The sequence below is a fragment of the Ctenopharyngodon idella genome, chromosome 18 (assembly GCF_019924925.1).
Source record: "Ctenopharyngodon idella isolate HZGC_01 chromosome 18, HZGC01, whole genome shotgun sequence".
NCBI classification, from domain to species: Eukaryota; Metazoa; Chordata; class Actinopteri; order Cypriniformes; family Xenocyprididae; genus Ctenopharyngodon; species Ctenopharyngodon idella.
Window position 1 is genome coordinate 17,976,902 of NC_067237.1, and position 60,678 is coordinate 18,037,579.

Here is a 60,678-nt window from a genome sequence, read left to right on the forward strand (position 1 = left end):
GTTCGCTTTGTAAAAACTTGCTTGGTACTTCCGCCTACGTCATGCATGACCTTTCCAACATGATTACGTAATGCGTGGCGCATCACAGAGCAGTGCAAGATGAGCATTTGTGGTTAAAAAGTATACATTTTTATTTTTTACAAGACCCTTATTCCTCATCTGGGATCATGTAGAGCTCTTTGAAGCTGCACTGAAACTGTAATTTGGACCTTCAACCCGTTGAACCCCAGTGAAGTCCACTATATGGAGAAAAATCCTGGAATGTTTTCCTCAAAAACCATAATTTCTTTTCGACTGAAGAAAGAAAGACATAAACATCTTGGATGACATGGGGGTGAGTAAATTATCAGGAAATTTTAATTCTGAAGTGAACTAATCCTCTCATGTTTTTTTGAAATGTATGAGAACAGTTAATGTTAAAGGTTTGTTGTTGTTGTTGTTTTTTTTTACCATTTTCTATTTTTCATAGTGTGAATTTTGGTGGACTGTATTTAATCCAATTAGGGTTAGTTTGACACCCTTCATAATCATAATTAGATTTTTAACCTAATACATGGGTAAAAATAATCTTCAAAATCTCTTCTCTTGTGTTCCACAGACGAAAGAAAGTCATAAAGATGACATTATAATCAACACTTTTAAAAACCATAATTGATCATTCTTCTTCCCCTATGTACTACAAAAAGATCATATCAAATTCAATTCAGTACTTATCTCTTAATTCTTAGAAGATGCTGTAATCGCTGTGATGAAAATATGTTCATCATGGTACAAGCTGATAGCTGGCAGTATTTGTCATAAGTTACAGTATGCTGAAGTCTATTGTCCTGTGGGTATTCTGCTCTCTATTCCCTATGGGACTCTCAGATCCCAGAGCAGTCAATTATGATGTGTCCGCAGGCTCCGGTCTGCATCCAACTGATATGCAGCCTGGCTCATTCAATCCCACTTTGTCTCAAACTGCCATTACTCACCCAAACTGTGGGCTGGTAGACAGTGAGAATAGATGAAATTAATAGCATGAGACATGTTAGAAGCTTTATTGTCAAATCAATCTTATCCATCAGTGCTAATAAGCTGATGAATCACAGGTTAAAAATGGAGGATGAAGCAACTGCAGGGTAAAGTTAGTCTAGGAGGTGTAGGTGGTGTTCCTCCTCCATACATTATAGAGATTTGTTTCTATTAAAAACACATTCAGGATAGATTTTCTGTTATATAGCGTCATGCATTCTATACAGAAGGTCAAGTTGCAGGTCACTCCTAGTGTACACATTTCACACCAGACTCAAGGCAAATATTTTCTTATTAGACAATCACATAACAGTACTTTTTTGATTGTACTGTAAAAAGCAGGGTCGGAAATGGATCTCAAGCCAAGACTCACCTTATTTCAGAGCACTGACAACATTCACAACTTGTTGACAATTATTTAAGCAACTCAAAGGAATGCATAATTTTCCTTTTATTGACATGACACCTACGTTACTTTTCTGTTTGACCAATTTCTGCAAAATGCATTAAAACCTGTCCTTGTATGCATAATCATAGTTAGTGTTGAAAAGCTTTTGAAAGTTATAAAATCCAGTTGATAGTGCTTGTAAATGTTGAATTTACTTTCACCAAGTCACCTTAGTGCAAGCTAGTTTTGAGTTTGATTTTATATTGTGTATTGATTTCAATGGACAGGCCACCCAAAAGTTGTTCCAGCATTTCTTTCTGCAAAACATAAAAGAAGATATTTTGAAGATTGTTGGTAACCAACAGTTTTGGTCCTTATTGACATCCATTGTATGGACAAAATATACATGGAAGTCAATGGGAACCCAAACTGGTTACCAACATTCTTCAAAATATCCTCTTGTATGTTTCACAGAAGAAAGAATGTCATACATGTTTTGAGTAAATAATGACTGAATTTTCATTTTTGGGTGGACATCCTGTAGATATGTGGATATGGATAGTTATTATTGATATTTTTTCCCATCTCACTGAAATTAAAGTTTGTGTTTGGCATAGAAAAACTGATCCTAGACCAGAAGTGTTTTTTTCTAAGCATCAATTTTCTATCTGTATACAACTATACACATACATCATGCCTGTGACCAAATAATAGGCTATAGTAAATATAAACACTCCAACTTTTTTATTAACAATAACAAAAATATGATTCTTTCCAAAACCAGTCTCATTCCCCATGCTGTTCTGAACACGGTTGCTAAGAAACAGGTAAACACAAGTACTCAGCTCCAAAAGAAGAGTAGTTATTTGTAGTGCTCTTCAAGCAGCAATCATCAACAGTGGGCACATCCATCTCAATCAGATGGGCAAAGCTAGCTCTACTATTAAACAGAATGTAGGATACAGTTATTTGAGAGCATTAGTGGTTATTCTGTGAGAGGTACAGTTAGGTTGTCTCATAATAATTATAATAGCTAATAAGAAAAGCTGTATAATGTAGCCCATACAATAGATGATGTCTATTAGCTACATATTTCTTGTATAATTGTAAATTGATTATTTCTCACTCTTGCTGCCTTGACGGCTTACAATTTTAGCATTCGTTGGACACTTTAATATGTAAACTGCTTTTACACAGCTTTTTAAAATGGCGGGTGCGGGTGTTTCATACGGCATTTGTTCGTCCAATCAACTTACGCTTACGTCACTGGTAGTTTCTATTGTGATGTAGACCCTACTCTAAAGTGGTAGCTAATTTTGTCCCCCCAAAAGGCGTTCATATAACTAAAATCATTCTCAGTTCATGTGGTCAAACTAGAGCTGCGCAATTATTTAAACACCCACGCAATCTTTTTTTATTAATGACGATTCGCCCGTAACTTTTAAACCTTTGACAAAATCATTCAAATCTGTGTTTGTGCTGCCGCGCTGAGCCAGAGAGAGCAGTTTTGAACCACACAGTAGTTATTTCTGTATTACGAATATTCAGAAGTACTGAGATAAAAGTTTAAAGTTAGGATATAAACACTGATGTCTGCGATAGCGATCAAAATAGAGCAAACTACAACACTGATTCATCCAGTAATGAAATAAGTATTTATTAAAGGAGTGTCTATTTACACTAAGTGCCTTGTTGGCAAATGCTGTTTACACTAGCTCCGCCCACCAATGTCTGGTTGTGCCACTCAAGTTTTAAAAAGGATGCATAGAATTCAACGGCTTCAGTGGTGCAGTAATAGTGAATAAGGCTCGCAAATCTGGCTTTTAACACATTCGACGCGGGTTCGAATCCGCCTTTTGCCGAGGTCGCATTTATTTTCAATAAAAATGAAAATAATGTTCTAAAAGTGTAAATAAACTGCGAACGAGTGTTTAATAATAAAGTGTTTAGGGGAAGGTTTAGGGAGGGTTTTATTCTCCCAATAAGGCAGCATCCATTTAATAATTTTAATAAATAAAATCATTTACACTCTATGATATTATTGCATCCTGTTAATGTACAAAAATACTGAGCTGCAAATAGTATCTGCCGATATAAAGAATAGATAGCATCTAATTACTGTTTTCTCTTATTGCAAAGAACTGATAGTTTTACATGGTGTAAACAGACCTAGTGTAAATAGCATATCGCTAAGAAAATGGTGCTATTTTCACTTGGTGTAAATAGAATATATTGCTATTGTCACTTAGTGCAAATAGCCGCTGCCATTTATTAATGAGTCATTGAATTCATTCAAACCATATTTTATATAATTCATTCAAATTAATTAAACATATTTCCAGCAATTAGAGTCCAGCAATTCATATTTTGTTACAAACTCTAGAAAATTACATGTTATTTTTATATTCAGAATCTTGATCTCTATTTGAACTCAAAAAATCTTGATTCTCATTTTATCCAGAATCGTGCAGCTAGTGCGAACATGCCAATAGTTATAGGAACAATTAAAACATTCATTCGGTGTGAAATTATTGTGAAACCCCATTCTGGAGGTGTAGTTTTTACTAAAATATTATAATGCACAAAAAAATGAAATGAACCTCATGTTTTCTCAAATGCTCTGGGAGCATTCAGGAATAAAATTCCTTAAACAACTGCAAACTCTCCAACATTCTTCCTTCTTCAAAGTGCAAGAATTCAAAGAAAAAGGAATGCATGAGGAACTTGCTTGCCCTTCTGTCCTTTCAGAGAGAGTATTTAAATTTTGATTAAAGAACAAATTTCTTTCATTTGGAATAACATGCACCACCGAATAGTTCCCAATAAGTCCAACAGCGCGCATTAAGAAAATAAAAAGGTCAGTTTTAATTTTAAGTCGACTCTACATACAAATATTCTGTCTTTCATTGGTAGAACTACCAGCTAAACGGGGCATGACATCTCTTTGACTCCTTAAGAAAACATTCCTAAACATTTTGTTGTTGCATTAAAAAATCTCTTTTTGAATTGTACATCCACTGCTAGGCATTTTGGGACAACAAAGCATGATGCATGGTGCTTTTCCTTGTACACTGTCTGATGGCCCCTGACAGAATGAGGCTGCCTGGAGTGAGGACAGAGTATGGAGTATGGGGTGGGCTAGAGGGGGGGGTCTGGTTTCCTGTCAGTTTGTACATGTCGTGACCATGTTGGACATTGTTTTGTGCTAGCGTGCAATAGGGTGTTGACAGATAGGATCTTTTAGCTGTGAATAATAATCTTGCATATAAAATAGTACAAAAAAGGCTTCTGCTCTTAGTTTGTTCAATGTTTGGTAATGTGCTTGAAGCTTTCAAACACTTAAAATCAACAAAGTAGTCGATGATTGTGAATGAATCATTCAGACTGGTTTGTGAACTGGATCAACTGATTCACTGAAAAAGAACTAACTCAAAGATTCTATTCGTTCTTCTCTCATGAACTCTCAAGTATGTTCCTATTGCTACTGCAAGATTTCCAACGAATAATGATTTAATTTTAGTTTGTTCCTCACACAGTCATTATCGTGTTTCTCCAGAAGACTTGGATTATAGATTATGAGTCATATGGACCACTTCAGTGATTTGTTTATGGTTTGAGCTTGACAGCCTCAGTCCTGATTCACTTTCTGAAACGAGTGACCAGCATATTCAAAAATTTGCCTTTTGTCTTCCACAGAAGAAAGTAAGTCATTCAGGTTTGGAACCACATGAAGATTCTTGATTACTCATCTTCATGTTGAGGTAAATTATCCCTTTTTAGGGATGGCTGTGTGGTGGAGTGTCTCATGTCTTTTTTTAAGAAATCACAAACGACCCTGAAGTACCCTTACTGCCCACCCCCACCAGCCATGCTACACCCCCTCCCTACTCGAGCTGCTGAAATCACAACACTAGGAGAGAGCTGACATTTCAATTACATGCAGACGACACATGCACACACACAAAGAGGCGTCTCCTCATGCTCAGAGATGGACTGTCACATGTCACAGGACCAATATAGTTAAACACACAGACTTTAAAAGGCAGCATCACTTTGAAGGAATTGTGAGTGTGTACCAACTTACACACTGTTCCAGTGATTGACAGATTACTCATAGGTTAGGCCAGGTCTAGTTGTCACACTTTTTTTTCAACTCCAATGAATTCCCAAGTCAAGTCAATTTCGTAAAAATAAAAGTTCCAAAAGATAGAAGACCCATTTAGGGTTCCCCAAAGAACCTTCAGTTAACAGTTCTTAAAGTTGGCATTAAATGGAAATTCATCCTGTCTATTTTCTAAATGCAACAGTTTAATTCTTTTTTTACCTCTTAATCAAAATGTAATAACTGGATCTTCCAGCGAAAAAGATCTGTTGCTACTTCAGCTTAATCGTGACTTTAAAATAACCATTTTTTTTTTCCCTTAAAGTGTGAAGAACATGTCAATCTAATCTAAAGATCTTTTCCACTATAAAGAACCTGTTGTGCAATGGAAACCTCTATTTTTAAGTTCACATTCCTTAAAGCTGCATCTACAAAACAAACAAAAGAAAAAAACCTATTGAACATTTCACCATTATTGCCCCAGAAAAAAATATCTAGGTAAATTAAAGGATTAGTTCACTTTAAAATGAAAATTACCCCTAGATTAATAAAGGCCTTCTGAAGCAAAGCGATGCATTTGTATAAGGAAAATATCTATATGTAACAAGTTATGAAGTAAAATATCTAGCTTCCGCCAGACCGCCTTCCGTATTCAACGTCGTGTCAGTTAAATTTTTTTCGTAAGTTGAATAGGGAAGGCGTAGGACGTAGTGTAAACGTTTTGAACTGTGAGAGGCGTTACACTTTCTTTGTAAGTTGAATATGGAAGGCAGTCTGGCGGAAGCTAGATATTTTACTTTATAACTTGTTAAATATGGATATTTTTCTTACACAAATGCATCGCTTCGCTTCAAAAGGCCTTTATTAACTCCCTGGAGCCGTGTGGAGTACGTTTATGATGGATGGATGCACTTTCTTGAGCTTCATACTAATTGATCCCGCTCACTGCCATTATAAAGTTGGATGCATCGGGATATTTATTAATATTTCTCTGATTGTGTTCATCAGAAAGAAGAGAGTCATATACACCTAGGATGGCTTGATGGTGAGTAAATCTTGGGGTGATTTTCATTTGAAAGTGAACTAATCCTTTAACATACGCTGACCTTTTGTGACAACATGACTCAATAGTAGGGCAAGTTGGAACATGACATGAAACAAGCTACATTTTTTCAACAATTATGAAACAAAACAAAAAAGAAAGAAAAAAGCTTAAATTCAATCTATTCATCATATAAAGTGTCTCTTCAGAAAATTAGGACTAAATCGGCTGATTTATATGGATTAGTTTTACGATCTCTTTATGAACTTTTTGAAGCGTCAAAGTGGTAGTTGCGTAGACTGTCAATGGAGGGACAGAAAAATGTCTCTGATTTCTTTAAAAATATAAAAATTTGTGTTCCGAAGATGAATGAAGTCTTACGAGTTTGGAATGACCAAGTAAATAATGACATAATTTTCATTTTTGGGTAAACTATCCCATTAAAACGTGTGACAACTTGCCCCCCCATATATATATATATTCCTTAGAGCCTTCCCTCATGGCATGTGCGTGCTTTAGAGGGTTCTGTTATGACAGAGCTTGTGGTCTAGATGTGAATTGCGGTGGGATATCATGTATGCCAGAGGGAATGTCAGTGTCATGACCTTTGAGGGCATGTAGACAAAGGGATCGTGATACTTTTCTTATCTGACTCGCCATCTGTGGTGGTGTTGAGGGGGGCCAGGGAAGTGAAAACAATTTGACCATTAAATCTCCGCCCAGGAGTTGAAAGAGCAAAGCACTAAATTGGTGTTCTGGGAGGAGTTCGAGAGAATCCTTGAATGTACCAACGTAATATATCATTTCTAATAGCATATCTATTGATTAACATCGGCAGAACAGAACGCAAATAGAGTGGAAGAAGTAAACTGGGCGTTGAAGTTGTAGCAGAGAGTGTCCCTCCCTCCAAGCTGAACTGTAGAAAGGGTCTGGTCTGCGCTACCAGCAGCGCGCGAGAGGGACGCGAGATTAGGGCAGCAGTTTGGGGGTCTCTGGAATTTATTAGCTGACGCTTGAAGCTCGTTGTTTTTCCTCCTGGATTCGGAGCAGATCTACAGGTCCGACAGTTTTTCCAGTAGGCATTCATTCACGCAGACTTACAACCATCATATTTTACCTCGTTTCATCTCTGGAGCTCAGGACAGCGAAGAAGGACGCGTGTTGTCTGGATTTTGAGGTGAGATTCTCGGTAAACTGAACTCCGCTGGTGTTTACATGAATGCAAACTTATGATGGCTGGTCATTGAGATACGAAGCTCTCTTTATAGACTCATTTAATTCAAATCAACTAGAAAACTGTGCCATATATGGTTATCTCTTAAGCAGGGCAGAACCAAACAGATAAACACTCAAATATATGTTTTGTTTTGACAGTTAGCGATGATTAAATCCTTATTGAGGCGCGAGGGTTCATTCGCCTTTTACGCGGTGTAAATTTTAATTTTAGTGTAACCTAACAACAGTTTTGAGAGGCTTGAAGGCAGACAAACACTCAGAATTAAAAAGAAAATGTATTCCGCTTACAAAGAGCTTCACAAACAAACAGTTTCATCGCGTTGCTCGCTCGTATTTCACCGATGACGGCGCGTGTCACCATCCGGCGGTTTCTGTTAAATCTAATTAGTTGAGTAAAGCTCGGGGAAAGTCTGGGTGGGATGAGGAGGCATCAAGCTGGCGGTTTTCCCACGGGGTGTGACAGCAGGCAGCGTGTGTTGTCCAGGAGGTCCCGTCATAACTGTAGTTTATCCCCCCAGACGCCCAGGTCAGCAGATGGACGGAGCCCTGCCGACGGGCATGAGTTCAGTGCCAGTTTAAATCAGTCAAACCGCGCATCTTATCACACGGCTCTGTTCTTGACTTCAGTGTGTGTGAGAGATAAAATGATTCTATCTATCTATCTATCTATCTAGTCTGTCTAATCAGTTCAGCTGCTCAGATATATCCTAATAATTTAACCCTTGACATTTCTTTTAACAAAATTCCCCAGGCTTTGAAACAATGCTGCCTGTTAGACATGATTTATGGGTATTATCCTGAAAACTAAAACCATGTATGAGTATTATCCTTGGCCATTTTCCAGAAGTAACAAAAACATTGCCGTGTTTGGTTAATGTACAATTTAGCTGAATTCTTTAAATGCACTTTAAAGGGATAGTTCACAAAAAAAAAAGAAAATTACCCCATGATTTACTCACCCTCAAGCCATCCTAGGTTTATATGACTATCTTCTTTCAGATGAACACAATCGGAGATATATTTAGAAATATCCATAGTCCTCCAAGGTTCATAATGGTAGTGAATGGCTGCCCAAATTTTGAAGACAAAAAAATGCACCCATCCATAAAAAATGAAGCCATACAACTCCAGGGGGTTAATAAAGGCCTTCTGAAGTGAATCGATGCATTTATTTAAAACTTTATATAGTAAAATAATGAGCTTCTGGCGCGAAAGCCATATGCATTCGACATATGTGCAAAAAGCACTAACGTAGCGTAGAATTGTGTACTACGTCGCAGAAGTTAACACTTTTTGTATAGTTAACGCTTTCCCTTTAAAGACAAGACTTGACAGGAGTTCATAGCCAGTCTAATACTTCAAATACTGTGATATGCCATGCAATCTGATCTTATCTAATAACGACTCATTGAGAATAACCTGAAAACCTTTTCAGTACGTTCTTGTTCTTGAAACTGAGAAATTCATGATCTCTTTAAGATAGAGGATATTATTTCAAACAAAGCCCTGTCATATATTCTCAAGTGCAAGATTTGCAAGTACACAGGCCTTAAATCTTACATTCCAACTGTCTAACTTCATGCGCACTGTAACTATATATCCATTAGAGAGTTTCAGTGAATTTTATCCACCTATTTCTGGACCCTATTTTTGTAGTCTGACATAAAGGTTTGCTGCACTTGTTCTGCTGCACAAAGCAGACTCAGACCAGTTTTCAATTAGTCAAGCACTTGTGCGTGAAGATATTGGCTCTGAGGGATCCATTAATGCCGGCCTCTGGTGGCTTTGTAGTTTAGCTAAATGCTGATGTCAGAACTCAAAGACTTCACTCACACAACTCAACACAGGCTCAGAGGTAAGACTAGAGCTTTAACCTTTACATTCCTCTGAGCTAAGGTATTTGAGAAAAAGAGGCATAGAAATGATAGAGTTTTGTCTATATAAAGAAGAAGAAGAAGAAGAAGTTTTATTTATATGTAAATTTTGTCCAATGGAAAAATGACCAATCAATGCAACACCTAATTTGCCCACTTTTTAAATACTCTTTGTTACATTTTCATGGTGTATTGATAAAGAAATTAATAACAGCTATTTATTTTTGGATACATTATTTATTTTTTAGATTAAAGGCACAATATGTAAGATTTTCGGATTAAGGCTGTGTGTCCACCAAAGCTTTTTTTCCAGCGGCTAGCGTACTTTTCCAGTTGTTTTCAATGGGAGCGCCACGTTGCCTCGAGTTGAAGAATGTTCAACTTTGAGTAAAATGCTGCACTCATCACTGTCACTTTTTAGCCAGCCGTCCAATCAGAGTGGAGGAGGGGCGGGACAAATACAACACCGACCAACTGTCACAACATTCTTGCTGTACAACGACATCAACAAGCAGAGAACAGAACAAAATTGATGAGAAATTAATATTGCTGCTCTCTGAACATACATAGCAAGTACTCTACATCGTGTCGGCATTTTTAGTCTGAAACAAATTATCTGTGAAATCACAAGTAACAGTGACGCGGCTATTCCATATCATAGCAACAAAGCGTCTCAACTGAAAAAAAAAAACGCTGCGCTGCCGAAGCACTCACAGCTAGGCATTTTCAGCTGGCTAAAAAGGCTAAAAGCTGGCTAAACCGCATTTTCAGCTAGCTAAATGTGTCCACCAAAGCGTTTTTTCCGAGGCTAGCGTATTTTTCCAATTGTTTTGTATACATTATATATTGCATACTTTACGTTGTATCGACATTTTTTTTTATATATATAAACAGTACAGAAACAAACTATCTGTAAAATTAGCTGGCTAAAAACGCTTTGGTGGACACACGGCCTAAAATATCCAAAAACCACTAGAACAATGTTATATATTTTGTTGACTTGTGTACTTACATTATCCCAAATGTTTCCAAGAATGTTTAAATCCAGAGAAATAAGCAATTTTAACCAGGTCACATATTAATGTGCGTCACATATCAATGACATCATACCCGCGTGACCCTCGATTTCAGGTTTTATTTTGTAGAAACCATGGAAACACCAAAGATGCTTTAATATATTATGTGTTTTATTAGACAGGTGAGCAACTGTTTTGGATACATTCATCGACAGAAATCTAATCATGTTATATAGCTCAACACAGTAAGTCTTATTGTTTAAATCTTGTTTTCTTGATTTACCGCGAGTACCATGTTTTACCATGCCTAATATCGATCTAGCTTACTGCATTAAATGTCTCATAGCAGCCGCTGAGTGAGCGCAAAGTAGCACTATAACAACTTTCAACACACAAATGTATCTAATATGATAAAACAGCGTTGCGTTACCACACATACACATGACCGGAAGAAGTGCAGACATGAAGACAACGCCTCCCATGATTCCCGTGAAATCAAGGCATCATTAAGCTACGCCTTTGTTTTAAATAAGCGACCTCTAGAGGCGAAAACTACATATTGTGCCTTTAACTCTCACTATTGTGGTGTTTGGTAATTATCCAATGAAAATTCATTTTACATACATTAAAATTAACCTTTGTTATTGATTATTTCAACTAACTTACACTGAAAAAATCTGATGTATAGTATTTACTTTGAAATAATATTTTGAAATAAATTATATTTAATTTGAAATAGTATTTTCTTGTAAAACATACTTTTTTAATGTAATTGTGTAGTGAGTGTAGTAAAAACTAAAGTGGTTGACTGATGCAAATATGGAAGAGGGAGTCTGTTTTGTTCTGCTTGAGCAGACACTGAATCGTTCAGTCACTAAAGCATTAAGCTACTGGAAATGAATCTTTGGCTCTTTGTGTTGGGAAGTCCCTGTTGAGAGCAAGAGGCCCGTCTCCAGGCTGTAATATTAATATCAGTTGACATGGCGGCAAATGAACTGGTCGTCAGGGCTGGTTTGATCTCAACCGCAGTTGCTAGATCTCTAATCGGTGCAGGTGATTCATTCCACCCTGAGCTCTTATCCAGCCTCCAGTGAAATGCCCTTATTGACAGCAGAGCTAAGGCCCTGGGAGAAAAGGAGGTCAAGTCATCACTTTCTTCCAAGTTTCAGGCATCAGAGCTACACGAGTTGGCAGTTTGTAGTCTGCAGAGGATCTGGAATGAGATAGAGTATCTATTGCCCTGAAAAGAAAATTGCTTTTCCCCACTATTTGCTGGAGGACTCTCATCTAATGCGTGTGACATGGGGCGCTTCACCCGGTAATGGGTTTTGGGGTCTTGTTGCCTCTGAGACATATGAAATTTGCAAAGGAGCTGTGTGGATTAATTACCATGAAGAATATGTGTTCTTTGGTCATAGATTCTTCGAAAAATGAGAGGCTTGTCAAGTACGACCTGCCGCTGCAGAACTTTGAACAAGAACAATTATGAATGCATAGATCTTTTGCTTTGTCTTAGTTGGCTTTGAGAAACTTTAAAGGATGCAGCTGAAAGGCTCCAAAGTTCATTCGAGACAGGGATGTCCAGTGACCCTGGTAAATAACAGGACCTCTTTATCAAGAGGAAACAGACTGCTTGTTTGTGCTAGGCATAAGGAGGACTAATGCTTATCTATGTTTCAGGCAATTTCCTTCAATATTGGTGTGCCAGGGATATAATGAGGTGAAAGTATGCATATAACAAGCGGGGTCGTGCAGATAGCTGAGGGTCTCACAGTCATTTTTTAATCTCTATCCACAGTAAATTGCAGATTTTAGATGTATAATTAACTTGATTTCTCTACACTCCACTTCTTGAAGTATAGGTTATATATAGAAGGAGCCCATGTTGCTGGTGTGTCTATTTAAAATGTAATCCTTACTAAATATCTGCATTTTAGTTACAGATATAAAACTTACAATGATTAAGCAGGAAATGAATAATAGGAATAGGAAAGTTTGGAGTCAAAATCTCCTTAAGCTGCTTATTAAATTTAGTGATTAATGTGGCTTACTTTCATTTGAAGAGTCTGCAATGTAGTTAAAGCTGTAGACGTTGGTAGTGGGCTTAATTTTTGGTTTGAGCATTTGAGAGGATTGAGGAATGACATCTTTTGTCAGCTTGCAAAGAACAACTTGCATGCTTACTCGCTGTGAATGCTTCCGGATAATTCACCAGAAATCCTGTTAACTTTACTGTAAAAACTAGCAGCTCATTGCCAGAAACGCACTGTAAAAAAACAATTGGTGACAACGTATTGGCCGTTATGGGATGCCATTTTGGCACCTATGGTCTATATATTGTACAGGCAATATATACAGTGCTGGCTTGATTACTTGCAAATTGTAGTCAGTTACTGATTCCAAATTATATATAAACGATTAAATCACACATTTAAGGTAATGTAATCTGACTACTTTTAGATTACTTTTGACCTAACTCATTTATCACATTGATTTGAATAGGATAATCTTGTACTATATTGATAGAAAAATACAAAGAGAAAGAAAATATATTCCATTCTTTGTTATCCACAACATTAAATATTACATTACGTCAGGGTTTCCCAGACTATTAGTTCACTTAATTTCAGAATTAAAATTTCCTGATAATTTACTCACCCCCATGTCATCCAAGATGTTCATGTCTTTCTTTCTTCAGTCGAAAAAAAAAATTAAGGTTTTTGAGGAAAACATTCCAGGATTTTTCTCCATATAGTGGACTTCAACAGGGTTCAACGGGTTGAAGGTCCAAATTGCAGTTTCAGTTCAGCTTCAAAGGGCTCTACATGATCCCAGACGAGGAATAAGGGTCTTATCTAGAGAAACAATGTCATTTTCTAAAAAAAAAAAAAAAAACTTTATATACTTTTTAACCACAAATGCTCGTCTTGCACTGCTCTGTGATGCACCACGCATTATGTAATCACGTTGGAAAGGTCACGCGTGATGTAAGTGGAAGTACCGAGCAAGTGTTTACAAAGCAAACACCCTTTACAAAAAAGGTAAAACAATAATGTTGGATGATTTTAAAGTTAAAAAAGAGAAATGAGACAAATAGACTTGCCACTTGATCTATTACGTGTAATATTTTTCTTTATTCTTCATTTTTTACTAACTTTTCACTTGACCTTTATTAAAGCAATATATACTTAATTAAAAAATGTTTAAGTGCTTATGTTTTAATGATTTATTTATTTTAATTACTATTAGCATAATAATAATTATCATTTTTAAATAATTTAATATTTCTTATAATTAGTTAACTAGTAGTTTTTTTTACTAAATAGTTCAAACCGCCACTGTACCAAAGTAAAGAGAACTGTGACATTTTACTGGTATTGCTACTGAATTTTAGTATCATGATACTACAAAAGCACTGTACTCTATTGTTTTGATGAATATAAAATAGATTTTTACTATAAATGTTAAGGTAATTCATACTTGCAAAACCATTTTTACAGTATGCTACAGTACAATTACATGTATGGTTCAGTTAAATGTAATTTTATTTTTTACTGTATATGGTAAAAAACATTTACAGTGAACTGATTACCAGTTTTTTTTTTACTGTAGCATTTTAAAAAATTACAATTTACTGTGATAATAACACTGCATTTTGCTGATAATTAAGGTTCTAGTTAAATTTCTCAAAATCGCGGACTGTTTATAATAGCGGCACACACAGTTACCCTTGTGTACCCTGAACTATTGAGTAAAAGGGCTCTGTTGATTCGAGTTGCTCTTTTTATGGCATTTCTGTGGCTTAAACAGAGACAGTTGTTTCTCTCTGTATGGGCTCACATTGTCAAAAGCCTGATTTCTGTTTCTCCCTTTGACACAGTTAAACTCCTCACTGTTCCTGACTCAGGCATATTTGGTGTGCTTCTTTTTTTTCTCTCATTCCAGTAGAAGTTTATTCCCCAGTTTTTCCCTGTACTCCCCACCTCTGTTTCCCCCCTCCTCTGGGTTTTTGGTTTTGGTAACAGTTCTGCGGTTGCTCCTGTGTATTCAAGTGCACATAGCAAACTCAGAAGCCATTACTCTACAGACAGACATTCCTTTGTGGTATAGGTTTTAGTCTGTCTCTGTGTTCAGTGGTGTTTAGATGCTCACTACAGTTTTGTGCTCTTTCGAGATGATCAAGAAACACGTTTTGTCTTTGAATACCACCCACACATACAAGGACATTAGCAAGCGTTCACACAAACACACACTCACATCAGAGTGGAATGAGCACAGCTGGATCGAGTCCATCAGCTCAGTGTGTTCAAGGTCTTTGCTCTCTGTTACTATATTAATTAAAGGCTGTTCTGTTTAGGATCTGGCTTGAATTCTGGACATTGTACTAATGATCTGTAATTTATATAGCTCAAGCTGAATATAGCTTACAGGTACAATGTTTCCCTGAAGTGTGGCTGGTTTAATAGAAGAACTTGCATGATGTTTTGCACTAAGCACTAAAATCAAGTTTTTTCCCCTCAATATGCTGAGATAAGCTGTCTTTACAATACAAACATGATGAAAAGTGCTATAGTATGAACCTTTTAGACATAAATGGGTTATATGTTGTTTTCCCCTAGATATTATCACCACTTTTATGCATTATGCATTAGTGCATCATATTAATATGCTTCTGCATAACCAAAATGTTTCTGCATTAGAATTTATTTGTTTTTATTCATGTTTTTCTGCAATTTCACAATTGATACAAGCCTAGTAGAAAAGTGTAAAACAGACTGACGAGTGCATTTTATGTATGCATCACCAAACAAATGTTTGAACACTCAAACTCATTCTTTCTTATGTTTAGTTTCTTTTATTTTAGTGCTGTCAATCGATTAAAAAAACTAATTAATCACACATTTTTTCTGTAATTAATCACGATTATTGTGATTAAAAACATTGGAGTTTTTAATATTTTTTTATATTGTAATAATTTCACAGTTACTCTCCAAATTAATGTAGAAACAATTTAAAGACAGTATATTTTAAATATTTGTTTAACTGTTATCTGTTATCTTTATTTTTCCTCTTCCTGATCCTTTAACCTCCCCCTCATTCCGGATGAAATGAGTATATTTCTTAATATTTATCATTACTACTACTGCTAATACTATTATTACTATTTGTCATTTCTTATTAATTGGATTTATCATTATTATTATTATTATTGTTATTATTATTATTATTTATTATTAATACTGTTGCTATTGTCACCTTCCTCATTTTTTGCGTGTGATACTATTATCTTCATCATTGTTTCCTCCTCTTTGATATATATTTTTTCTTAACTCTGGTTATGTCTGTTGTACTTTCCTACATGCTCCTTTATTCATATATTTCCACTCCCCACACCCAGTTACACTTAGTTACACACACACACACACACACACACACACACACACATACCCAAATCATACTGGCTGTTATGTATGTTTTGTTGGTCTTTGTATTTTGCATTTAATTTCTTTTCTGTAAATATTGTAATTGTCTGTTTGCATAATAATAAAAAAATAAAAAAATAAATAAAAAAAAATTGTTTAACGACATCGTTTTATGAGTGAAGGCCAGTATCACTGATACTAATACTGGTACTGATGTCTCTATGAAATTGATTTTTTTAAACATTAGTGATAGACATTCAACATTACAGTATAACTGAAAGCTATTCATTTCAACATTTATTAGGCTTTAAAAAAAAAAACATGTTTTCATTTAAGTGAACTTAAAACAATCTTCACATAAACCCATAAACCCAGGTGGGAAATATACAGAAAGGTTATCAAACACTTTACAGTCTTAACTGCATAAATTATAAATTAAATATAGATTAATCCTCATTAAAGCTACAAAATCCTCTGTTACCTCTGTTCTTTGATTAACATTAATGACAGACATCACAGCAACTGGTTTATTAGGCTGCTGTCACTTTAAGAGCTGCCGCTGCCGAACAGTTCTGACGCGCATATCATTTTTGTCACAACTCTTTAAGTTCATTTAAGACGTTATTTCATTAAAGACTGTTCTTAAGCCACGGTCACACTAGACTTCGAACGTGCAAAATTTCTTCGGATGCTGTAACGGTCATGATATGACGTCACGGTCTACAGCGTCTTTTTTATAAACATGAATTCAACACATAACTTAAAGTAATACATTCAAAATGTAAAAATACAGAACCTACTGCAAAAATATCATTCTTTTAATTTAACCAAGAGGTCATGCCGTGACGAATCGATCTTCTACTGGTCACACGTATTCACGTGAAGCGAATTCGCAGGTCAGAGTTCACCAAATTTGAACTTTGGAACGCAGCGAAATGCGAAATTTTTCGCACGAGCTTGCGCTTCCGGTCTGATGCATTCGCATGCGTTTGAATAGAAGTCAGTGGAATGAAAAGTGCAGTGTGACCGCACCTTTATGAGGATACTCAACAAAACGGGCATTTTGGCATAATTTTACAATGTTTGTTCAAGCGCGAAAGAGAATTTGATTCTTTCGATTCGATTCTTAGAAACGGTTTCTATTTTTCTGCGACGTCGCGTCTGAAACAACAACACAAATTATGGCAATGATAACCTCAGGTACTGTTTATGTACTTTATTTAATATTAAAAGCATCTAATGTGAGTTTGAATATCATTTTGTGTCTTTTATAGCCGTACTGAAAGCAATAATGGACAATTGACCTCAGATCTTCGAAATAAATGAAAGGAAACAAGAACGTTTAAACTGTCAACTCATTGTGAACAGACAAGTGTATTCTATAAAAAAGATTGTTTCAGTAACTCAGTGTGTATTTTAATAATGTTAAAATGGTGTAATATTCATGAATTTGATTATGTAATTTCATTGCGAGTGTCAGGAGCTTGCCGAGAGAGCCCGCCCACGCGCTCTTCTGATTGGCTGTGATTTTTGATTGACTTTATCACGTCTCATAGTTGCGTCGCGTCTGGTGTGGACAAATTGTTTTCTGCTGGAATCTTATCGCATCGCGTCTGGTTAGGACACGGTGTAAGAACCACAATGCTTTCAGTTAAACTGACAAAACCACAAGTGAACTGACAAAAACATTTGTATGTCACTTTTCATGCCAGTTACAAAATACATGCCCAATCCTCAAGAACATTTCCCCAGTCTCCTCGTAATGTATTTGACAACTTCCTCCTCCAAGTCTGCCACATCAGATGCCATTTTATGCCTGGTGTTTAAAAGCAGATTAAGTTGACATGTTCTGTACTTTTTAGTTTTGCTCCTCGTGATTTTTTTATGAGCTTCTATAAATTTTTCAGCTGGGCTTCTTTACTTGTATGTGGCTTGGTGGGTCACTAAAGTTAAAGTCATCTTGTGGCTTTTACGGCCGTGTTGTGAAGCTCCAGGCATCATCAGTTGTCAGTCAGCTTCCTCAGTTCAATGCAGGACCATGAAGAAAACAGTCTTCTTTAATCATGAGATAACGTGATCACAGAAAGGTGGTGTATTGTCACATTGTGTGGTCAATAATGAGGAAACTGCATGTTTCTACATTCAAGCTGCTGAGGAGATATTTAGGGAAATGATATCATTCCCCACTGATTAGGCTGGAGAATGGATGAAATAGACCATGAAGTCTAATCTCTTCCTTTCCTAATCTCTGCTCGTGTTTGGAAACTGCCGGAAGAAAAAGACTGAGCACTCTTCAAAGGTAGTAAATGCTTTGTGTGAGCATCATTTGCATGTTACTGATTATTTTAACATAAATTGAATGTGCCAGCTTGCGTTTTTGATGATGGAGAGAACAGGATCGTTCGAGACTGAGGGTTACAAGGTGCTTATTTTGAATTAGTGTTTCTTTTTTGGGCTTTGATTGGCAACTTAAATCCTTGTGCAGGTCAAAGACAGGGAGCTTCAGGAAATGATAAACCTGGGCATGTGTCCCAATAATTAGTCACATGTTCTTCTGCCAGCTAGTGGCCACATTACACTGACTTAATTACAACCACCTGCTTGAGACGGTAAAGACTGAAAACATCAGACCCAGCAGTTGAGGAAAGTCTCCAGCTGTTTGCGCTTTTGGGATAATCTTGTGATTGGCAAGTTGTAGTGTTTTTCTTGAGTCCTGCGAGACCATGGCATCTGAGATGGTGTAAATCAACCGAAAAAGGATATTTCAGTGCTGGGCTTGTAGAGACTTTGCCTGCCAACGTCTCTTAGAGTTAAATATGAGATGTGCCCTCAGAAATACACAGGCCTCAAATAAGCTCCATTAACATAGAACAATAGAAATGGCTTCATTGTTTGCCTAACATTTGGGAAAATGAAGAGGAAATAAACAGAGTTGTAATTAATAATTGGGAAAGTAAACGATTTCTGTTTGCTGTTTGCTAAACGGTTGATTTCTTTGTGGAAAAATGCATCCATCATTAGTCTTGAAGAATTGTCTGCTTGTTTAGCAGTGAAAACTTTTCTTTATTTAACTGAAAAGAATTTAATACTTTTTTAACTCAAATATTGTCTTTCTTATTCAATGCATGTTAAGACATGATAGGCCTAAACCTAGAATATGGTTTCGTCAGCTGCCCCCTACTACATTTTTATTCTCATACTTTATTTCTTTATTTATACACTGTTTTCTTCCATATTAGTACCTATCAAAATTATATTTAAACAATTTTAGTTTATTTAAGTGTGTGATAAACACTGTAGTACTGAGCACATGCATAAAATGCATGAAGGTGCACATATCTCATTTTTCACTCATATCTTTGTCACACCACATTGAACAAAGCTCAGTTTTATAGTTTGAAGTTGATGGAATGATAAAGTCCCTTTTCAGTTCTGTCCCATAAGCCCTTAAATATTGTGCCCGAATAACTTACCTTGCCTTTGAAGATTTAATAGATTCTGTCTTTTAAAATACCTTATGAAATGTGATTTGCAGCATTTAAAAGAGCAGTTAACCCAAAAATGAAAATCCTGTCATCTTTTATGCCTGCTCAACCTCATTGTGAAGAATATCCAGTAACACTTTATTTTGATGGTCCACTTTAGACATTCTACTAACTATAAATGGGTAATTGACAAATAAAGCTTCAAAAAAGGTGTTTTTAAAAAAATGTTTTCAAAACTGATGTAATGAATATTTTTTAGTCAGGAACAATGTGTTTAAACAAGTCGTTAAATAACATTTCAAAGTGTTTAAATTCATTTTTTGAATGTTTTTATGTCAGGCGGTACAGCCAAATATTTGTATGTATTGTATATATACTGTAGTTGTACCACTTGACATGGAAAGTGAACCAACCTACCCATACTTGAAATAAGCAGTTTTTGAGAGAGAAACATTTTCACTGATCTGGATGATGCATTATCATGTTTACTGTTATTACCTTGTGAATTCATAATAAAAGAGCCATGTTTGCAGTTGTGCCACCCTGACATTTGAGAATATACAAATTGCTGGACAAAAGTTTTTCAATCATCTAAACAGCTTTAAAACTACTCATATTTACCAAATTTGTTTATATGAAAGGTTTCAAACCTAAAATCATGCCATAGTATTTAGTTTTAATTATTAAGACACCATTTTAAAAAGTTTCTTAGTCTGCTCATTTGTTCGGACAGTTGCACCACCTGACATTTTAGGGGTTTAAGATAACAAAACATAAAATAATATGTATTATTTAAATGTACTAAAAAATGAATTCAAACTAAATAGGTTTTATAGAGTAAAGTGATATATGTCATGAATTTATCAAATTATTTTAAAAGGATATAATGCACTTGGACACAAAAATGTGCATGTCATGTGATTGACCCAGGTAACTTTGCAACTACATGTCAACTATCTCTCATTAGAGTATTAGTAGACTGTCTGCTTAATATCTACTAACACTTTATTTTGATGCTCCCAACAGACATTCTACTGACTATAACTTTGTAAATGTGTTTCAACTTATTCAGCTAACCCGAACCCTACACCTAACCATAACCTTACAGTCTACTAACAGTCTACTTCAGTCTACTAGTACTCTAATGAGAGTTAGTTGACATGTAGTTTCAAAGTTACTATAGTAGAATGTCTAAAGTGGACCATCGAAATAAAGTATAACTGAATATCCTGCTGCGATGTGTCTGGCAGGCCATATTTGGGAGCTAGGACAGAGGGCAAGTGTTTCATTGAATAATACTAACTTTAGTTTTTGATTTGGGATATACTGTGCTGAATGTGCCGATCCAGTGTCTACAAAGCAAGCATTTGATTGAAATGAGATGGAGTTTTTTGCCCTACGATGGTACTTCCGCCTACCTCACACGCGACCTTTCCAACGTAATTACGTAATGCGTGCCGCATCACAGAGCAGTGCAAGACAAGCATTTGTGGTTAAAAGTATATACATTTTTATTTTTTTTAGAAAATGACCCTTGATAAGAGCCTTATTCTTTGTGTGGGATCATGTAGAGCCCTTTGAAGCTGCACTGAAACTGCAATTTGGACCTTCAAACCATTGAACCCGAGTGAAGGCCACTATATAGAGAAAATCCTGGAATGTTTTCCTCAAAAACCTTAATTTCTTTTCGCCTGAAGAAAGAAAGTCATAAACATCCTGGATGACATGGGGGGAGAGTAAATTATCAGGAAATTTTAATTCTGAAGTGAACTAATCCTTTAAATGTTATTGTCTTTCGTCCACATTCAAAAGCTTTGAAAAACCATTTAGATGAGTCAGTGATGACAGATCTTTAATTTTTAGGGTAACTACCTCTTTAAGATTTTATGTTTGGGCATTAATTATAGTTTTTATACAACTTGTATAATTATGTGAAATTTGGAGAGTAGGAAACAAAAAAGATTTGTTGTTCTTTTCTTTTTCCCACCAAGCAGATCATTGAGCTCTATGAGAAGTATCAGTCAGCAGAATGCAGTCCAAAAAGAGTCCAAAAAATGAGTCAGATAATCTGTGTGGCCCTTTTTACGCTTTTGGAGGGCAGAAACTGAATTTCAAGAATTGGCTAGAGGCTTTCAGAGGCAATTGAAGACATATGGGAGCAAGCATCAGCCTACAAGATCAGTTGTAAACGCCAATTTTTACCTTTCATCTAATGAACAACTGCAGCAGCGTAACACCCAGAATTACACTAAGATAGAAAACCAGCTTTAAAGAAAATCCAAGTAATCCTTTGCATATTAAATGCAGACAGAAAATAAGATAATGAATTAAATGACTATGTAATACATCCTGTTGGTTTCAAAGTAAAACTCTACAATCCTGTTTCAGCTTTTTTGACCTGTTTTCATCTATAAAAAGTTTCATCCATTAATTTGATACCCTTCCAAATACAGACACCAATATTTTGGATTTACGGATGCCATTTCCTTAAAAAAGCAAAGAGTTATGTGTGTTGTGATACAGTATGTGTGAGTCTGGGATGTGTTATCTTCACTTTCTTAGCACATTCATTTGTTGTTCCACTGCTGATCCATCATCTCTTGTGGTGGAAACCAATTGACTTGTGTTCCTATTGAGACCTGTTATTGGATGCCCTCCAAATGATCTCATGTTCCATAGTTTCTCTGGCTCCTCCTCATGTGCCATAAATCATCGTGATGTAATCTTTCACACTGCTGTTCCCACAGCTGGTGAGATGAAGTGCTTGTTCTCCGAGAGAGTGTTGCGTAGTGACCAGTTAACCTCAGGTTTTACATCCCAGAGCAGAAATGACCGCTTTGACCTCTCATATTCCTCAGATGTGCAGATTTCTGAAATTTCCATTTATCCCGCCTGGGGTCTTTAAGGTTATGGACTGTTTTTGCAGTGTTTATCCAGGCGAATAAAACTTAACACATTTGAGAATCTTCAAATCTCTCAGAGTGTTTATGTCTGGTATTTGCATTTGGGCCTGAAGATTCCATCTGATTTCTGAGAGTATTTGTGTTTGTGTTGAGCGTGATCCCTCCTGACGTCTCTGCGCTTGTGCTCCCATGGCCAGGGGGAGGAATGTTTCTAAAAGCACTGAGAGATTTTTACGAGACCTTACTGTGGAAAAATGTCTGGTCGTTTTGCCACCTACCCCTCCCGGATAGTCTCCTCCTGAGATCCTGTAAAAAGCAGGATATCTACCCTAGGATGTCTTGTTCTTTACATCCTAAGGGTAATGGGATTTTGGGAAATTGCAAAGCAGAAACATTTTATGAACATATTATAGGAAAAATACAAGTCTTATTGATGTTTAAAGGACCCTAGTGAATTCTATTTAGCTCTTAATTCATCATCTCGTATCAAAGGCTTTGCTTTGAATCGCTAAATATGTCATTTTCTGTGAAATGAAAGCAAAATTAAATTGAAATATACTAACTGCGAGCAGCAATTATCGGGGTTCAAGCGCTTTAAAGCCTTTAAGCACATGCATAAAAAGGTATTGTGTTTTATTTAGCAAGCCTGTAACCATCACGATCATAGATAGAAAAGACCATTTACAGCCAATACAGGCAATTTACCATAAAAAAAATATAGTTTTTAAAGCTTTTTAACAGTTATCGAGGTTGAGCCGAAAACCTAGGACTAGTTCGCAAAAGTTGGTTTTTGAAATAATCTCCGATATTTAACGAACGATTCGATGGACAGATGCGGTCCTAGAGGCAAAGTTGCTCAGAATGAGTTCTACCATGTGGTACGAATGTCGTGGGTATGTGCAAAAAGTCACGCAATACACAAACCTTTACGCACGTGAAAAACGCAGATTTCTTTTGAATTTCTCACAGGCCTCTAGGGCCGTGAGTAAAACAGGCCCAGTGAGTTTCATTCCGAACGGCCTTCGTTAACCTTGTCTGACAGCTGCTCAAATTTCAATGGCCGCCATGTTTTTTGAGATACGTCAATGTCCTCATAGACAATCATGGCACCTCGGACAAAGACACTGCAATGCCAATTTTCAAGTCAATCGGACTAACGGTGAAGTAGTTATAGCTGTTTTCATGTGTTTTTAGCTGTTATAGCACCACCAAGTGGCCAGTTGCCTGCGTCTTTTTTCACACAACCACAGAATGAGCTCTTACATAGGTGTGCTGAGTTTGGTGAAAATATCTCATTCCGTTCACAAGTTATAGACATTTTAGTAAAAGTGGCTCCGCCCACTTCAAATGTTTTGGCGGCCCGTGAATCGAAATTTCAACTTTTTTGATAATTATTGTCAATCAGACTCCAGAGAATCTCGCTGCACTGGTTTGGTTCTGATCCAAAATCAGGGGACTAGTTCGCAAAAGTAGGTTTTTCAAAAAATTCGGAATGCTGAAAATTTTGCAGAGAAAATCCATGCACTTTGTCCATCTTGAGCCAAGGATTCCAGTGATGTTGGACACTTGAGCCTATGCCTAACAGTTTAGGAGTTATGAGCCATTTCATACTTTTCGTACCGCTTTAGTGCCCCCGTCAGGCCGATCATGGTGAGCCTTGCTGATGTTGTAGGCGGTGTGAGTACTACCAGCCCTCAAAGTTTCAATTCTCTACGACTTACGGTTTGGTCTGCCCGATCACTTTTAGGGGAGAATGCTGATCCTTGGAAATTTTAACAATTACAATAGGGTTTCAGCGCTAATTAATCGGATGCAGCCATAGCTTTAGAAAACCACACAGAGGTGTAGGGGTTAAACAGAATGTGCCTTTTTACGAGGAGGTCCCACTGTTGAGCTTCTGCCTGATGAGGAAAATGATCCTGTTCTAAGGGTTGATGTGCTTCTATCCCAGCATGGCTTCTGCTCTCCGGTCGTGCCCGTGAAATCAACGCAGTGCAGCATTACCATTCAAGCCTCCAGCTATGTCAAATCTCAGTCTAGATCAGTTATAACATCCAGCTTCTCCTCCAAATCTCTGTCTGACAGATGCTGCGGTTTTATTTGCATGTATCAAAATCTCATATTCATACATGTGGAATCCACTGATTAGGTGTCTTGAGAGGAGGATGTGGGTGGAGAGGGGATTGCGGTCTGGTGTTTTTGTCATTTTTTGGGGTATTATGAGGTGAACAAATAGATACTGTAAATATAAATAGATACTTACTCTACCATTCAGACTTTTCGGGTCTGTAACCTGATAATAAGAAATTAATGCTAAAATGCTGGGTTAAAAACAACCCAAGTTGAAAATGGACAAACCCAGCGATTGGGTTGTTTTGACCCAGCGGTTGGGTTAAATGTTTGACACAACGTGCTGGGCAGTTTTATTTAACCCAACTATTGTTTAAAAATTACTATATGGCTGGCTTAAAATGAACCAAAATAGGTTGGAAATTAAAAATCAGACGCATAATTACTAGAGGCAACAATAATAATCAAAAGGTGAACATTTATTAATAGGCAATTTAATAAACGTTTATTGTTTAATTATTATTTATTAAACTTTTTAATAAATGTTCATTTCCAGCATATTTTGGGTTCATTTTAAGCCAGCAATACAGTAATTTTTAAACAATAGTTGAGTTAAATAAAACTGCCCAGCAGGTTGGGCAAACACTAAACCCAATTGCTGGGTTTGTCCATTTTCAACCCAACTTGGGTTGTTTTTAATCAAGCATTTTTTTAGAGTGTAAGATAAAGACACACCAAGGTAACACTATATATGGTTAAAATGGGTGGCACCTTATAAGTTACAATGAAAAACAGTAACACTGTTAAATGTTTACCAATGTTAAATGTAATCTTCAGCCAATCTCAACATGAATATCCATTTTTCATACTGGACATTCTAAAGTTTGATGCCTAAATTCACTTGTACCTTTTAAATTGATGAATTGAACTAAAATCAGTCCATTTTAAATCAAGTTACGAAGGGAACCCTCAACCCATGATTTAAAATGATTGCCCCTTTTTGGCCAGATCCCACTCTCATTCTGTTGTCGTGAAGTGCCGTGCTGTTTTCCCATGGTGAATGGGATTACACTGACAGCAGAGAATGTTTGGTGTTGACACAGCATGCAGCTTGGTTAGTCCTCCAAATCCCCTGCTGTTCTTGAGACCAAACAGCAAAATCTGCTCATTTTTCAGACCAATTGCTTTGGGAATATGAACTGACTAGAGGAAAGTCCTGTATTTGTGTAAGGAGCTAATAGTTCTTCCACTGGTTTTAATTAAGTAAGACTCAGGGAACCAAGTGCTTCCTGTCCGACAGATTGTCCTTTGAATTTTTATGACAGGTTTTGTCAGCACAATGAAATAAACAGTGTACACCCTGCAATGATGGTTAACACTGGACTACATCTTCTCACCAAAGTCACATACTGCTGCTTTTGACAATTAACATGTATTATTTTAACTTATAATGAAACAAGGCTCAGTACACGCAACATCCACTATAATGTTTAGTATATATTTTAACGAGGACCTGAAATTGACAACAGATGTATGCACTTAAGAAGCTTGTCTGACGCAGAGCTGAATAAATGTGGTGGACAGTGATTAAAATGTTTGGTTGCTTCAGAACAGGCGGTAGTTCAGGAATGAATGATTGAAGATGTTTAGTATGAGGCAGGAGCTTATTTGATGATAAAAGGTCATAGGTAATCAAAGTAATCAAAGTAATCAAAGTAATTGATATTGAATTGTTTCGTGATTGTCCTGTGTTGTTGCGGACTAGTCTCACATAGCCAGACCTTCAAACTGCTGGTTTGAAGGTTTGGACTCCATAGCAGCTTTCATTGGCCAAGGACCATCCAAGAGGCCGTCTGACTGACATGTAAAGCAACCAATCACAGTTCATTTAGTTCAGCGTCACATTAAGAGGTGTGAAAATGTAAAGTCGATGTCCCTACAATAGCAGACTGGAGTGCAATTCATTCAAGAACGTCATGCAAGTTTACTGCAACATACTTTTGAAAATCCAGAAACTCATTGTAAAAAATAGGGGTGTAAGAAAATATCGAGACATGTGAATGGCGCAATATGTTTGGCGATACTGTATCGATACTCAAAACACTATATCAATATTTATTTGTTTACATCCAAGATTTGTGCAATGGCTTCCTGTTCGATTTAAACCCCGACCGCTAGATGGCAGTGTTGTTATCGCTGAATATGAACTGTGACAGAGAGAAGCGCAAGGGTGCACTGCTAAAGTTAGCATTAGCAAATCCAGCTCACGCCGCAGTGAAAGTAGCTTCCACTGTATAGTAGGCACTATGGAGATCGAAAAGATTTTGTTCCCTTCCTCGATTTACTAATTGTGCGCACGATTTACAATTTCGTTCCCTCGATTTGCTAAATCGTGCGCACAATTTACTATTTTGTTCCCTCGATTTACTTAATGTTTGCACGATTTACTATTTCGTTTCCTTCCTCGATTTACTTAATTGTGCACACGTTTTACTATTTTGTTCCCTCGATTTACTTAATCGTGCGCACAATTTAATATTTCGTTCCCATGATTTACTTAATTGTGCGCACGATTTAATATTTCATTGCCTTAATTTACTTATTTGTGTGCACAATTTATGATTTCGTTCCCTCGATTTGCTAAATCGTTCGCACAATTTACTATTTTGTTCCCTCGATTTACTTAATCGTGCGCACGATTTACTATTTCGTTTCCTTCCTCGATTTACTTAATTGTGCACACGTTTTACTATTTCGTTCCCTTGATTTACTTAATTGTACGCATGATTTACTATTTGGTTCCCTCGATTTACTTAATTGTGCGCTTGATTTACTTAATTGTGTGCATGAATTACGATTTCGTTCCCTCGATTTGCTAAATCGTGCGCACTATTTACTATTTCTATTTTCTATATAATGCAATGTTAAACCATTTACATTTTTTTTATCTTGGTAAGGTATCTTATGGTTAGCCTAATTTTTACAGTTGTTTTCTGTAAAAATTACAAACATGTTTTCTAAGTGTAGCTGAGACATTATTCCATAAAGACTTGTATTGAAACCAGATTTACTTAAAAATAATGTACTAAAAAAATGCTGTTTGGCTGTAATTGTGTGGCATTGTGCAACAGTTTTTTTTTCTGATGGATTTTTATTGCATACACTCTAAAAAATGCTGGGTTAAAAACAACCCAAGTTGGGTTGAAAATGGACAAACAAAGCGATTGGGTTGTTTTAACCCAGTGGTTGGGTTAAATGTTTGCCCAATGTGCTGGGCAGTTTTATTTAACCCAACTATTGTTTAAAAAATTACTATATGGCTGGCTTAAAATGAACTCAAATCCAGAATTCCAGCTACGATATTAATTTTATTACAATTGATGCAGGAATTGGATAGTATAGCTCAATTTGTAACATTGCAGCAATTGTCTTAAGGTTATTTTACACTGTTTTGATCTAAGTCAATTTGATCTTGAGTGAATGTCATCAATCATTAACTCTTTACTGACATGATCAGATCATTTATCCTGTCTGCTGTTTGCATAACCCTTTCTGAGTGAAAACAGAGGTTCATGACTCATGTTAACCTTTCTTGTGCTTAATTGGAGAACTCGACTCCCCCACACCTTTAAGCCCTTTTGGCCCATTCCAACAGGTCTCCCCCCTTTTAATCGCTCAGCTTCAAAGGCTTGTTTTGATGCCCTGAACCTCGTCTCTCCCCAGAGACTGAGTTCTGCTTGGCCTTGGGGCCTGGAAAGGGAGAGGGAAGTTTTAATGAAAGACAAGAACAGACTGCTTAGAGAAAACACTAAGAAAGTGTGTACAGAGCTGGTCATTATCACAGCACTGAGTGTTGTGCCAGGAGCTGTACCATATGACTCTCTCAACGCTTTGACAGCCTCCTTTTTCTCAAGGGATCAGCTTGCTCCTGTCAGACACCTGCCGCAAGGTCAGAGGACACCTGGATGCAACATTTCAATCAAATGTATTGATCAATTGTCTAAAGCAAAGAAGTGGGTTAAATCTGTGTTTTATCAGTATGATTCAGATTATTTGAGGCTCAGTTCAGACATCTGTGAATGCCTATTGTTTGATGAATTATTGGAATACACTTGAATAAGTTTGAAACATTACATCTGTGGTGTGTCATTGTTTATGAAGTAAATCTCTCAATATTACTGAAGCTAAACCTAAAAAGACCCCATAACCTTAGTCTCAGCCTCAGGCATTGCCAAAAATTTAGGAATCGCATGTGTGTTTGTTAAACATTGTAGTTTTTTTTTTTTACCCTTTCAGCTTTCCATAGTCCAATACACACTTTACACTCATAACAGTTTTGTTTTTAACTCCCCATGTGTTTTTAGGTTTGTTTGTAAGTACAATTAGTGCTTCTGAGAAACATTAGTCAAGTTTATGGCAAATGTTTGGCACTGTAACATTTGGATGGAGAGAAACTGACCACAAAGTCAGAATTGCAAGTTTTAAAGCCAGAATTGCGTGATATAAAGTCCGAATTGCGAGTTTTAAAGTCAGAATTGTGTAATATAAAGTCAGAATTGCGAGTTTTAAAGTCAGAATTGCAAGTTTTAAAGTCAGAATTGCAAGTTTTAAAGTCAGAATTGTGTGATATAAAGTCAGAATTGCGAGTTTTAAAGTCAGAATTGCAAGTTTTAAAGTCCAAATTGTGTGATATAAAGTCAGAATTGCGAGTTTTAAAGTCAGAATTGCAAGTTTTAAAGTCAGAATTGTGTGATATAAGGTCAGAATTACCTTTTTTATTTTTTTATTTGGTGGCGGAAACAAGCTTCCATAGTAAACAGTTATTTTAAATTTTGTAATAATATTTCACAATCTTACTGTTTTTACTACATTTTTAATTAAATAAATGCAGCCTTGGTGAGCAGAAGAGTTTTTCAAAAACCTTCCCTCAAACATTTGAACGGTAGTGTTTGGGTATTGCTTTAATTTTAAACATTGAACATAATTACAGCTCAAAATTAATTTAAGGGCCAACTAACAGACATAAAAACAGTGTTTTTTTTTAATAATGCTTTGGTTATAATTTTTAATTTTGATGAGCTGGGCACACCTCAATTAGAGGAAGAATGAGAGAAAAAGCAGCATATTCCTCCAATGACTGGACATCACATCCTTCCAGAGGGACAGACGTCCTGTAGGATGTGTCACTCATTGTGTATGTGAATAACATAGCATGATCACAAACAGAGAGGGGAAGAGGTAGGGCAGTGAAAGTGTATAATGACAAATAACAACAAGCACATCCTTTATACTGCCCACCCCTCTATGACCATCTATTAGCATTGAACTTTAAGTCATCTTGCATTGTTCAAATGTACTGCAGACTGAAAAGGGACCTTTAGCTTGGAGGCAGATAAGCATGATGCAGATGCCCTTTGAGATCTATTGTTTAAACCCCTTGTTGATTCTAGATGAAGGAAACAATGTTTGCTAGTGTAGAGAACACAATTAAAGAGCCAACGGTCCCCTCAGACTTTAAGGTCAGAAGAAACAGATCAGTTTACCAGGGAATGACCAATCGGTGTACTCTGTGGTCGATATTAAATGCCATTGAATGCCATTGATTTGGGAGTAAAAGAGGTTTATTTAAAGGAAGCCTCTAGAGGAGATGCAAATGATATGCATTGTTTTTGAAGTATTTTTCACATTCATTTTTTTCCATAGATTAAAAAAAAAAAAAAAAAAAACTTTAAAGATTATTTATCAGACTGTTTAATAAAAAGTCAAAGGTGCAAGATATTTTCAAGAGGAAACACTAACTACTCCTCTCATGAAGCACTGAGAATGACATAATCGAATAAGCAACAACATGACAATCTAGAAATATTAAGTATAATTCATTATAGAAGTATAAAAAGATGATATATTAGAAGTGTATTACAGAATATTCAAATATATACCAAAATAAAAGTTGATTGAGAGTGATGAGGGACTGATTCTCATATGCTCACAAAGGCTGCATTTGATACAGTAAAACAGTAATATTGTGAAATATTAATTCAATTTAAAAGAGCCATTTTTTACGGAGCCTCGCATTTGACATGAAGGAAAATCGTGTACACGATTTATTATTTCGTTACCTTGATTTGCTAAATCGCGCACACGATTTACTATTTCGTTCCCTCGATTTGCTAAATCGCGCACACGATTTGCTATTTCATTCCCTAGATTTGCTAAATCGTGGGCATGATTTACTATTTCGTTCCCTTGATTTGCTAAATCGTGCACACGATTTACTATTTCGTTCCCTCGATTCGCTAAATCGCGCACACGATTTACTATTTCGTTCCCTCGATTTGCTAAATCGCGCACACGATTTACTATTTCGTTCCCTCGATTTGCTAAATCACACGCACGATTTACTAATTTGTTCCCTCGATTTGCTAAATCGTGTGCACGATTTACTATTTTGTTCCCTTGATTTGCTAAATCACACGCACGATTTACTATTTCGTTCCCTCCATTTGCTAAATCACACGCACGATTTACTATTTCGTTCCCTCGATTTGCTAAATCGTGCACACGATTTACTATTTCGTTCCCTTGATTTGCTAAATCACGCGCACGATTTACTATTTCGTTCCCTTGATTTGCTAAAAGGTGCACACGATTTACTATTTCGTTCCCTCGATTTGCTAAATCGTGCACACGATTTACTATTTCGTTCCCTCGATTTGCTAAATCGTGCACACGATTTACTATTTCGTTCCCTCGATTTGCTAAATCACACGCACGATTTACTAATTTGTTCCCTCGATTTGCTAAATCGTGTGCACGATTTACTATTTTGTTCCCTTGATTTGCTAAATCACACGCACGATTTACTATTTCGTTCCCTCCATTTGCTAAATCACACGCACGATTTACTATTTTGTTCCCTCGATTTGCTAAATCGTGCACACGATTTACTATTTCGTTCCCTTGATTTGCTAAATCATGCGCACGATTTACTATTTCGTTCCCTTGATTTGCTAAACGGTGCACACGATTTACTATTTCGTTCCCTCGATTTGCTAAATCGTGCACACGATTTACTATTTCGTTCCCTCGATTTGCTAAATCATGCACACGATTTACCAATTCGTTCCCTCAATATAAATCATGCACATGATTTAGCAAATCGAAGGAACGAATTAGTGCATGTCGTGCAGGGCTCCGTAGTTTTTTATTTTAATATATTTTAAAATTCTTGTGATGCAAAGATGAATTTTCAGCATCATTACTTCAGTCTTCAGTGTCATATGATCCTTCAGAAATCATTCTAATATGCTGATTTGCTGCTTCTTATCATTATCAATGTTGAAAACTTTTGGAATGGGGCTATACTTGGAACTAGTTATTTCAAGGTTATCCATAGGTCGATTTTAGGTTATTTGACAGATATTTTGCCAAAGCAATGGCGCAAAACAACGTTAGACTACTTTTATGTTATTATGAGAAGTTTTAAAATATTTTCGGTTCATTATGAAACTGGCAGCAGATTAAACTATGTCGGGCCGCCACAGTCTAGGTAATTAATGTGAAACACTGTGGCTGTTGTGTTGTTTTATGGCTTTACTTTCTCCTCCTGTGTGTCTATAGAAACAGAACAGTAATGGATGTCCTTACCGTAACAATAGTTGTATGAACTAAAGATATTCTAAACATGATTGTTTTAGGGAGGCTGTTAGTGGTGTTTGGAGAACAAGGGAATTCTGGTCTACCAGGTCATAGTGGAACCACACAGAATTTGTCTACAAAACAACATCCTGGATTTTATTATGCCTCTTTTATGTTATCCTTCTCCCTACATTCATCTATCCTTATTTAAGAGAAATCTGCTGCAGTTTTCGCAAAGCGTTCAGGAACATCACAATTTTAATTGGCTAGTAGCTTATTGCAACTAGGAGACACTTGTGGCAAAACAAAACGAATAGCAGAAAGTTAAAGCATTTAGGCTTGTTATCTACACACAGTTGGAGATTCTCTCCGACAGCGAGAATCAGCTACAGGTAATTAGCCAGGAATGCTGTTTCTAATAAATTATTCATAACCTCCGACACTAATCAAGATTACTAGCACCGAGCAGAGCAGGCAAAATGCAATCAGTTTGGCGTCGAACAATAAAGAGCAATTAACCAAGCAACGAATCTGATAAGTAACGGCAGCCATTAATATTTCACCTGCTTCAATAGTGGGTTTAGTTTGATTAAAGCTAGTGTGATGCTCATTCTGTCCCAGTTCATTTCTTTACGCAAGCTGCAAAGTGAAAAATTCACGCACATGCTGTTTCAGAGTAGTGCACCACAGGGAATGTCATCAATAATGAATCCTCAATCTCGTCGCACTCCAAGAGTCGTACTTTTACAGCATGCCCTGTGCCAAGCTCTCCTCTGAGTCTTCAGTGTGGAGGAGTGCTGCTTTTCCTCTGTCGTACATGTTCTATTGTGCTTTTGTGGATATGAATTTGCTTAGCTGTTTGTTTGGTGTGTTTAAATATGTGCCATGACCTCTGGTTGTGTTTCTTCTCACAGCTAATAACAACAGACGGAAAGAGAGAGTACAGAGACGCAGCATCCTTTGACCTGAATCCTGAACTACATCAAAGAACTCATGGTAGGTGCTTTTGCTTATTAACATAAACAGCCTGTGTGTTCTTAAAGGGATAGTTCAACTAAAATGAAAATCCTGTTATTATTTACTCACACTCATTCGGTTCTAAACCCGTTTTTTGCATTTAAAGGGTTAGTTCACCCAAAAATTAAATTTCTGTCATTAATTACTCACCCTCATGTTGTTCCACACCTGTAAGACCTTTGTTCATCTTCGGAACACAAATTAAGATATTTTTGGTGAAATCCGAAGACAGCAATTTAACTTTCAAGGTCCAGAAAGGTACTAAAGACATCAGTAGTCCATGTGACTGCAGTGGTTCAACTTTAATTTTATGAAGCGACAAGAATACTTTTTGTCACAAAAACAAAACAAAAATAACAACTTTATTCAACAATATCCTCTCTTCTGTGTCATTCTCCTATGCAGTTTACATTCAGCGCTTCCAGGTTCTACATCAGAACGGTGGCTCAGTATTGGCCAACGCTGATCATGTGATGCTGACGCAATATTGAGTCACCGTTCTGATGTAGAACCTGGAAGTGCTGAACGTAAACTGCATAGGAGAATGACACAGAAGAGAAGATATTGTTGATTAAAAAAGTTATTTTTCTTCTGTTTTTGCACACAAAAAGTATTCTCGTCGCTTCATAAAATTAAGGTTGAACAACTGTAGTCACATGAACTGTTTTAACAATGTCTTTAGTAGCTTTCTGGACCTTGAAAGTGGTGATTAATAGGGATGTGGCCGAAGCCGAATACCATATTCGGAAAGGAAATGGCGTGTACTAGCCCCTAAAGGGAAAACACATGAGATGGGAGGAAAAAATATATTTCTTTCTATATATATGCTTTCTCTCGCAATTATATAGTTGGGTAATTATAATGTAATCACACCCCTAGTGATTAAATTGCTGTCTATGGAGGGACAGAAACCTCTCGGATTTTATCAAAAATATCTTAATTTGTGTTTTGAAGATGAACAAAGGTCTTATGGGTTTGGAACGACATGAGGGTGAGTAATCAATGACAGAATTTTCATTTTTGGGTGAACTAACCCTTTAAAGGAACACTACACTTTTTTTGAAAATAGGCTAATTTTTCAGCTCCCCTAGAGTTAAACAGTTGAGTTTTACTGTTTTCGAATCCATTCAGCCGATCTCTGGGTCTGGCGGTACCACTTTTAGCATAGCTTAGCATAGTTCATTGAATCTAATTAGACCGTTAGCATCTTGCTCAAAAATGACCAAAGAGTTTACTTGACTCTTCTGTAGTTACATTGTGTACTAAGACTGACGGAAAATGAAAAGTTGCTAGGCCGATGTGGCTAGGAACTATACTCCCATTCCGGCGTAATAATCAAGGAACTTTGCTGCCGTACCATGGGTGCAGCAGGCATAATGATATTACACAACTTTTCATTTTCCGTCGGTCTTAGTACACGATGTAACTACAGAAGAGTCAAGTTTTAAATAGGAAAAATATCGACACTCTTTAGTCATTTTTGAGCGAGATGCTAACGGTCTAATCAGATTCAATGAACTATGCTAAGCTATGCTAAAAGTGGTACCACCAGACACGGAGATCGGCTGAATGGATTCGAAAACGGTAAAACTCAACTGTTCAACTCTAGGGGATTTGGAAAATGAGCCTATTTCAAAAAAAGTGGAGTGTTTCTTTAACAACAGTTGGACTTACAGTTATACAGTTATTTGTTGCTATTTATACATGGTTCAAACAGTATCTACTACTATTTACTCATTTAGGTAGCCGCTTCATATTTTTTCAGTGTAAAATGTGCTCACGTTTTGAAATTCTGCAAAATTTTGTGGGTAAAAAGGTCCATTGTCTGTTGTCATTGTCAATAGTGTGACAATGTATGAAGTCACTTTCAAACAAAGCAGCTTCATGAAGGTCAACACAGCAAATCCACGTGATCAACATTAACAACCCATTGCAAAATCTGTGTGGAAATCTTTTGCGCATGCAAAATTCCTGATCATGTGTATTCCTAAAGAAATGACTGGATTTTGCCCACAAAAATCTCTCATAAACCATGTTTACGTTGTAATACCCATGTCATTATATGCATTTGTGTCCTCATAAACCATATATTGTATACAAGAACACGCACACAAGTACTATAAATATTGTCCATAGAACTTGTGCACTAAATGACAAGTCATCTGAAATCATTCCATAGCTCTGTGAGAAGAAAAGATAAAAATTTAGCTTATGATTCCTGGAAAATATTTCCAGTTCTCTATAACTCTTAGATTTCACTCTCTGTATATTCAAACTTGGTTGTCATGTTTGGCTACGACACAATGGTATTTGGTGTCAAAGAACATTTTTAAGTGAATAACAACTTGTTTTTTTTGCACAAATGTGACATATGACTTCAGAATACTCGTATGAACTATATTTATGGTGCTTTTATGTTGTTTTTCATCATTTTTGGAGACAGATATGGCCAAATTGTATAGAAAAATTTGTGAATTATGATTTCTTTTATGTTCCTTTAACTGCTCCTTTTAACAGTGCCTCCACATACAAATTTAGTATGTGTATTCTGCATTACATACATCCTCTCTTTGTGCTTAAGAATGCCTTTTTCTTCACAGCTATGATAATCACAATCGATACCTCTGGCATTTGATATTACCTGTGTAGATGAGATTTTCCATACATATTAATTGCTTTTTAAATTCATCAATCAATACAACATTAATCCAGTCCCTGCACATGTACGTCATTTTGCAGCCTCTTCCACACAGATAGCTTCATTAAAAAAGAAATGCTTCGCAAAAATGAAGTGAGTGGAAATGCAGTGAAATCATCTTGTTGACAGCATTGTTTGGCTGGTGGAGAGCTGTTGGTGCACAAAGCCATTGTGACACTGTCAACAGCAGGGAGGTGATTGTCTTATACTGAAGCAGCATCTATTATTTCTCTCTGTCATGGCTGGGAGCCGGTCTTTGTGGGGAACTGATTTGCATTAAAATTCAGTGCATTAATATTCCACACACATACCAGCAATACACATACGCGGTGCTCAAAGTTAAAGGTCTCGCTGACAGAGATGCATCAACCGCTCCGTTCACCCCATGAAAGCCGACCCTCAAATGCCAAATAAGCAAAATGTTGATGAGGATTTGTGGTTTGACTTTTATTTTTGCCCTTTGTGCTTTTTAAGTTGCTTTGGTAAAGAAAGCATCTGCAAAGATGGAAATGAAAATCAGCTATCCTGTGCTTACTGTCATTTGTAGATGCCACAAACACAGTTTCTCAAGTTAAACTGATGGTGCTTTATAACAGATGGTAACTCTCCATAATAATCATCTGCACGCCATCCATCTATAACAATGCTTACTGGAGATTGGATCTCTCAAGTGGCCACTTCAAACACAGAGTCTGATGCTGTGTAATGGCGCCTGTAATTTCTGAATTTGCGCATCAATATTTTCACATTAATCATGTGAGACTCGTTCCCTTTATACATTATACTGAAGGAGCTCAAAACACATTTAATTCTGTTCATTTCCAGTTCATTTGATTCTCTGACATACGTGTCAGGTGAAATGCAATGGGAAGTTGTAAAAGACGCCTTCTTTAAGGTACATTATGTAACTTTTTTTTTTTTTGTTCAAAATTTAGTCAATACATTATCAATCCTTCTTCCAAAGCCCCTTTTCATAAGATAAGTCTCTGGTGTCACCAGAATGTGTCTGTGAAGTTTCAGCTCAAAATACCCCACAGATCATTTATTATAGCTTGTCAAATTTGCCCCTATTTGGGTGTGAGCAAAAACACGGCATTTTTGTGTGTGTCCCTTTAAATGCAAATAAGCTGCTGCTCCCGGCCCGCTTTCCAAAAGAGGGCGGAGCTTTAACAGCTCATGCTTCGGTTGCTCAACAACAACAAAGCTGGAGAATCTCATGCAGCCAAAATGAAGATTGTCAGTAACGGTGTTCAGCCTTACATTGTTCAAACCGGAGTCGGACACCAACATGGCCTAGCCCCCTTTGTTGAGTGTTCTCGGGGGCAGGGTTTATGTAAATTTTGGGGTTTGTGATGTCACCAACCCAGGAAGAATCTTGTTGTAGTCTCTACCAGCCGTTTGTTGTAGTCCTTAAAAAGCGATTTCTGTAAAAGAAAATATCTCCCTTTGCATTGAACTTTGAGCGTTGTAACTTTGCTGATGTTGTTTATGCTCAAATGGCAACATTACACACTAACTAAAGTTAAAAAAGTGAAATCATAATCAAGGACCCCTTTAAATGTGGAGGCAATATCTTGCCCCGTCTTACCCAACATTGCTTAGATGAGGTCAGTGGATTAAAAACCAAACAAGACATTTTTACCCTTTTTAGTGTGTAATGGGTGTACCCTGGAGATTCTGGGAGCTTTTTCCTATTAAGGACATCTTTCATGATACAGTAAGTCTGATAGAAAAATGAACAGTCTTTTCTGTGAGCTCTTTGTCACTGGAGAAGCACATGATTTGAGTTAATATGTTTATTGTGGCATAAATGCTTAAAAAATGTAATATTTCTTAAAGGAATGCTTCCTCCTAATAGAGTAAGTGTACATTACAATACACTAAACCGTAATGCACACCAAGACTAAATTACCCTGTATTTTCTAATAACTATATCACTGTCATCTTCTGTCTGCAATTATGTTTATGGCTGTCATCACCAAACATATGCACTAAGGGACTGATTCAACACGGAGTGTCAACAAACTCCATATTTCACGGCAGAACAGAGGTCCTCCTCCAGATGGCATGTTTGACAGGCCTGTGAGTGATCACTCATTAGACAAATGCTAGTCCAAGCTGTGCTCCATCTGCAGAAGGCTGCTGCTTTCCGTGTTTGCTCTGACAGGAACTGGTGTTAAGTGGGTACGCCAGACACCCGTCTAGAAACAAAGGGCTATCCACCTATCCCAACCCCCACCATTTTAACTTAGACTGGGGGAATCTATCATAAAAATGTGCTGAAATCCCTCCTTGTTTTTCAGATTTATGTCACAGCTAACAGGGAATGTTCTCAGAGCTTTGGCTAATGTTCTGGAAAGGTTCTTTCAAAGTTATGATCAAACATTCTTCCAGTAATGTTAATTGAATGTTCATTCAAAGCAATCTGGTCTTTAATGTTCTCAAAACATTAGCACAGAAACATTATTCATTGCTCATGGAATGTTTTTTTTTTTCTAAAATGTTTTAGTTGAACGTTCATCTAACATTTTAAATGTTACTGCTTGTTTTAGAATGTTTAGAGAATATTCAAAGGTAACATTCTCTTAATGTTTTCAAAATGATAAAATGGAATGTTCCATTAAAGGGGTGGTTGATTATGATTTCACTTTTTTAACTTTAGTTAGTGTGTAATGTTGCTGTTTGAGCATAAACAACATCTGCAAAGTTACGACGCTCAAAGTTCAATGCAAAGGGAGATATTTTCTTTTAAAGAATTCGCTGTTTAAGGACTACAACAAACCGCTAGTAGGGACTACAACAAGCTTCTTCCCAGGTTAGTAACATCATTAACCCCAAAATTTACATAAACCCTGCCCCCGAGAACACGCAACAAAGGGGGTGAGGCCATGTTGGGCTGCTTACAGAAGAGGAAGAGTTGTAGTAGAGTGTTGTTACCATGCCGTCATTTTACGCCGGACTGCTTCACAAACGAGGGTCAATTCATTGCTGGATTTGCACAAAAGATTAACATGACAACACATGCTAGTCGATGAGTTGAATCAACTCCACAGCAACTACATAAATTTATCCATTAACCATTCAAAATGTCCAGTTTCATTCTAAAAGTTGTAACTTCTTCCTGAGTCTCTCCATCAGTGTCGACTCCGGTTTGAACAATGTAAGGCTGAACACCGTTACTGACAATCCTCATTTTGGCTGTGTGAGATTCTCCAGCTTTGTTGTTGTTGAGCAACCAAAGTGTGAGCTGTTAAAGCTCTGCCCTCTTCTGGAAAGGGGGCCGGGAGCAGCAGCTCATTTGCATTTAAAGGGACACACACAAAAACGGCGTGTTTTTGCTCACACCCAAATAGGGTCAAATTTGACAAGCTATAATAAATGATCTGTGGGGTATTTTGAGCTGAAACTTCACAGACACATTCTGGAGACACCAGAGACTTAAATCTTGTAAAAGGGGTATTATAGGTCCCCTTTAACATTCGTATTACCAAGAAAACACATTTTTTAAAAACTGGATGTTTTGAACATTTCAACGAACATTCACAAATAATGTTTTCATAACTTAAAGGGAACATTTAAAAAAATTTTCTTAGAACATATTTTTGTTAGTTGGGGTATTTCTCTCTCTTTAGCTTTGTGGCAAAAATACACATTTTTCCTGTTTACAAAATCAGCCAAGATGTAAGACATGAACTTCAGAGCTCAAGTGTGGGGGAGTGGACTGTTTGAACTTTACGTTCTTGAGTTTGTGTGACGTTTGAAAAGAGGTGAGAAGGAGGGGAGAAGATATTTGCCCTGTAGGAAATCTTGTGGACTTTTGATTATTTTGTGTTGACATGCCGAACACAGTGTTTGTGGTCAAACTGTCCATGTGTGTTTCTCCCTTAACATAACACTTCAGCACTAATACCAACCTCACTCTCTAGGTCAGGTCAGCTTGACCGTAAATGTTTGTAGGAAACAAATTGACCTACACTAAATCACGGGTACCCGTTCACACTGACACCGATTAAATAGCTGGAAGTCGCCAAGTCTGTACTGTTGGTTGCTGGTAATCATTTATATTTGGTTGTGTTATAATGTGGCGAATCACTGTCTGCATTCCCACACTTTGCTGCTCATTTGCATACCATTGAAATCAACTTTTTTCACCACCAACAATTGCTTTTGTTCATGTCACCAAAGTTGTCAGTCAGTGAAATGTTCTCTTTTCCTGTGCTAGTAAACATGCTGTTTCTTCAGCCAGTTGATGAAGACAGAGATCCATTGTAATGTGATTTTAGTCGTGGAAAATGATTTCTTCCATTTTATTTGAGATTTTCAGGTTTAAAGTTCCTGGGAACATTCCCTAAATGGAAATTAATTCACTTTTGGACATTCATTATTGAGCTTATGTCAGATTCTTATGCACTGTGGGATGTTTTTGATTTACCAAGTGAATGATTGTGCAACTTCCCTTTCAAGACCAAAAATATGACGTTATACTTAAAGGGTAACACGTGTAAGAACACAAAATAAGCATTTTAAAAGTACACAACTTGCCAGATTTAATAAGAAATGGTAAGAAAGTGTTAGCTAAATAACCAATTTCACGGTACAAGTGACTTAAGGTTTAATTTAATAAAAAGGGAAAGTCCAGTGCCATGGGAAATCCCTATTGTAGTAATAAACTAGTGTTGATGTGATCACACTCATTGTGGGATGAGGAATCCAGACTGTTGAAAGACAGAAAGAGGCTCTGAAGACAAAGGACAAGGACTTCAACCGATCAATGTCTTATCGATCTTGCTGAGATAATGATCTTCTCCATCTGGGATTGATAACTTCACCAGAGCAGCAGATACAAGAATATGGATTACAGATGCATTTAAACCGTGTTTTTATATTTAACGACAAAGAATTTTTCTCGCTTAGTATGTATGTGAAGTTAAGTTTTGTATCGACCTCATTCAGCATTTGAGTCGTAAATTCATTATATTGAATTGCTTGGCATTCATAACTCATAGAGGAAGTTTCTGGTTGGCAATTTTCTATAGATTTCCTCTTTAATTTTCTTCACTTGGCCGGCACTGACCATTTCCCAAGTCCACTGGGTTTCTCTCTTCAGTGAATGCAGCATTCACTGACCTACTGACAAAGATGAAGTGGCTTTATTCATCTGAAACCTGCACCTGCATCTTAACAATGATCTCTGTAATGAACTCCATTTCTCACTACAGAACATTTCAGAAAGCTTATTACACACAATCTCACACGAGATGTTCAATAACCACTATGATTGTGAATGTAGTTCACTTGAATAATAATTATTGTTATAAAACAGTCTTGAATCAGTCTAACAGCACAGGGACGTTTCACATTTGTATCGCTCCACTTGTTAGTGTTTGCGCGTTCCAGACAGACTGCCAGTCCGTAGCTATGGTGGGAAATTTACAGTGACTCTTTCTGCACATTGCATTTATATAGGTGACAAATGAGTGAGTCAGTGAGTCAATCATTCAACCAGTTGCTGATTTATTTTGAGTGAGTCATTGCATTGTTCATTCAACCAACCAATATTTGTTCAAAAACACTGATTTATTCAGTACAATTACACGTAATGGCAACTAGTTTGAAATAACTTCCTACTGTAAACTGATGTGCATTATAAATATACATTATCCTCATGAAAATACCTGAGATGGCTTGGTGAACACAGATATACCATATACTGTCACAATGGTGTGTTAATTCTGTTTATTCAGTCAAAATATCTCTATCTGCATCTATCTGCATTTCAGTTACTACAGCAATAGCTGGATGTCTTTGTCCATATTAGGGATTTCCTGGAATGTCATAAGTTTTATTAGTCCTATGAGTCTCACTTGAGGACTTTCTGCGAGAGAGTGCCCTCCGGTGTCGAGTATGAATGAAACATAAAGAGAGGTAGAGTGTTTCGTCTGTCACATCTGACGACATGCTTTTGATTTTTGATTTTTTTTTATCCCCCATAAAAGCAATATAATTACCGTCATTCAAGGTCTGGAAAGGTATTAAAGACGGTTAGAATAGCTCATGTGACTGCAGTGGTTCAACCTTAATGTTATGAAGCGACAAGAATACTTTTCGTGCGCAAAATCAAAAAAAATAACAACTTTATTTAGACTGCAGGGAAGAGGGAAAATTGTTGAATAAAGTTGTTATTTTTGTTTTTGCGCACAAAAAGTATTCTCGTCGCTTCATAACATTAAGGTTGAACCACTGCAGTCACATTGACTATTCTTTACTACTTTTCTGGACCTTCAATGTGGTAATTAAGTTGCTTTTTATGTGAGATAAAAACCTCTCGGATTTCATCAAAAATATCTTAATTTGTGTTCCTAAGATGAATGAAGGTCTTGCGGGTTTGAAATGACATGAGGGTGAGTAATTAATGACAGAAATTTCATATTTGGGTGAACTAACCCTTCAAGGTTTAATAATGCCACCTACTGTACATTTGGATGTCAACCAGATACTGGTGCTGGATTATTTACATGTCGTATTATCATATGTGTACTATTCATTTTAAATATGACGTTTATCGCCAATACTGGTACATTTCGACAACCCTAATTATGATTACGATAACAGTATTTCATTTTTTAAATATCACAATTATGGTCAATACCAGTATTTTACGACACCCCAAATTCATTCATTCAGTAATTTGTTTAAAAAAAACAGAGTAGTTAGGAACTAAATGGGTGACAGGCTGCATTTAAAATCGCACACTTTCCTACTATATAGTGGGTGATAAACAGTTGGGCCTATGTGAAAAGAGTAGTATGTCCAAATTCACAGTATTCATAAAACTGTAGGTATGTGGATGACCCACTACTTCTGGTGAGATTCTGAAGTGTGCATCAAATGGACAGTTTACTATCCCATGAGGCCATGGTAGAGGAGTTGTGAATGACAGTGAAACAACGCAAATGACCTACTTAGAGTATGCAATTTTAGAAGCAGCCACGGTGTTTGAGTGAGTCATTGAATCATTCATTCAGCCAATTCGTTCATAAACAGCAGTTCATTCAGGAACTGTGTGTTGCTTAGAGGTGCTTTGTTTGGATTTGCGTTGGCTGAGCAAAAAACAAAATAATGCGATATTGTGCTTAAAATGTAACTTACACAATATTAACTACTTCTTGTTTTTGTATAAAAGTAACATTACACTGGCGATTGTGCTGTTTTTCTGAATCTCATCAAGAAGTCATATTTCTGTTTTACTGCAGGCTCTCTCTAAAACTAAATCAGGTCATTGTTTGTGAGTCAGCTGGTCTGATGAATGAGCTTTGGCACTGCAGGCCTTTTGTGCCCAATTCAACATTTAAATTCTCCTTCAAAGGACAAGAAATCCATTGGTTATTATCACTTGTCCTATCCAAATGATCACTGATGAACCACTAAAAGCTTTAGGCTCATTAAAAACTACAGTTTTCATTAATTATATAGCCGAATATGGCAGTTAGTCATTACTATGTTCCCTTATATATGTGAGGTAACTGCTCTCTTCATAAACATATTGTAGCTACATTAGTTTTTGCAGACTTCAAAGCTGAGAAGCATGTGACTTATTCTGCCCTAATTGGAGGTTCATTAAGGTATTATATATGCCTGCTGGGTTGACCATGCTGTCATACCCCTTCCCCGGCACTGTATTCAGTCTCAGCTAGCATGTTTCCCAGTTCTGTATGTATTATAAAAATGCCTACGTGGAAAATTAGATTTGCTAAATTCCCTCGAATGGTGCACTATTGATGTACACACTCACATAGACAGTGTATTTGTGACTAGCTGTTCAAGCTGTGCATTGAATAGAACAATTAGGAGTCATCTTATTCATTCAGGGTGAAGAAGTTCAGTGTTCTTGTGAATCCTGTGTTTTATGCTGTATTGCTCTTTATGTATGCAAGCTCATGGCTGATGGGGGAAGGCTGACCAGCACACAGTGTCCTTGTCCTTGAGCTAATGATCTTGTCCCAGTTAGCAGGGTAAGTATGACTAAAGCAGACAGTGGATTAATCAAGTTAAAAGTGTCAACCTCAAGGAGAGTCTCTTCAACCTATTTGTTTAAAAAAGTATGGCTTTCGAAAATAACACCTAAAGGAGAATAAGTGACTTTTTTTCTGAAGGATATGTGAGTGGTAATTACCTTTGCAGAACTCTCAGCAACGATTCCAGGTCTCTGGTTTCTAGACCATTGCTAGGATTACTGGCCCATACCTGCAAACTTGTCACCTTTGGCAAAATCAAAGACTTCATATAGTATAGAAAGATGGTGCACTTATATTATTATGAATGGTGCAACACACAATATGGCGGAATAAGTACCACCTTCTAAAGAAAAGCCAATCGCGTCACTGCAGCGGCCGTTAAAAGCTCTGGTTCCTATAGAGACACTTAGGACTGTGCATGCTTGATCCAGCCTGTTTTTTTTGTCATAATTCGAGCGGTTAGAAACAAAATTTGAGACAGTTGTCAGATTTCATTGGTGATTTTAAATATGAAATTTAAATAGAAAGCTTGGCAAACAGCTTTGGAGAATCTGATGTTTCCCCGTTCAAAGAGATAGGAGCTGCACTTGCATGCCTGAGAGGCGTTTCAAAGATGGTCGCCGAGTGAAATGACTCTTATAGGGACTTTGGCAAAATTCACCATTTTGACATTGAAATAGTTCATTCACGTGTTTCATGCAGATTCAGAGGAGTTTTTATTTGTGTGCGGGTGAGTGGCTTTATATGAATGTATCTCTGAAAACAACAAAATGTCTTCAGAAAATGGCATTTTCCATGGCATTTTCTTTTTGCACTACATTCCATATAAAGCCTAATAATGTGGTGTTTATAAGCCAGTGCTGCTTTGTGTATGTAACATTTTTTAATTATTTGAACTGTAAAGTTGTTAAAATCATCGTTTTATGGTCATTTTACAGTTTTCGATGTTATCATAGACATTGGTGTTGTTTCAAAACAATGTTACCTAAACAACATGTAGTCTTAGATTATTTTGTGTTTTGTTATTATATATTTTATTAGAGTTGATCTTCCCCTCCTTCTCACAACCTGTTTTAGCACAAAAATAGTCCATCAAACAAGAATAAAAAAAAAATCATAACTTGATCATGTAAAAAAGTAATAGCACACCTCAATACAAGAAAAGCGTGTATATTAAATGTACACTGCGCAGCCAAAAAAAGTCACCGTTTGGATTTAAATAGGCAAATACTTTAGTCTATGACTGGATCATTATTGCAGCGATTATAATGTTTATAGCATGTTATATGTTTGGGAACAGTTCTTTTGAAAATTGATGCACCTCTTAATGGAAATAAATGTTGTGATGTTATTTTCATCAAGAAGTGCATAAATTTTTGGTCAAGATCTTGTATTGACAATGCAAGAGGTGAGCACTCTGTAAAGTCTCCTCCAGCACATCCCAAAGACTTTCAATGAATTTAAAGTCTGGACTCAGAGGTGACAATTCATGTGTGGAAAAAGGTTCTTCATGCTCCCTCACAACCATTTTTTCACAATTTGAGCCTGATGAATCTTGGCTTCGTCATCCTGGAATATGGCCGTGATGTGTCTTCTTACATGGTTGTTTAAGAAATGAAGCTACACACTCCATCAGTTAGGGTTAAAAGAACTGTTCCCAAACATATGCTGTAATATGCTAGAAACATCATAATCACTGCAATAATGATCCAGTCATCGACTCTTAAGTATTTGCCTATTTAAATCCAAACAGTGACTTTTTTATTGGCCAGGCAGTGTATAATTAAATACTAAACCTTGAAAGTATTGTAATGTACCATTGTTTTATTTTAGAAAATATTCTTAGCAGAAATAGAACAACTGGTTTGCATAAGCATTCAATCTCTGTATTGCAGAAATGCAAAGTTTACACAGATGGAAAACAATTGCACTAATGAGCGCCTCACAATTGACCTCTACTTGTGAATCATTACTGTAACTACCACATTTCCTGGATAGAAACCCTGCAGTGAAGGCATCATTATTGAGTTTGTGAATCTGAAACACATTTATGAAAAATTTCCCATCCAAATGTAAGCTTCTTATCTACATTTTTTGCTGTTAATTTGAGCTGGTATGTCTGCGGTTTTTCGCAGTCTGAAAAAGTCATTATGCAATTGGGAAATGTTATTAACTGGAATTATTTTTGCTCTAGATTGTAGGTCAGTAAAACAAAATAGAAGATTTTGTGTTGTTAGCTGTTGTATAGCAGTGAGTGTATCACACGAAGAGTGTTGTGTGGGTTTACTGTTATGTGAAAGTGGGGGTAGGGTATGTTTGTTTCTTTCTGTGGACGCTGTCTGTGTACGTGTCAACTAATGTCTATGAGAGAACAAGCAAGTGTCTCTTTTCATATACACACATGCTGTTGATCTGGCCTTGTGCACTTTTGCTTTGCTTTAGATATTTCTGTACATTTGATGGATGTGTTTCTGTGTTCCTTGTGTGTGAGAGAGACTACAAAGACGATTCTTGGAACCTAAACAACCACACTGTGCTTTTGGTCTCATAATCAGAGACCCCAGGCTTTGGGATAATGAGCTGAACTCAAATCAGTCTTGATCATGTTGTTGGTTTTGTGTGTATCACCACTGAAGCTCTTTGGACATAAATGTGCTGCAACGAGCATGTAGTTTCACTGCAGACCTTCCTGTTATATGTAGCTATGTATGTTTGATTGATGATGACTGCAGTGCTGTGGGAGTCTTGGGAAAATTCCCTGTTTATTCTGCACTTTCTCCAGAGCCAGCCCCGATCCACAGGCAGTTTGATTTATACTGGGATCCAAGATGCTTTACACCAGTGCGGGGGGAGTGTGTTGGTCTCTCACACTCAGCAAGCGAGTTTTTACACATAACCAGAAAAACGGCTTCTTAGATGTGGATCCAAATTTTGCAGACCCACATTTTTAAAGCTTTTATGCCGTTCTCGGCCCACGCTCCCGCGTCCAGCTGCTAATGGTTGTGCCGACCTGCAAAGAACATATCGAATTATGCAAGAGGGGTCATCAGATGCTACTAATGAAAGCTTTAATCTATGCAAACCCTAATTAAAACCCTGGTTTGGCCTTTATTAAGAATGAGGGTAATTACACCACTAATTGCCCTGAGGGTGCTATAAGCACTTTTCTGACACGTTTGATACTAGGGCTCTCGGTTTAATTGAAAGGATCCATTAAACACAGGCTGCAGTTTTGTGTATTTCTTTGGCCAGTGAAGGATTGCAAGACAAAAATCATTATTAATTAATGATTAACCATTAAACAATCTCTAGATCAGGGTTTTTTTTTTTAAATATTTGATGCTAAGGACCCCAAAATACAATGACAGCTATGTATTTTTTAATGTTTGAAGACCTATTTTAACTGTATGTAGGGAAGGAATTAGTAAATCATGCGCACGATTTAGCAAATCGGGAACGAAATAATAAATCATGCGCTAGATTTAACAAATGAAGGGAACGAATTAGAAAATTGTTCGCACAATTTAGCAAATCGAGGGAATGAAATAGTAAATTGTGCTCACAATTTAGCTAATCGAAGCAACAAATTAGTAAATTGTGCACGTGGTTTTGCAAATCGGGAACGAATTAGTAAATCATGCGCACGATTTAGCAAAACGGGAACGAAATAATAAATTATGTGCAAGATTTAACAAATCGAGGGAACGAATTAGTAAATTGTTCGCACAATTTGGCTAATCGAGGAAACAAATTAGTAAATTGTGCACGTGGTTTAGCAAATCTGGAACGAATTAGTAAATTTTGCGCACAATTTAGCAAATCGAGGCAACAAATTAGTAAATTGTGCGTACGGTTTAGCAAATCGAGGGAACGAATTAGTAAATCACGCACACAATTTAGCAAATCGAGGGAACGAATTAGTAAATTGTGCGCACGATTTAGCAAATCGGGAACGAATTAGTAAATCGTACGCACGGTTTAGCAAATCGAGGGAACAAATTAGTAAATTGCGCACACAATTTAGCAAATTGAGGGAACGAAATAGTAAATTGTGCGCACGATTTAGCAAATCGAGGCAACAAAATAGTAAATTGAGCGCACAGTTTAGCAAATCAAGGGAACAAATTAGTAAATCGTGTGCACGATTTAGCAAATCAAGGGAACTATATAGTAAATTGTGCGCACAATTTCGCAAATCAAGGGAATGAATTAGTAAATTGTGTGCAAATTTAGCAAATCGAGGGAACAAATTAGTAGAATAGTCACAATAAGACAATAACCAACAAAAGACAACTAAAAACATGGGACTATATATACAAACACAGACAATTAAACAAGACATAGGTGTAAAGCATTGGTAACCATAGTAACAAACAAGGACCTCATAAGTAAACAAAGAAACAGAACTATACTGCAATGGAGCACAAGAAACAGAAACACAGAAACAAAAAGACAACTAAACCAAACATAAACCTGACAAGTAGTGTATGTATATATATTTGTAAAAATGTTTATTCCTCTCAAATGTTTCTCGGATTCCCTTCTAATCACCAATTTGAAACCCCTGCTCTAGATGACCATTTTTGGCAGACATAGACCCATCTCCTCAATAAAGATCTGTAGAGCACTAGAAAACCACTTTGGGTGATACTGGGTGAGCCAAAAAACAACACAGGGTGAGCCAAAAAAAGTCTTTTGAGACTTTCCTCCAAAACATAACAGGATTGCATCTGACAAGATAGGAAAATACAAAGAAAACAAGAAGGAAGGGGAAAAAACAAAACAAAAAGAAAGGTCATGGTTAGTGTACTTGTCATCAAGCCACATTCTATTTCTGGCTCCTAGTCAACGCACAAGTGATTTTTCCCAGCTTTTCTCCTCCACAGATTTCTCACTGCTATGATTACTATATCTGTTAATAATACTTGTGATCCATCATGTATTGTTGTTTGCAGCAAGAATTGTGTTATTAGCACTGCACATCGAGATAAGGTTGCACTCAAACATATATTTAAGGATGACACCCTCATGTAATACACCCTCTCTGTGCTGTCTGAGTAATGGTAGGGTATTTCTGCTAGTGCTGGCTGTTAGCACTCTCCTAGAACTAATGAAAAAGGCCCTGTTTCATTTAAGGAAAGTGGCACCGTAATAGGCCTTCATCCTAGAGAGTGCTTTTTCAGGTAGAGGGATGGTCTGCTGAAACACAAGAGCCTCTCATCATTAATTACACTAAAAGGAAGGCTGTGCCTTTAAAAAAAAAAAAGTATGGCCATTTTAGTATGCACATGGGAATCTTGAATTTTTTTTGTCTGAATGCACTTTAAATGCAGGATTTTGCTGAAAAGCCCCTTTTGATGTTAGTATTTCTTCTCTCAGTGCAATAAAAACTGTGAACCTTTTAAGTTTTAAGAGAGCGCTTTCGTACGAATGTTTGTGTGCCGAGTGTCAATATGTAGATGAAAGGCTCGATTGTGAATGTTTCTGATTAAGTTCAGAGATGACGCTATGTTTGTTTTTCTTCCAAGGGGCTCGGGGAGGCTTCAGCGCGGGGGACGAGCATGGAAGGAGACTGCCTCAGCTGCATCAAGTACCTCATGTTTGTCTTCAACTTCCTTATTTTTGTGAGTATTTATCTGTCTGCCTTTGACATACACTTCTCATTTGATCTACCATAGAGGTATAAAGGGAAAGAGACAGACTACTCATAGAAAAATGATTGTGAGAAACTCTGTTAAAGGAATGGAAGTCAAGTTAAACAGCCTGTCACCTTTTTGATGTTTGTTGTCTCCAGAATGCACATTTTCTAGAGCAGTAAGTGATTGTGAGTGTTACCAAGATGGCCGCCAAGTGAATCCAATTACACTCTAAAAGTAATTCAGGGGACCTGTTAACACAACTTAAATAAATGCATGGGTGCAAGTTAAAAATTCTAATTTATTGTTTTAATTAAATGTTTTAAGTTGCAAACATTATTTTGTTGAGTTATGTTGACATAATAATGTTGATCATTACATCAACCTAATATCGTCTGTAATTTAAACTCAAATTTCTGCATTAATTGCCTTTTTTTTTTTTAAATTAAGTTGTAGTAACATAATGAAATTGTCTTGATAATTTTGTAAATTAGGCAGTGGATTTCTAGTTCCCAGCATGCTTTGCATAGGACTGGATAAGGAGAATAAATGTTGAAATTAAGTGTTATTTTATGTGTTTTTTAGTAGAGGGAAAGACCTGTTGGTGTTTAATACATTTAAAAGAGTTTCTGTAATGTTGAAGTTTTTGTGTTACCATTGTGCTGAAGAGACGATACATGAAGGTAAACACTACTGACTCTATAAGCAATGACTGCGCTAATGCCAGTGACAAATAATATCTTACTTGTTCATTAAATATACGTGTTAAATAAGTTGTGTTAGCATGTGCTGTGATAGCTGTTGATTTGACTGAAATAGATAAGATTAATTGGTTCCAGGGCTACAACTACAATTTTTTTTGAGTAATCAACTTAAAAATTTGTGTTTATGCTACAAAGTATTAAGTTCTTAACTCAATGCAGCTTGATGGTTGAACGTACACTCTAAAAAATGCTGGGTTAAAAACAACCCAAGTTGGGTTGAAAATGGATAAACCCAGCAATTGGGTTCTTTTGACCCAGCGAATGGGTTGTTTATCCCAGCAGTTGGGTTAAATGTTTGCCCAACCTGCTGGGTAGTTTTATTAAACTCAACTATTGTTTAAAAATTACTGTATTGCTTGGTTAAAATGAACCCAAAGTATGTTTGAAACTAACATTTATTAATACGTTTAATGAATAATAATTAAACAATAAACATTTATTAAATTGCTTATTAATAAATGTTCACCTTTTTAATTTCAAAATAAACATTCTATTTATCAAAGATTCCTGAAAAAAATTGTATCACGGTTTCCACAAAAAAATTCAGTAGCACAGCTGTTTTCAAGAGCAGCAAATCAGCATATTAGAATGATTTCTGAAGGATCATGTGACACTGAAGACTGGAGTAATGATGCTGAAAATTCAGCTTGTGGCTTGATATATCCGTTATAAGTACTCTTTTTAAAAGTATGCTTCTTTTTCATAAGTGTGTACTTCGTATTTTATATGTATATATTTCCCCCAACATTCATCCTGTACACTGTTATGATTCACAGATTTATAGCAGAACAACTACTTGTTTAAACATTTCAAAGCAAAATAGGGGAAGAGACAGAGAGAGAAAGGGGAAGAGACAGAAAGTGCTTCTTTGATCATCTATCTAGGTTGACGACAAAAATGCCCACTGTGGGATTGACATAGACAGAGTAAGATTTGAACTCATTTCGTTTGACTGAATTAATTACCTCCCAACAGCGAGAATAATGTGATGTACACAAGTAAGTTCAATGCTAACAATAAATTAGCTTGTTTTTTTTGTTTTGTTTTTTTCAAATAAATGCTAATATAATTCTCTGAAATCCATTTAATGAGCTAAAAACAGCTGCTCATATTTATTCAACCCTAAAAACTATTAAAACAGCTATTTAGTGATACCGTCAAGCTGTTTATTGAACCTGTTTATGACAGAAATAGCTGCTGTGACAGGACTCCGCTTGACAGACACATTGCTAATGCCATCCATGAAAGGAATTCCAGGTTTGGCTCACAGGAGAGAGAGACTGAGGAACATGTTTTTGTGTGAGGCTCTTATCTTAAAACCCACCATACAAACCCATACACACACACACACACGCACTTCCTGAGCTGCTTAATCACCAGTCTGGTGTCTGCCTTCATCTGTGTGTGTGTGTGTGTGTGTGTGTGTGTGTGTGTGTGTGTGTGTGTGTGTGTGTGTGTGTGTGTGTTTGTCAGCGATGGGATGGTGGAAGGGTATCACTTTGACAGGTAGAGGATTGTGGGAAGCTGCAAAAGAAACAGCAGTGTTTCCCAGCCCCCACTCGGCTGTCTTTGACTCGCCTGTTAAAACTCCTTGTGCTCCTCTATCCGTTCACCTCCCCCCTCCTCCCTGGAAGCGTTCACTTTCAGTAGCCGTTTACTCAAAAATGATTTATTTTCAGCAGTAGAGCCCATTAGTATTCTCTCTGCTCGGTGGCACGTTAACCTTTGTGTTCACTTTACCAAGTAATGTGCGAACAACTCAGCAATTTGTGGTGCACAATAATTTTTCATGTTTATCAGGATCATTAATCCTGCACTGCAAAAGAATCAGCAATCATCATTATTTGTTTTCCAGTTAAAAAAAAATGTTTTTTGATTAGAGGATATAAAGTGGATATTATTGGACAGAGAATGTGTCTTGAATATAAGAGTGTATTTTGTTTTGTGACCTTAGAAGAATTTTTTATTTTTTTTATTTTTTTTTGGCTGTTTTAAGCATTCACTAAGAAACAAATACCAAAGACAAAACATGTTTTTCTGGACACATACCATTGCAATGTGTATCAAAGTATTGTGTATCATGAATAGGTATCATGTAAATAGTATGGAACGTGAATATGATAATAACAAAAAAGCAAAAGGGCCTTTTTTATTTTTTTTTCTTAAGAAACATTGTGAACTGGAAGTTGCGACCAAGTTTACTTCAGTATTATGGTGTATTTTCCAAATGAAACGGAATATTAAATGAGAAAAATAGAGGGCGTGGCTTGTTTTTTCCCCGCTGGGAATTGATTGGATCTAGAAAAGTGGGCGTTCCGTTCAGCTCGCTGTCAAAAGCTCGCAGCGGACTGACAGTTGGAGAGGATGTTCTATTCAAAACTGACGTCATCAGAGAAGGAAGGCCATTGTAGAGAGGAAGTACATTTTCAGATTTTTATAAAAGATTACAAAGACAAAAAAAAAAAATTGTGAATCTCAGCTTGCACGGGTGAATTGTTCACCACAAGACTAATAATGTGCACTAACAAAGTAAATAGGATCAATTCTGATTTCGTGCCGACTGTGTTACCGCTGCGCTGTCAGCATCTGTTGCCGCTGGTCGGCGCTTGAACATGTTGAGTTGGCATTTGTCGGGTCGTGGGATGTCTGAGACTTGACATACTGTAATCTGGAGATTGTCCGCATTGGTCGCCGTCTGTCACTGCAGTGTGTGAATTGGCCTTTAAAGGGACATTTCACCCAAAAATGAAAATTCTGTCATCATTTACTTCAACCTCAAGTTGTTCCAAACCTGTATGAGTTTCTTTCTTCTGAAGATATTTTGAAGGATGTTGGTAATCAAACAGTTGACAGTAGCCATTGACTTCCATAGTAGGAAAATAAATACTATAGAAGTCAACGGCTACAAACAACTGTCTGGTTACCGACATTCTTCAAAATATCTTCTTTTGCGTTCAACAGAAGAAAGAAAGTCATACAGGTTTTGAACAACATGACGGTGAGTAAATGATGACAGAATTTTCATTTTTAGGTGAACTATCCCTTTAAGTTGCACTAAAAATAATCCTGTAAAAAATCCAAACATATATAAAAAATATATATGTATAATGTTACAAAATCTTGAAATTACATTATTTTGATTTTTAGTCTTTACAAGGTTTTTCAGTTATTGCCGATTCAGTAAAAATATATTAGAAATCATTCTATTTTGGGTAAAAAAAAAAAAAAAACTCTTTGAAAAGGCTTAAGCCCCCATGAAAAGGCCTACTGTGGCCAAAAACAGCACCATAACAATTGGCTGGCAAGTGGGGAAGATGCAGAATGTCTGAACTTTAACTAATTGTTTTCTGTAATTGGTAGGGAATTGATTGTAGTGTGAAGGGTGTTTGAAGTAGCCTCATGTTAACTGCTCCAATCACAATGAAGATTTGTTTGAGATTCATATGCCTGGACCAACATTTGTAGCATTATTTATTGAATTAGTTATTAAGTGTTTACCTAAAGGTAAAGGGATGCTTCACACACACACACACACACACACACACACACACACACAAAACTGTTACCATTTACTCATTCCAAACCTGTATGACTTTCTTTCTTCCGTGGAACACAAAAGAAGGTACTTTTGAAGAATGTTGGTAACCAAACAATTTTGATCACTGTTCCATTGTATTGGACAAAAAAGCATTTTGAGACATTTTTCAAAATATCTTTTAATGTTCCACAGAAGAAAAAAATCATACAGGTTTAGAACTACACGAGGGTGAGTAAATGATGACAGAATTTTAATTTTTGTGTGAACTTTGCCTTTAAATGTTTCTCCCTAAATATTTTGATGGGTCAATTTGCGTATGGTGACAAATGTTGCCGTATTACTTTGCCCTTTTATCTATCCTAAGTAAACTTTCCTTATTTTACTGTATATACTGAATAAGTTTAATAAAAATGGAATTTTACTTATGCAAATGAGAAGGTTTTTTTGTGTTATGTAGTAAAAAAGGACACAAACTTGACCGTAGTAAGCTTAAATGGCTATTTTTTCTTTCTCTCTCCATCTCCTCAGCTGGGCGGCTCCTTCCTCCTCGGTGTTGGGGTGTGGGTGGTGGTGGACCCCACGGGTTTTAGGGAGATAGTGGCAGCCAACCCCCTTCTCTTCACAGGTGTCTACATCATCCTGGCCATGGGGGGCATGCTTTTCCTGCTGGGGTTCCTTGGCTGCTGCGGAGCCATACGAGAAAACAAGTGTCTGCTGCTTTTTGTAAGTCCCAGTACAATGTGTTTCAAAACCACTTAACCAGTAAAGTTGGTGCCACTTACTGCAAGTTAAAATACAATAGCAGAATCTGGTTGCCGGTCCTGTTTTATAGTGCTAAACACATTCATCTTCAGTTAGGCTAAGTTCACACTGTCTTTGAGATTGACAACCTCATTTAATGTCCCGTTCAAACAGCAACTCAAAAACTGTCTGTATGAATGTGCAACGGGAGTCAAGCCCATATTCTCTTACCACTAACCTTAAAGCAACAGTGACCAATGTAATATTGTGATATCAAAGAAATCATGCGCACGATTTAGCAAATCGAGGGAACGAAATAATAAATTGTACACTAATTAGCAAATCGAGGGAACGAAACAGTAAATTGTATACTAATTAGCAAATCGAGGGAACGAAACAGTAAATTGTATACGATTTATCAAATCAAGGGAACAAAATAGTAAATAATGTGCACGATTTAGCAAATCAAGGGAACGAAATACTAAATCATGCACACGATTTAGCAAACGAGGGAACGAAATAGTAAATCATGTGCACGATTTAGCAAATCGAGGGAATGAAATAGTAAATCGTACACGATTTAGCAAATCAAGGGAACGAAATAGTAAATAGTACGCACGATTTAGCAAATCGAGGGAACAAAATAGTAGATAGTGTGCACGAATTAGTAAATCAAGGGAACGAAATAGTAAATTGTGCATGCGATTTAGCAAATCGAGGGAATGAAACAGTAAATTGTACACGATTTAGCAAATCGAGGGAACGAAATAGTAAATTGTGCACATGATTTAGCAAATTGAAGGAACGAAACAGTAAATCATGCGCACGATTTAGCATATCGAGAGAATGAAACAGTAAATTGTACACGATTTAGCAAATGAGGGAACAAAATAGTAAATCGTACGCACAATTTAGCAAATCGAGGGAATTAATGACTTTTTTTTCCCTGCATGTCATGTGTGGAGCTCCATACATTTCAAACCACCTCCAAATGTGGTTTGAATAAGATTTGAAAAAATCTGATTTCTTGTGTTTTTTGGCTGTCCAGACCTTACAAGCCCATCTGGATGAAATCTGCTAATTTTTGTTAGCTGGGAATACGGTTGTCAGACCCAAACACTGACTGTGTGACAAAATCCTCCTCTCTCTGCAGTTCTTCATGCTGATCCTCATTATATTCCTGGCAGAGTTGGCGGCAGCCATCCTCGCCTTCGTCTTCCGGGAACATGTGAGTGACCATGTCCATCATTTCGAGACAGATTATGTTTTCAGTGTTGGTGTGCTGCTAATATCTCTAATATTTTCATTGGTGCATGTGTGTACAGCTGACCAGAGAATACTTTACTAAGGAACTGAAGAGGCACTACCAAGGCTACAACAACACTGACGTCTTCACATCAACGTGGAACGCCATTATGAACACAGTATGTATCGTTTGTTCCCTAAACTACTGTAGATCAGCATTTACCAAACTTATAAATTTCAGGTACCCGTTCATCGACACCCGTTCATTTTAACTCATCTGTGCATCCCTCTAGTTTGACTGCTGTGGAGTGAACAGTCCCGAAGACTTCGAGGACAGCATCTTTAGGTTCATAAAACCCGGTGAAGTGGTGCCCGAGGCCTGCTGCCGTAGGAATAATCATCTCGGAGAAGTAGGCTTCAGTAACAGGGATGAATGCCTGTCAGGCAGCATGCTGTACCGGAACAACAAGGTGGGCTCTCGTACTACTGTATACGTCACATCCCCTCAGCCTGGTCTAAAGCTCATTGCTCAAATGTAACTAGAGCAGAAAAACAGGAAGAGGGGAATAGTGTTACCACTCAGCTTCAGCTCTCTCAATGCTGACTAGTGCTTTTCCATGTTCTCAGTGTCTGGGGAATGTGAGCGTGTGAAAGAGTTCTGTGAAAGTGAGCAGGGGCAGTAAAACTTGAGTAATAGTCATGCAGATCTGTATTAAAAAGTCACCACTGGACTTTCAGCTGAAGAACATTTTCTCATGTTCTGATTCTTGTATTGTGGACTCATCAAACAATGAAAATGTGGTCATTTAATCACCTCCATGGATTCCAAACCCATATGAGCAGTATCTATGAAATACATAATTAGATATTGTGAAGACTCCTCAGACAGTTCATAGTGACCACAACTGCTTAGCTTTAAAAAATCAAGAAAAAATTACACTATAAAAAGAGTCCATATGACTTGTGTGCTATATTCCAAGTCATCTGGAGTCATCTTCATTGTGTGAAGAGCAGGCTGCCAGTTGCATAATTATTCACACTAGCCATGTTTCCATCCACCCATTTTTATGCGCATTTTGGGATATCGCATAAGAAAATGCTGGATGGAAAAGCCAGGATGCGCATAAATTTTAAAAATGTGCATAAAAAACGTATGTGCTCAACTGAGTCGGATCAGAAGACATGCGCATAAACTATGATGGAAACACATTTACCAAAATAATTCTGCAACAAAAAACTTTGCATCAACAGTGGATGTGATTGGATAACTGGACTAACTAGTGGACCAATCGCATCGTACAGCATCTCAAATGTTGTTTTAGTTATTCTGAAATGCCGAAAGTCTGCCATCAGAATGATTTGGTTTAATTCCCTCCCAGAAGAGTCTCACATGATTGCCTTCACAAACACCAGCATCCGAACGCAAGATAACATGACGACGTTTATTGCGTTTCATCAGACACCAGTCATTTATGATGGTGGACAAAAGAGCTACAGTTTCTTCCCCAATTGCAGCAACTTTTCTTTATTATTACAGATATTTTGTGCCAATTTCCCAGGAAGTGACAGTTTTGTACTCTTGAACACATGGGATAGAAACGCAAACGCTGCTTTATTGGCAAATGTTTTATGCGATGTTCCAATTTTGCGCAAAAGTTAAGTTCGCAACATTGGATGAAAACACAGCTTATGAAAAGACTGTCTTGAAAACTAGTTTGACCCACCAATCTTTTTTTTTTTTTTTTTATGTAACTGATTTTAAAAAGTTATGACCAGTCTTGAAGTTAGACTTGTAAGTTTATGCAACCGGCCACAGATCATTGAGTCAATTTGATTCTTTATTAAATCAGTCAAATTTATTTGTATAGCTAATTTCACAATAGACATCGTTTCAAAGCAGATTAATGCCTATAATGTTTATAATGCCTTAGTGAGTTATCATAGAGAGCAAGTTTTAGGGCTTTGCGATATGCCGAAATATAATGATGATACAAGTGATCTTCCAGATCTAGCTATATTGCATTTATGGTGTTGTCCATCACATACACTCTGACACTCTTCTGCTCACCAAGGCTGCATTTATTTAATGGAAAATTCAGTAAAAACAGTAAAATTGTGAAATATTATTACAATTTAAAAGAACTGTTTTCTATTTGAATATATTTTAAAATGTAATTTTTTCTTGTGAGGGCAAAGCTGAATTTTCAGCATCATTACTCCAGTCTTCAGTGTCACATGATCCTTCAAAAATCATTCTAATATGCTGATTTGCTGCTCAAGAAACATTTCTTATTATTCTCACTATTTAAAACAGTTTTTAATTTTTATAGAATTCGTGATAAACTACTAAAAATGTAAGATTTTTTAAAAATGAAATTAATATTTTACTTCAACAAGGATACATTAAATTGTTTAAAAGTGACAGTAAATACATTTATAATGTTACAAACGATATCTATTTCAAATAAATGCATAAATAAATAATCAAATCTATTCATCAGAGAATCTTAAAAAAAATGCATCATGGTTTCTACAAAAATGTTAAGCAGCAAAAACTGTTTTCAACATTGATATAATAATAAGAACCATTAATAATTGAGCACTAATAATAACTGATAATATTTAAGCACCAATAATAATTGATGATAACTAAGCACCAAATGATCGAATATAGTGCACAAGTCATATGAGGGTTGTTTTTTTAAATGTATTATTAATATTATTATTATTTTTTTAGCTTTCAAGACAACATGTAGGTGAGTAGATAATGGCATAATTTAACAAAACTGTATAAACTAAAATGTTTTTCTTATGTCTCTGTTTGGATCTGCAGGGCTGCTATTCAGCGGTTGTAGACTACTTTGAGATGTACATCTATGTTGCTGGTGCCCTGGCTATTGTTGTACTCACGATTGAGGTACAGTATTACATTATGTCTGTTTCATTGATATTATCTCAGAGAATTGAGATGGGACAGATCTTGAAGGAATGGCCACAAATACACAAGTTTGAGTTTTAACAGAAGAGAGACAGTCCTTTTCTTTGAATCGCTGCTGCCCTCATGTGGTAATGTGCTGGAGGTAGACAGCTCAATCGAGAGACTGCAGAGAGAATCAACTTGAAAACATCATGCTGTGTACAATACAAATTTTAAAACAACCATATTAATTTAGCAGAAAAGCTGAATAAAGCTTTTTTTTAACATGCAAGGGGCCCAAAGAAATTTTGCATGCTTTGAATCAAACTGTCCCTTAAGATCTGTGAAGCAAAACTGTTTAAATGATTCATAATTGTTTGTTTACTTTCCTATGAATGTAAATAAAAGGTTTGTGTTTCTTTTCTCAACAGCTTTTTGCCATGGTGTTTGCCATGTGTCTGTTCAGGGGAATCCAATAGATCAAGTTCACCGAAAGACTTTTTCAAAAAAGGAAAACACCTCAAAAGAAAACTGAACCACTTGTCAAAGAATGTTTTACTCCATTTTATATCTCTAAAATTATTAAGGAACAAAAAAAAAAAAAGAAAAAAAAGAATCATTGACCTGTACTTCACAGCTGGACCTTTGAGGTACAAGGTAACAAAAAATAAAACATTGACGAAAAAAAAGAACATTCTTTGAATACTAAGAAGATTTAATGGGCTTTTTGTCAGAAAGTCCATGCGTAATTTCGACCAGGTGTTAAATAGACCAGATAAAGCCTGAAAAACAGATGAAGAAGGTGCTGCACTGATTTTGGATGAAGAATATTTATACTGAGTAATGCTGGCTTGTTTGTATAGGCTTTTGTGCTTTTAGTAAAAAAGAAAAAAAAAACAACACACCAAACCACTTTCCTCTCACCAATACATTACCACAGTCATTGAATGCAAGCTTTCACAAGCACATTATATTAGTGTTGTATAGTCATGTGAATTTTCATTTTTATCTATTCGTGTTTGGATGCTTAGGATGCGTGTGTGTGCGTGTGTGTGTGTGTGTGTGTGTATTTGTGACATATCAGGACACACATTTGTATGATGACATGGGTATGACATAGGTATTACAAGGAGAGGGTGATTTATGAGGACATTACCCCATGTCCCCATTTTTCAAAAGGCTTATAAATCATACAGAATGAGTTTTTTTGAGAAAGTAAAAATGTGCACAGTTTCCTGTGATGGGTAGGTTTAGGGGTAGGGTTGGTGTAGGGCAATAAAAAATACGGTTTGTACAGTATAAAAACCATTACGCCTATGGAATGTCCCCACAATTCACAAAAACAAACGTGTGTGTGTGTGTGTGTGTGTAGGATGAATGTATCTCTTTCCTGCTTGAAGACCAGCATTATTTTTTATTTTTTTCGTATTGTGATGTTTATTGCAATAGTAATTCTATGTGATTTTAGCTGAAATTGATGTGTATGCATTTGTATTGAAGATAAGACTAACATTAAAGGAATCTCTGATGAACCTTTTGTTCAGTGTCTCTAAATAAATCGGGCCTTTGGGAGTCCAAGGTTTAGTTTAATGATTTCCACAACCAAAAAATAAATAAAAATGTGGCTGTACATACATCATGAAACATTAAAGGTCTGCATGGATGCGTGTTTTTAGACCTGCTACAGCAGACCAACAAGATGACATTAATTCTTTGTTTCTCTCCTTCATGCCTTCATGCCTCTGCCTCTTTATATATATATATATATATAGTATTAGTGTATCAGTGTACAACTTTTCCTAGTCCTACAACTCCTACAACTTTTAACAAGTGTCCACATTATTAATATCTCCCACTTTTTGAAACCCAAAAAAGCTTTTGTTGTTAAATGTTTTGATTGACAAGTGTGTTTGTGG

At 36.6% G+C, this 60,678-nt stretch overlaps 1 protein-coding gene across 1 annotated transcript; it reads left to right on the forward strand.

Moving 5' to 3' along the window:
• The first annotated feature begins 7,299 nt into the window (after positions 1 to 7,299).
• tspan18b (tetraspanin 18b) lies at positions 7,300 to 60,294 on the forward strand. The gene is made up of 9 exons (XM_051870940.1): positions 7,300 to 7,723; positions 33,106 to 33,187; positions 49,450 to 49,545; positions 54,388 to 54,582; positions 55,754 to 55,828; positions 55,926 to 56,024; positions 56,139 to 56,315; positions 58,679 to 58,762; positions 59,194 to 60,294. Exons 2-9 carry the CDS (start codon positions 33,185 to 33,187, stop codon positions 59,239 to 59,241), a joined length of 777 nt encoding a protein of 258 aa, XP_051726900.1. The 5' UTR covers positions 7,300 to 7,723; positions 33,106 to 33,184; the 3' UTR covers positions 59,242 to 60,294.
• Positions 60,295 to 60,678: the final 384 nt, after the last annotated feature.

What these genes read in the sequence shown, in the direction of transcription:
- tspan18b (XM_051870940.1), top strand. An exon ending in CCTTCGTCTTCCGGGAACAT is followed by an intron (nt 55,829 to 55,925) that starts GTGAGTGACCAT and finishes ATGTGTGTACAG; the next exon opens with CTGACCAGAGAATACTTTAC. An exon ending in TTGTTGTACTCACGATTGAG is followed by an intron (nt 58,763 to 59,193) that starts GTACAGTATTAC and finishes TTTTCTCAACAG; the next exon opens with CTTTTTGCCATGGTGTTTGC.